Source organism: Ammodytes marinus (assembly GCF_949987685.1).
Source record: "Ammodytes marinus genome assembly, chromosome: 16".
Lineage (NCBI taxonomy): Eukaryota > Metazoa > Chordata > Actinopteri > Uranoscopiformes > Ammodytidae > Ammodytes > Ammodytes marinus.
Genome location: NC_137220.1, coordinates 17,676,620 through 17,748,708, shown reverse-complemented (window position 1 = coordinate 17,748,708; position 72,089 = coordinate 17,676,620). Strand labels below are relative to the sequence as shown.

The 72,089-nt window shown below is 41.6% G+C and overlaps 2 protein-coding genes across 2 annotated transcripts; one reads left to right on the top strand and one right to left on the bottom strand.

Moving 5' to 3' along the window:
- Window positions 1-20,982: 20,982 nt before the first annotated feature.
- Window positions 20,983-32,546, top strand: pdgfbb (platelet-derived growth factor beta polypeptide b). The gene is made up of 8 exons (XM_080043626.1): window positions 20,983-21,787; window positions 26,725-26,821; window positions 27,786-27,842; window positions 28,702-28,895; window positions 29,188-29,370; window positions 29,578-30,364; window positions 30,622-30,771; window positions 30,927-32,546. Exons 1-7 carry the CDS (start codon window positions 21,722-21,724, stop codon window positions 30,753-30,755), a joined length of 1,518 nt encoding a protein of 505 aa, XP_079899752.1. The 5' UTR covers window positions 20,983-21,721; the 3' UTR covers window positions 30,756-30,771; window positions 30,927-32,546.
- A 3,411-nt stretch (window positions 32,547-35,957) lies between these two features.
- On the bottom strand, window positions 35,958-47,694 carry csf2rb (colony stimulating factor 2 receptor subunit beta). Its single transcript, XM_080043161.1, has 14 exons — window positions 47,586-47,694; window positions 43,738-43,858; window positions 43,482-43,663; window positions 43,137-43,306; window positions 41,444-41,588; window positions 41,038-41,170; window positions 40,765-40,916; window positions 40,012-40,151; window positions 39,376-39,559; window positions 38,620-38,716; window positions 38,159-38,225; window positions 37,953-38,032; window positions 37,636-37,789; window positions 35,958-37,075 (listed from the first exon to the last, which is right to left on the bottom strand). Exons 1-14 carry the CDS (start codon window positions 47,689-47,691, stop codon window positions 36,722-36,724), a joined length of 2,085 nt encoding a protein of 694 aa, XP_079899287.1. The 5' UTR covers window positions 47,692-47,694; the 3' UTR covers window positions 35,958-36,721.
- Window positions 47,695-72,089: the final 24,395 nt, after the last annotated feature.

The following is a 72,089-nucleotide window of genomic DNA, read 5'->3' as shown; positions in this document are numbered from 1 at the left end:
AGTACAATCTATCTTGGCCGGGGCCTTTTTTGAAATGACAAAACGTTCTTGAATTATCCGACGGCTCAAGCATACCGAGGAATTCAGAGAGGGAAAGCGTTGGCGCCAAATTACCCTTAACCCTGCTGTTTTCATTAGTGAGTATAAAAGGCCGTCTGATAAAGTAAAGCAAACTCATAAAATCACCTGTAGCGACGTGCTAAGACTGAAAGGCCCTTGATGTAAATGTCAGAAAAAGGTCTGGATCCTCTATTGTAGTGGAACATGTTTTTTTAATGGGGACGCCCGCCTTGTTGCTTTTGACTCGGATTCAAGAAGGAGGCATTAACAACAGACATGCTTTCTAGGCCTATCCCGTAATCTTTCCTAACACCTGCCAGCGCTGTGGTCTCTGTTATGCCTTCAACAGCTCTCCAAGCAGAAACAATAGCAATGCTTTTCGTATCATGCAGCGGAGCGGTCGCCTACAATGTCCACTATCGGAACCCCTTCGGCTTCTATGTAACAGCGCTGCACGTTAGCTCTTATCGTGGTAGAGCCAAATCCTGTGCATGCCATCTGGTAAAAAAAAAGAAAAAAATCTACAAGACATGCTGGATCTGCCAAACTCTCAAGGTTCAGAGGGGACAGGGAGTTAAGTGTTGGCACACAGAACAGAAGAGAGATGGGATTGTCCCGAAGTGAGAGAGCTAGATCCAGAGACGGATAATAATATGGACATGGATGAGATGGACTGATTGATAGAGAGACACACACCAGAGGGGGGGGGAGAAGTAGAGTGGGCACCAGCAGCCGTGATCTCACCCTCCACTCCTCTCCTCTCCTTTGGCAGCGGCTTCCAGAAAAGCTGCCCTTTCGCTGAAAAATGCCAAGCGCACCGCATTCCTCCGGCCACACAAAAGGCCCTCCCTCGTCTCAGCTGCACACAGGCACAATAAGACAAGGGATAATTATATAATTAGGCTGGCTGGCCGGCGCAGACAGGGACCCCTTTAGATGGTGGTGTGTTGGTGGCGTGTCATATTTACGTTATCGGACAATGAAGAGAGTCTGGCCCTATCATCAGTGAGTGGGGGGCTCCAGCTGTGGCACTTAGGAACAGATTGACATGATAGAGAATAACGGGTCGATTGGAATGACCTTCAGCCTGTGGCCAAGGCCGGCTGCAATCAGGGCCCGTATTGTGGTCGGGCCTTGGTGTGTGTGTGTGTGTGTGTGTGTGTGTGTTGGAATCCTGAGGAGGTGGGGACTTTTGGGTTTTCAACCGCAACTGACGGGAGGTGAGACATGAAATTAAAGTGAAGAAACGAGTCATTCTTCTTTCTTTCTGATGTGCCACTTGGTTCCAAATGTAGTCGTTTGAAATCTGCGGAACCCTGAAGTTGCCATAGAGAAAAAAACTACTAAATTGAGCACCTTTTAATGAACTTATCCGCATGTTGTAATTCATTTGTGGCCACGAGATATGTCTCGTTCCTGTTTTGCTTATGAGTTATTGATAACGGAAGTTTGAATCTGTAATTATTGTTCCACCTCTGAGGCAGTCTCTCAACTCCTCTACCACTGTGTAGGCTATCTCATGGCCACAAGTTAACAAAGACGTGGTAACAAATTGTATTTTATGGTCACCAATTAATTAAAACATTGGAACGAGATGTATCTTGGGCTCTCGATATAGTAAAACGTCACCTTTTTGTACTCTTTGTCTTTATGGCCACTCCGGGGCTCCATAGAATACATCTTTATAGATGTTGTTTGAAATATAAATTCATACTGAACTTTCACTGTCATGTGTTGCAGCAGACTTAATGCATGGATATTTCTTTAAAAAGTTGTAATTTAAAAAAAAAAATCTGTCCAATTTTGTTGAACCAATACTCCCCAATCCTTCCATATGTGCCTCTGCCTTGCAACTGGTTAGGGGAGAAATGGCTGCACTAAATTACCACTAGAAATTTACGGCCAAGCAGGAAAAAAAGCCACCTCTTCCCTCTTGTCGAAGGCAGGATCCACGCTCCCAGACGAGAATCGAGCCAGTGTCCCGCTCACTTGGCCACCACCCAACAATCTCCCCTCGCACCGCGGCCTTGGCTCAGGGTGTGTCTCCGCTCGCACGGGACGGCACAGAATAGACTATTGTTGATCGCACAAGACAGAAAGCAGCTAGGGGAAGAAGAAGGAGGGGTTGGTGCTGGTGGTTGGGAGGGGGGATATATGGTGGTGTGTGTGTGGGGGGGTGGGAATTAGCTTTTAACGAGTGAGTGAAAAAGGCACATGCACAATGAAGCATGGCTCCCCTCCCTCCCACTGACATGCATGTGCACTGCTGAAGGGCCAGGGGACATTCATTCACACGCACACGCACACGCACGCACGCACGCACGCACGCACACACACACACACACACGTCTTCCTTCCTCAAATGTTTCTAGATACATGTTTTTGTTTTGAGATCGACATTGAGGCGTCATAAAAGCATTTCTACTGGAAGCTATTAAAGCCATGCAACACTTAGTTTGAAGCTGAAGAGCTTGCATGTTCACAATGGTGTGTATCAATAGTCACTCAATAATGACATCAATACAGAGTGAAGTAGCTTTTTACACCTGTTTCCAGTGTTTATTTTGCCAAGCTAAGCTAACCTGAGCTTCATATTAATGAGGGTATATTCCTCAAAATGTTCCTTTAAAGTTGTAAGGCCCACCTATACTATACCCCCCTATACACCTACGTATTGTTGCATTACACCTCAAACTGTCCTACTGGGATGTTGATTCATTCTTCGATTGTTGTCCATCAACCATTTTGATGGGCAACAATGGAAATATGCTTCCATAAAGGTTCAGTTATGTTAAAGGCTTAGTTTAGCAGTGTCTATTTACACATTATGATCTACATGGGAGCTTGATGAAGAATCCATGTATGTCCAACAAACAAAATTCTGTTCCTTGTATAACCCCATATGTAAACAAGTCCTTATTAAACTACATTTTCCCATTGGGTGAACGTCCACCCTTAAAGCTGGGGTATGTGATTTCTGATTGGTCAAAGTTAACATGAGCTGTACACTTTGACCAATCAGAGCGAGGCTCTGATTCTCTGTTCTTATTGGCTGTTGGGACTGTCCATTCACTGTGGCACGATTTGAATCTCTATCCCAACTGCCATTTTCTCCCCAAATCTTCCACCCCAGCTTTAAGAAGGATATTTAGTAAATATGGACAAACAATTTTTATTTCCAAATAAGAGCTGCAAATCCTAAGCTAATAGGCTATCCCCACTGTATTTATTCAGAAAACAGATATGGAGAAATGTATCAAGTAGTTGGAAAATAGAGGAAAAAACAAGAAAAAAATGAAGGGTACATTTGTTAAAGCGGCTATATACTGTAGTGTAGCTGTATTCAAGCCACTCCCGTCCTGAGCAAATACCCGTCTAACCGTGTCAGAAAACTTCAAGGCTACCTTTACACAGAGCACAGTGTTTACTTTTACATGATTAAACTTCAAGGTGTCCCTGCTTTCCTTATCCTCCCAGAGAGAACAAACCCCATTCAGGACTCATCCATCTCAGTCGAAAAACAACTTCAAGTTTAACTTAGTTTCTGTAAAATGTGTATTGACAATGTGGGCCTTTTTGATTATTTGAAGACAATTAACTTTTAAATTCCCTCCTGTAGTACATCAGTTCTGACCATTTTTCAAAGCGCACTATAGATTTTTTAAATCGATATCTAGCCTCGGGGCAACCCTTTATTTTCTGGACGATAGGAAATCAATCTGAAATGCATGGTGGGTTTTAGAAAAACTAATGCCCGCGTGGTTAATAGAACACGCAGAAGTAGTATGTTGTTACTAAACATATGTCCTTTTCCTCCAAGCATGATGCATGATCATGTAATACACATGCAAAACAAGCCAATAGAAGTGAATTTCTCAGGGAATTGCAGATGTGTAACGACTGTGAAGAATGTCGACTGTTGCCTTTAAACATCAGCAAACAGTCATTAGCACTTACGAGGCTCCGATTGTCTGTCTCTCTGGTGAGATTACTGCTTTTGAACACGTGAAAAAAAACAGATTTTTAGAAAGTATCTCTCTCATGGCAACAAAAAACAAGCCCCCCTCTTCAATTATGGCTTCTCATCCCGCTTGGGGGAAGATATTCACATGCAACGCTGGCCTGCAGAACTATATTTGGGCTTCAGACGTTTTTTGAGATGGTGAGAAACTACTATCTAAGTAAGAAATGGATGCTGTGACTCAGGATTTTTTTTCGTTTGCAATCGTGCTGTTTTTAGATGTTTTAGATGTTTCTTTAACTTTGTTTGTCCCCCGAGAGTTTGCTTTGCTTTGGAGCTTTTGATAACATTTTTCCAGAGTAACAGGGTGCAGTTTGGGTCCAGGTTTTTTGGCGTGGACATTTTTGTGAATTAGAAATAATATAAAACTCTCTTTTCAGCTCATGATGTGTTCGCTTGACTTGTGACACTCAAAGGTAAATGAATCCATGAATCTGACCGCGATATGAAATGACTCAATTAAGTCACGTTGTTTGAGAGTGTTCTCAGCCAACCTCTGTGAGGTCACATGGCTTAGGCCTCAAATGCCCAGTTGCCCACTCACCAAACCACTTGAACAAAGCCTCAGACTCAGACTTGACTACACAACTTCACAGTTCACTTACAGACAAACTATGACCTAATCAATAAACTATCTTCCGGGTCAACACCGCCCAAAAATTCCCACTCTTCATGCTAACCTTTCGCGTGATGTCAGGACCATTCTCTCCCTTTTGCTAATGTCTTGACCTTTTTGTCCTGCTGGAAGGCTTCAGAGCAGGGAGAGAGAGAAAGAAAGAGAGAGAGAGAGAGAGAGAGAGAGAGAGAGAGAGAGAGAGAGACAGAGAGAGACAGAGAGAGACAGAGAGAGACAGAGACAGAGAGAGAGAGGGTATAGGCGGTAGGCCTGAAAGGGAAAAATACACGCAGGGATTATGTAAGGGCCGTGACATTTTGGAGTGGGCTGTGACCTGCTCTGCTCCTATACCGCTTTGAGGATCAGTCAGACATTGGCTCAGACTGGGCCCGTGAGGTCGGCGCCACTCGGGGGCTGAATTGATGTCTTGGTGCAGCAGCATCAGTAGAGTCACAGTAGCAGGGGCTGGTCGTGGGCTCATTCTATGTGATGTAGGCCAACAAAGACGTCATTATCAGTGCCACATGATACCTAATATGGCAAAGTGGCAATGCATCATATTTGACCCTCTCTTGATGAAGGTTACAGTCCTCCTCCACTGTGCAGAGCTTTACACTATAGTGAACGTATAAACTGGGACATAAAAAGGCATAAGACCGTTAAGTTTGTAAATAAATGGCTCATTCTAAGGTAATACATTTATTTATTTTTTCAAGAGATTATAGACTAATTCAAACACAATTAGGAATATTATATTACATTTCTACCAAGTCTGTAAGGCAAGGCAAGGCAAGTTTATTTATACCTGTATAGCACAATTCAGACACAAGGGACAAGGCCACTCAAAGTGCTTTACAGGGGCAAGATTAAAAAACATAAAACACATTAGAAAAGCGAATGAATAGAAATAAAACATTTAAAAGCTAATGAATAGAAATATAACATTTTAATACAATACAATTGCAGGTCAATATGGAAACAGAAAAGTCTTCAGACTTGATTTAAAAGAGCTAAGAGTTGCAGTAGACCTCAAGTTTTCTGGGAGTTTGTTCCAGATATGTGGAGCATAAAAACTGAAAGCTGCTTCTCCTTGTTTAGTCCTAACTCTGTCCCAGACGACCTAAGGGATCTGTACTGTAAAATGCCAATACATTCTACACACTGAACCTTTAAGGGGGCAGAAATGGTGACCATCAGATATCACAATCCATAAAGCATGCAGGAAGCTTGCCTTCATATCCCTGTAACTTGTCAAATACAAGAGAACACATTTCCTGCGTTAGATTACCGTGGAATAATTGCAAGTTTTTTAGGTTATAGAAATATAAGAAATTAAGGTTATTTGTTCATCAATAAAGTATGATTTATGTTCGGGAGACAATCACGACCAAAATGTGCATTTACTATTTTGGTTAAAGCCACTACGAGTAACTATGTCCATTGGCGGCCCCTTTGGACAAAAGCGGTAGTATTTTTACGACGCCAGCTGTCGTGAAGCTGTTTTCTAGCTCGTGCCGGGTGTGCAAGATTCAAATTATCAGGAAGCAATATAGCATGTCCGTGTGTTGAAAGTGTGAGGGCACCGGACTCTTTTCGGCTCCGAGAGTGGTTAGTGACACAGCATCAACTAATGCCAGTCAGTGCTACACACACCTGATTGCAATGAGTTGATGCAGTGTCACCTAACTACTCTCTCTCACGGAGCTGAACGATTACGTGTCCTCACAGAAAGCGAATGAACGAGAGACGGCAGTTAGTATGGATCACGATGAGGTAATGTGTTTATGTTGTTGTAAATAATGACTATTTCAGAAGAATAATGGTTATCTGATGATGGTGAAGCAAAGTAAACTTTGTTTTAGTAGGCTACCGCTCATTCATTTAGGAGTAAACACTGCAGTCTAGTTCGCTCCCGTGAAATTGTGTATACATTGCTTGGCAACGCCCTCCCGCCTGTCTACCACTCTCCCTCACTACCACTCTCCCTCACTCTCCCTTTTAGCTTTTCTTCATTGCATTTTCTTTTTTTTCTTTGATGGTTCAGCCCCGTTATCAGTCATTATGACGACAAATAACTGTCTCAAACAAGGCTCCCGCTCCCCTTCCCTCACCTGGAGGGATAGGCTTCTCAAATCGCGTTGCTGCGCCACACTGAAATCTGCGACCAATACGGATATGTGAACATAGAGCCTGCACGAGCTAACCGAAAATCGGACTGGGTGTGCGACCAGACCAAATGCAGTAATAAAAACAACATAAAAACGTCTCTCTTTGAACTGATGGTCTTGTTTGCTGTTAAAGATAATGTATGATTATGAGAGGAAACATGAGGCTGTTTAAAATATATTTAAATGTTACTCGTAGCTGCTTTAAGTTAAAACAAAAGCACTTACATTTTCAACTTTTCTTGTTGAAGTTTGAAGTTGCATGGCGTTTCAAGGTGCAGCTTCAAAGTAGATTGTAATGGCATTTGTTTAGCTAATACTCACTGTAGTGTCTCAACTTGAACACATTCACTATCATGATAAAACATGTTTAGTCTGTGGTGTGGATATGAGCAGATTTCCATTGAACTGGCACCTGACCAGAGATCTGTGACGGACCTGAAGTCCAATTCCAGACTGGGCCCAGGGGGATGGGGGAACTTGACGTCAAGGCAGTTCACCCTCTGAAATAAGTAACCTTTCCCCCCCCCCCCTATCCTCCTCTGATCTGGCCTGCATTTTCATATTTCATTGGTATTTCCGGATGGCTCCCACATTTGCAAAATAAAGGCCATCAGAGTAATCATTATAATGTTGAACAATAATAACTGGGGGAACTGAATGAAAGCTTGGAGAGGCTTGTTGACCTTTCCGAGCTAAACTGGTCCTGGCTTCTGTCTGTGCACTGCTGAGCCCATTGTGTTCCCAGACCTTATCATTGTGTTGCAGTTTCCTCTCCCCGCTGCGAGTGTGCACATGTGCATGTGGGACAGTGTGCATGTGAACCGATGCGTGTTCGCGGGTCCTGTCCTTGTGTATATATATACTGTATATGCACATGTGTGTGTGTGTGTGTGTGTGTGTTTGTGGTTTAGTGAACTGGGCCAGGGTACAACAAAGGTGAAGAGGCTTGAAGAGAGATACATGCAGTTTCACACTAACTAGGCCCCACTCTTACACAAATCCACATGCACAGGGTTGCTAACTTCGCCGTTTAGTACCTGCTGCTCACCAGGGTAATTAATGCTTGAGGTGAGCCACTGGTGAATAGGATAACATTTTAAAGCTTAGATATCATCATGAAAGTTTGCCAGTGGAGTACTTACATTAATGAAATTAATAGTTTTGCATTACAATTTTATTCAGAAATGATTTGATAAATATGCCAATAATGGATATATCTAATTAATTATGCGTACACAGACAGATTTTGGATAAAGCCTTTTTTAATTTTGTAAATAGAGAAAATGCTATGAACAGACCTTAAAAAAATCAATATTTGAATATGAAGAAATCCTTCTTTAAAAACCTTCAGAATAGCGCTAAGAATGATCGTGTAAAGTTTAGTTGATGTAGAGCTTTGGTTCAGAGTATTGAAAAAAACTAATGTTGAGATAATGGCCTTTGAAAATGGTTGTATAGGAGAAATGTACAGACGCCGACAGGCAAGGTGTAATGAAATAAACACCTGCATGTACATTTTGGACTTTTTTATTTATACTGGTATAAAAGAAGACATGTACTGTAAGCAAAATAGACATAAACAATTCTATTAGCTCATAACATTATCTCATCAGTGGCTTCTGCAACCACATTACAGATGGTTGGCAACATATTTCATTCAAGGGTGAATGTGATCTCACTCATAAATGTCACAGAGGGACCCAACAGTAAGAATTTTCTTCCGTTGGCATCACATCTCAATCAATGCACTCGCTAAACCCCACTGAATAAAAGGAGGCTTTTTAACAGTGGGGCCCATTCATAAAAGTTAATAGCTGATGAAAGCTGCAGCTATCGCAGAGTATTACTACAACTCAGCAATGAGCGATGGGTTCTGCTTCCATCTGAGACCTCCTCAACACTTATCATTAAGAAAGAAAGAAAGAAAGAAAGAAAGAAAGAAAGAAAGAAAGAAAGAAAGAAAGAAAGAAAGAAAGAAAGAGGAAATATCCCCCCTATTTAATGAACCACTGCTTCCACCTGTTGTCCCCCCCCCTCTTTCCCCATACTCTCCTCCTCCACTGACTAGTGTAGGAAAGACTTGTCGTATGATGTCACGGTCAGCTCTGTTCTCCCAGACAATACACCCACACCTCCGGGGTTTCCCCTGCCCCGGCAACAGGGGGAGCTGTTGTGTCCTGGTGGTATGTGTGCTATGACTCATCGCCTCCTTTCTCCCACGCAGGGACACACACGCAGTCGTTTACACACACACACACACACACACACACACACACACACACACACACACACACACACACACACACACACACACACACACACACACACACACACACACACACACACACACACACACACACACACACACACACACACACACACACACACACACACACACACACACACACACACACAAACACACACACACACTTAAACAGTCGTGCACAGCAGCAGCTGTCGGGTCCGGGGCTCCATAGTGACACACACATACACAAACACACGTTGCATCAGTGGGTACACAGTGCATTGCATGGACAAAAGGGACAGGGGGCTGCATGTAGGATATGGGTGCGGACGATGGAGATGTTGCCCGGGGCAACTGATAGCCCAACACAGCTCTGACCCCGGTAACACCATAGTAACACCCGTGGCTTATTGAATCAATGGCAGTATTGATACACATGGAGAGAGTGAGACAACAGAAGAGGGAAATCAGTGGAACAGTGTGTGTGCCTTATGTATCGCTTTGTTTACAAGTGTTTGTGTACTTTTGTCGTTGTTCTTGCCAAAACGCTGAAGCTCAGAGCCCTGTATGATGTGTGAATTCATGTGTGTGAGGGGCTGAGATGAAAATTAAGAAGTGGAAAATGTGTGTGGGTGTTTTCGTTTGTCTATGTCCCACATACCGTTTGTATTCTCTAACCTTGTGAGCATGTGTGTTTGTGTGTGTCCATGGGACAGCTACTGTATGAGCCAGTGTGACAGAAAACTGATTCCCACTAGGATTAGATGCATTTATACAGCAGGGTAACACAGAGTTACATCATGAAATCTGTAACAATATTTAACTTTTATAAGACTTTTATTCTTGGTACCCTGAACCAAAATACCTAATGATACATTAAACCTAAGCAATATATTTTTTATGAGTTCAAGAAGAAATAATGGACTTTTTCTGGCCATCTCGGAGGGCCACAAAACAAGCTGTTAACATAACCCTCGCATCATCTTTGTGGAATGTTGATTATTGTCCTATCAACAAATTGTCTAGTTCAACATTAAGTAGACACTGAGCAATAGTCATTCAGAGCCATATTTCATGTTTCTGTATATCCAACAAATGTAAGACCGATATTTAATGTGCTCTGTTTTAGTTGCCACCAACTACAGAGGGAAATACCTGGCTGGTTAGCTGCAAAATGCTACATGTGACTTACTTTGTCTGTCTGTCATTTTCAGGCTGTGTACACCATACAATTTTAAAAAAATTCTGCTAAAAACAGAAGCCTACTTTTTTTGTAAACATGGTGGCCAATGAATGACGTGGTGACACTAAACTAAAACGTTTAAAAAATGGGCTGAAAAAATAAAAAATTGTCGAAAGACGTTAAAATACTTCATAGTGCTGGGGTAAAGAGTAAAATGCCAATTTTGTGTTGGTTCATCACTACACGCAAGCCTATCACATTATGCATATAGTCAGCTGGTCGATTTTTAATTTAAATGTATTGATGAGTGCGACTTTAATCCCATTCAAATGATACATTCTTTAATTAGATTAGCAAAAGGGGTAAATCATTGGTAGTATTAGTTGTTTGTTTCGTGACAGAAATGTTAATGACAAGGTCCCATTTAGATTATAGTTTGAAATGTTGCACTTATAGGAAGAAAGTACAGGCAAAGCAAACCTAAACATTATGAAATCAGGCACATAAAGCATCCAAATGACCTGCCTCTTTGGAGGAAGCAAACCTTAAACGATCATTTAAAACCATAATTGAGTTTGTGTCAGACACGTTGAGTCAGTATGTAGTTCAAACAGAGCTGTTAACTTTCTACACTATTACAATGCTTAAACTGTATCTGGGTAACCTGGGGGTACTCATACCAATACACATACACAGGATTAAACGCTTGCAGCATTAAGGTGCTGCCTGTTAATGTAGTTGTACGTCCTGCATACATCCGGACATCCTGAACCTGGTTAAGGATACAGCGGCAGTTCCTCCATAAGGTAGGATAGGATCTATAGCTGATCTGGTGATGTTGAGGCCGATAAGGGAGTATCTACAACAAACTACCTCTGGCCATCAAAGCTATCCTACTATTGTTCCCCCTACGCACAGGAAGCAAGGTCTGTTGTGTTATTGTTGGATGAGGGAGAAAGAGTGAGAGAGCTGGAACAAGGCAATATGAGTGTGTGTGTGTGTGTGTGTGTGTGAGACATACTAAAGTATTTGGGGCACCGTCTGCATTTTCGATATGTGAAACAGTGTGTCACACGTGCGTATATATTGATCAGTTTATTGTACAGCAGCGATGGAGGGGGAAGCCACTGGCATACTGTACCTGAGTCAGAGCGGAAGAGGAGCTTAAGCCGTATGCTGAACGGAAAGAAACGGAGTACAGGAAAACACCTGGGAGCTGAGGGAGAACAAACAAACCCAGGAGGAAGAAGAGGGAGAGGAGAGGCAGGATAAGGAGGGGAATTAGACAGAAAGAGAGAGAGAGAGAGAGAGCAAGAGAGAGAGAGAGGGAGAGAGAGAGGCAGAACAGCAGCCATAGAAGCCGCGAGGAGTCCAGGAAGAAGGCAGAGGAAGAGCGAGTTCCGGTTTATACGTCAGCGTAGCATCATGATGAGATTGATTCTGGTTTTCAAAAATAATCTTAGGCCTTCAACTGGTTCTGCAGTTTTCAGTTGACACGACATGTTCCTTTGGTGTCAGTGACCAGAAAGTTAAAGGTGCTGTAACCGCTTACAGCGGAATGGTTCTTTTAGCTAACTTCCTGTCAGTTACTGCAGTTAGCAGTCCCCTCGCTCGTCCCTACGTCACCACATTAATGCACTGCGGTCTTCAAGCAGCAAGTTATCTAGCATCATCTCAGATCCATAAGTGTGATAAAACATGATAAAAACCATCAAAACAGACATTGGGAAGGATTTTTACCTGCTCCGCCATTGTAGGCGCATAAACATTCACCCATATGTTGCTCTGGCGTGCACCGGCAGTGAGACCATGGAGTGTATACTATATATGAGTGAGACGCATATCGGTTTGTAGCGTTCTCTCTTCTGATCATTATGTAATCACTGTATGAATAAAGAGCGATTTTACACTTATATTAAAAATAGACAGTATTTTAAGGAAATGTTTGAAAATATACCTTCTTGCTTGAGGGTTGTGAAGATCGATTCCATTCTTGTGTTCATTCAATAAATGCAAAACTGACACCGAAAGCTAGTGCTATCATATCGTAGCGTATCTTATTGTGTTGTATCTTATTGTATCATGTCAAATCTCATCTTATCTTGCCTTGTTTATATATATTTTTTAAATATTTTTGTGAAGACTGAAAAAAGTGATGCTAATGGTGAGCTTTAGAGCTAGCCTGGCTGTGTCCATGCTAGGGGTTTGCAGTCCCCGTTTTTAAAGAGTGTGATTGCTAAAAAAGAACTGGTTTGCACGACACGTGGTTTGATCAAGTTCATAGCTGAGAATAAAAATAATATTTACATATGGGGACACTGGCCTTCGCACGTATACGAAAATTAATGAAAGTAGTCGATTGAAGAATAAAAACACAGACTTTTCGTTAAATGTATCAACAAATGAAAAATCAGGCACAAAGTCACCCAGACCCAGACTGGCCCTCCCTGTGAAACAAGGCACACATAGGGGCCTGCTCTGTTGTGGCCATCCAGTCATCACATCCTCTACACACAGTTTCCCTGGCTGCCATGCAGCTGAACTGGGCCACTCCAAAGTTTCTTCCCACTCTGTCTCTGCAGATGGCATTGTTTTCAGACACAATTTTCATTGTATCTGGAGTAGGAGGGGATGGAAATCACCACCGCTGCAGACGCCAAATGGTTTTGTACCCAACGACCCTCATGGGCAGTTGAGAATCAGTAGCAGTTCTTCTTGCCCGCTACCATCTCCCTCTGCTGCATGCCCCCCCCATTTCCACCACCACCACCCACTCACCCCCCTGTCTTCTGGGAGGTAAAGCCTGGATTTCCCCGTTTCCACTCTCCCTAGCTCTTTAACAACTAACGCCTCGCTCTCACCCTCTCATTTAGCGGCACTCCTCTCATTTCCTCTCCTCCCCTATTAAACCATTATGTCCTTTTATTCAAAAAAGCTCCCCTCTCCCCTTTTCCTCTGGGCCTACCTGCTCTGAGTGATCACTGAACCTATATACATAACTGAGTACATACAACAGCATATTTCTCCCTTCAATTTTCAATTGTACCATAATATCAGAGTGAGATCTCATCATCAAAACCTCACTACTGTCCCAGGATAAGGTTTTAAACTGATATATCAGCCACATTTTCATTACATACAGGTGTACATGCTTGTGTGCGCAGTTGTCTTTTTTAACTGTCGGGCTCTTTGTTTACCCAGAAAACCCTTTATTCTCCGCCTTAATAGAAAGTGTCAACCTTGTGTCCTCTTTTCCTTCTCCTCTCTCCCCTCGCCATCCCCAAATCCATCGGATAAGTAATTACCTCCACGGAGTAATAAGCAGGTATATACGGCAGAGATATTTAAGGCATTTTGGGATGCAGTTTGGTATTCGCCGAGTGTTCCCTCTGCACCGCTCCTGTTCTGTCGGGACCTGCCTGATTGTTCACTTTGATTACAGGGTCCTCGGCTCAACCGAAGTATTAAAACCTTTCTACTTTATGTGTGTGAGGCACTGTAGCTGAGTGCAGAGGCTGTTCCTGTTTTTCAGGTGCATTGATGGTGTAGGTGTGTGTGTGTGTTTCTGTGCACATATGCGTGCTTGTGCAGTACATTTTGGTTGTGTGAATGCAGGTGTGCCGAGGACCGAGGTCTGTGTAATTCATGGCGCTCTAAGGGTTTTTTAACTATCGGCGAGCAGCTGTATGGCAAAGCAACAAAGGGAAGCGCTACCGAATTACAAAGGTGTCAAGCCTGGGTGTGTCACATGAATTAGCCGCCACCTCCTGACCTTCTACTTTAACGTCTTTTTCAATGGATCTTTAGGTTCTTTATTTTCCGCTTAATAGACCTTACACAGATTGATCTGGCACACAGAGGTGCTTTTATAGGTGACAGTTACAAATGATCAGGCTACTGTTTTACAGCAGGTGCTTAAATAAGAGCTCCTGCAGAGTTAATAGTGAGTATAAAAGAAAAAAAAGTAGTGTCAGCATGTCTACTGTCTAATGTCTATTGATAAAATGGTGTCAAATTCAATAACTTTTATGTCATGATAATTGGTTAATTAACCTGTGATATGGAAATAACAAGATAATTCTGGAGAACCCAAAGAATGTTTAACAGTTAACACGAGGATAACAATAAAACTAAATTGTTATCTAATAAACAATTTTGAGCAGGGCATTTGAGACATTTAATCAGTTTTTTCATTGCCTGGAAAACAAGTTTGATTACTTAACCAGACAGGTGATTAATTACTTTAATTATTATTAAGAATGGCCATTCTGGGCTGCCGTAGCTGCTGTGGCTGTTGAGTTCTGGTGATAAAGGTTGAATGAAAACCAAAAGGTGAAATTCAGCAGCTCCTTGCAGCTAGATGTGTTGCTGTGGTTAAGATCCTGAACACGCGAGCGCTGTCTCAAGTCTGCTTTGCTCACGTGTGAGTTTTCAGTGTTCAAAGAGCTTGCAGAGGATCAAACATGTACTCTTTCCTTGTTCGGATTAAAAAGTATTTGCACGTACTGTGCTTCTGTCAGCATTCTCTGACTGACATGTCTAGACCAGACTGATGAGAAGATGCTCTTCTTTTCTTGGGGGCTTTTTGTTATGTAGACCCCTGGACTTTGTGTATTTTTAAGTATTCATGCTATCATGCAATGCGCTTTGAGTGCGAGAAAAGCGCTAAATAAATCCAATCCATTATCACTATCTGAAATCTACGTAAAAAGGTTCTGTAGAGCAATGAATAAAGACACATACACACACACATATACACACATGCATGCACGCACGCACACACACACACACACACACACACACACACACACACACACACACACACACACACACACACACACACACACACACACACACACACACACACACACACACACACACACACACACACACACACACACACACACACACCGGTCCTGATTCTTGAGAGGAATACCAGATGACGGACCCTGACACACTCAGCACAACGTCATCAGGAAGCAACCTTGTAAACAGGAATGGGAGGAGGCTCAGCCACTTTGCAGAAAGAAAACGAGAGAGACAAAGTTCACAGAGGCATTTTTAGACCAACCGTTACACATACACCTGTAACTCCTCCCTTTCCCCCCCCCCCCTCCCCTTTTTACTGTAATCCCACTTCCCATTCTAATTCTGGTTTGGGATGAATCCCGGCCGCCACCTTGTCTGTCTGTCTGACACCCTTTCCCCCTGAACTCTGTCACTTGCCTCACTCGCTCATCTCAGATTCAACACTGTACAATGAATAATGAACTATAATTAGAAGCCAAATACTACTACTACTACTACTAGGACATGGCTACACTGTGAGAGTCATAAGAAAACTACAAACAACAACATTGCATTAATATATTGTCACATTCCAACATTTGGCTAAATATGTTCCTCAAAAGTACAAGTGTGAACGTCATAGTGGCGCTTAAGTAAATGTCAGAGGATCACCAAAGACAAACGGGTACACCATGCAAGGAACATCAACAGTTGTACACAAATGAATATCAATCCAATGTATGGCTGTTGAGAGATTTCAGTCCGGAACAGAGTTGTGGACTGACCAACTTGATCGACATCGCCAACCCATGGCACCAAAGTGGATACATCTTATTATAAATTCCAACTTGATTTGAGAGACAGTTCAATGCGTTTGTAAACATATTTTTGCTCATTAAACGTGCTTTTTATTTTTCAAAGATTGCTGCTGTGCTTGCGTTTTTAATCTTCAAATTTCTTTGTGGTGGCCTCCGAAATGTATGAATAGCCAATGAGTGGGCTCGGTGGTGATAGACTTATGATTGACAAGTTGGAAACACATTTGCTTGAGAAATAAGCAATCAGACTCCTGCACACAATTCTCACCACCAGTATTCATTAGTTTAATGTGAGGGGTTTGTTTGAGGACAAATATAGTGGCTGTCAGTCAGAGTGAGAGTGAAACAGCTGGACTAGCTGTTAAGGGGCAAAGGTAACTCATTAGAGGCCTGTGCATGGCGAAATGAATTAAACAGCAATTTACATACAGTAGAGTGGTTGACTGTGATCTCAGTACAGTAGAGAGCATGGAAGTCCCCTGTGCAGCAGGATGGGGAGGGAGGTTGGAATGCTACTGTGTGCAGCCTCCTGGAGCTGAACAAAAACCCAGGCATTCCTCATGGAGGTGTTCATACTATGCAGCGCGGTGTGGGCCATCCTGGCTGTGTCTGCTATAGTGTCTTCATAACGGTGTTACGGTTACGGGCATTTGGGTTTTAGGTCTGGACATGTACCCCCTCCCATACATTTCTAACAAGATTAGCTATGGTGGACATTTTTTCTGGGTTTCAATCTTTTCTGTCACTTACGCAGACTTTAGTGTCCCTCTCTGTGTCCATCTGTCTTTTCCATTCCTTCCCCTCTCTTTCGGCCTTGTTGTCAATTGAGTGCATTCCAACAATTCTTCACTGTCAATCTCTCTCTCTCTCTCTCTCTGTCTCGCTCTCTCTCTCTCTCTCATTCAGACCCATTGGTTAGCTGCTGTTGACAGATCCTTGCTGAGACATGAAGACTCTGAGCTGCATTAATGCTGGCAAACTGGCCCCAGCCTCACTTCTGCCGAGTTACAAGGATACAAAATAGAAAAAAGAAGAAGCACCTGCAAGTGTAATATTGGATGATACGAATCTTCTAGCAACCAATATAAAAGTGCTTAAACTAACTAATAACTAACATTATCTCTGCACCTGAATCCATTCCCCTATGTTTTTAGTCTTTTGATCCGATTCAACATTCCTCCTCCTTGGATTGGGAAACCCGAGAGCCGGGGGGTGAGCGCTCATAGTTGGAGGCTCGAGAGGGGCCAAACTAATGACTTCCCATTAGTCCATTTGGTCAACATGATCCTCTGTTATCTCGCAGACACGCGCTGGAGCGAGTCTATCCCCGCGACTAATCCAGGGTCAGTGGTCTCCCCCTCTTGACTCTTGTACGTGTGACAGCGCCGGCCCAGAATGCACCTCTCTGCACACGCACACGTGCTACACCCGCGAAAAACCTGTTGTACTGTGGGCACAAATCAAAGTTCAGACTCACGCTTTCCAATGTAGAAAAGCTGACCACAAAGGAGTGGGGGTGGGGGTGGGGGGAACCAACTATGCGAACACTGCGTCAAATTAACCACTGGAGCTTCTCAGCCACCGAAGGAAGAACGCATGAAATCAAAAGCCATCATTGTCCGATAGGAGATTAGTTCAGGGTGCTTTGACCTTTTCTCCGGATCTTCTGAAAAGCTCTTAAATATCTGAGCGAGTGCTGTCATTTCTCACTCAATTGTTAAGCATATAGAGGGCCTTCTGTGCTCCATTAATGGTGAGATGGGTTGTCAACTCTGGACAGTGAGCCTGTATGTGTGTGTGTGTGTGTGTGTGTGTGTGTGTATGCATGTGTGTGTGTACGTGTGTGGGTGTGCGTGCGTGTGTATATGAGCCAATATTTAAGGGGGTACGATCTGTTTTAAAAAACAGTGCTTCAACATGTGTGAACACTCTCCACGTGCGTGTGTTTGTTTGTACATGCAAGAGTGTAGTTGCATGCATGTATAAGAACTTAGTTTTCCTGTGTAAATGTTTTTGCACACAAAAGCAGGCACACACAAACGCATGCACGCACGCACGCACGCACGCACGCACGCACGCACGCACGCACGCACGCACACACACACACACACACACACACACACACACACACACACACACACACACACACACACACACACACACACTTAGCTTTAGGTATGGACGTGCCCATGACATGTACAGTATTTGCCTGAATGTTTCTCATTAAGGTGTCACCTCGGTAGAAGATGATGGATGGCCTTCTCTCAGTGGGATTGTAGTGAGATGTTACAGTTGCAGGTGTGAGTGTGTATCATGTGGAGAGAAAGTCCGCCAGAGTGGTAAATGAAAGCAGGTCCCGCTGGGAAAATCCCTACCTCTAGTCAATCCTGCTCTCCCTCCCTCCCTCTCTCCCTCCCCTCCCCATCCTCCTTTCTTCTCCTCCTCCTTTTTCTCCTTAGAAACCAAACACACCACACGCGTGTTTGTGGAGCCACAACCTGAGCATAAAATACTTTTTTTTTGACGATTACAGGGTCATAAAATTGGCCCATGGTATAAAGTGTTGGAGATAGAGCCTGCACGTTTTACTTTACATGTTTTATGACAACATAAAAAAAAGTAAGACTTTCAAAAAGAGGAAGTACCTGTGGAAACATTTTGTACATTCTTATGCAAAGAAAATTTGAGGTGAAATTTGATGACTGAACATCACCAGCGTTTCCTGAGCGTTGCATTGCACCGGCATCCTATAGTCCCAATTGTTACCCCATGCTGCCCAGCGCGGCCTTGGCCAAACGTGTGAATATGAAACAGAGTGTAAATATAGCTCCATAGCTCATGCTATTTCCTCCATTGACCCTTGTTAGAACAACAATGGCATCCTATTATTCACCGGGGCCGTGATTGAACTGGAAGAAAAGACTTAAACTAACTGCGGGGACATTGTTCACAGCTATACAGTGGAGTGGCGTTTTGAGAGAATTCTGACTGAGGATCCGTCTGACAGCCCTTCAGGCAGAAACAATGTGTGAATTTTACACACTGATTTTTCACTGCACTTCACCTTTCAAATGTTATTTCTCCCCCCCCCCCCTCCCCCCCGCAATAAAAAAAATAGTTCTTGTTCTTTTCTCTCCCCCTGTCACGTATTATTATTGTAAGTCCTCGAAGTTGCCCGGCTCGGCTGGCACACTATTTCTGGGGCCTCGAGTGTTTTTTAAATGTGCAGAGTCACAGTCTGACATTGTTCACAAATGTTCCCTAAACATGAGCGACGAGGCAAAGGTCAGGACTCTGAGAATAACTCCTGTGATATTTAGAAACACCTTTTTCTTTTTCCTGAGTGCCCGGCGGCTATAGCGCTGATGCTGAGGTATAACGAGAGGAGAGTCAGTCGGCATGGCAACTATCCCCGTGACCTCTCCAGCAATAGTCGTGTGCTGCTGCAGAAAGGTCCGTTATGCAATGGGCCGGATTTAGGATGGTGGGTTATTCATATCAGTGGTCAGACTCTGCTTAAAGCATCTGTGGTTTTGATCATGTGAATATCAAGTGAATGCAAGTTGATTGAACATCGTGGTCACACAATGCTGAAATGTTGTTCTCAAAGTTTCTCACGGTTCATAAATGATATTATTTCTGTCATTATCGACAGTTGTGCTGATCAGAGGGTTGTTGATTTCTTCAATTATTTGTCAATCAGAACCAGAACTTGTCCATATGTCCGCACTTGCTATTAAAGGAAGAGTTCAGTATTTTTGACGCAGGTTGTATGGGTTACTAAGGCACAGTTGGTGTGACCATATGGAGATGTCGGTCAGTGCAGTCACTATAAGGTGTTTAGAAGAGAACCTTAAGCCTACTGTTGCAGAGGGGGCCAGCAGAATTTTTCTTCTCCCATATAAATGCTAACCTAAAACCTAAATATCTGTTTAACTTGACCCTAAACTGGTATTTTTTCACAGCTTTAGTTTGCTGCCAGACAAGATGTTTATTTTTGTTTTCTTGTGTCTCTTAATAAAAAATAAACAGCGGGCTGGAGGCAAACTAAAGCTGTGGAAAAAAAATCCCAGTTTAGAGTACAGTTTAATGTTTTTTTTATGTTTTAAGTTAACATTTATATACGTATATGGAGAAAACACATTTTTCTTCTGGCCCCCTCTGCAACAGTCCAAGGCTGACTTATGCTAGAGCGTCATCTCTGCTGTAGTGACACTTTACGCTATCTCCATAAGGTAACTAAGCCGAAGTACCCCATACTACCCCACTTCAAAAATACTGAACTATCCCTTTAACTTTAAAATAATAATTTCAGATGTGGTTGTGGTATTCAAGTCAAGCTATATTGACTTGACTTGAAGACCACAACCTTCATTTAAAAATATTAATCAAGTAAAAGCACATAAACACATAAAAGTATTGCCAGTGAAGTAGTCAGTATGCAGTGCAAGTGACTGTGAGGGTTATATATATATATAATGTGTTCATATTATCACATGTTATGAATTTATGTGGAGTGAATTCTACCAAATGCACTATTAGGTAATATGCAACTACTCATCATATATTAACCTTAACCAATATGAAAAGTAACTAAAGCTGTCATAAATGTAGTGGAGTAGATAAAGTAGCCTAAAATGCAAATTAAAAGCACTTCAAAACTGCCCATGAGTAAGTAGGCTACATGAGCAAACCACTGAAGTCTTATTGTATGGCCACCACTCATAAACACTCTTATATCTTTACACCATCACTCAAGCGTTGATAACACTTACGTTGTCATGTGTTTATGCAGTAAGTTTTCAGACCATGTGGCAAAAAAAGCAGCGTCCAGATCAACAGACAAACCCACAGGACTTGGCCCGGCCTCAGGAATGATCTGCATAAATGATTCACGGGCGGCAGAGAGGAAACATTGCTCAGAGCGGTTGGAGTCGAGGCGGACGTTCGTGGACTTTAATGTCGCTTCTTTTGTTGGCAGATTATCGCCCATTCTTCAGGCAGGGGGCGGGAGAGAGATACTGTTGAGCGGACCAAACAGCACCCTCTTGGAAAGCTGCTCTCCCCTTCGCCACCACCACCACCAACACTAGCACCATCATCACCGCTGCGTAATCAGCCAGCTCCAGGGCTGAGGCGCACCGAGCCACACAGCGCTTTGCTTAGTGATAAGACTTCTTGGAAGAAGAGGACTCGCAAACTCTGCCGTCGCCGACCCTGCGACGTTACTTCAGACGCCCAGGCCGTGAGCTGCACTTTGGAACGCATCACGGTTAAACAGACCCCTTTGATACTGGGAAAATAGAAGTGGATTTTTTAAATTTTGGGACATCCTTGGAACATTTTAAAACTTCCATTTAGTCTCTGGATAGTTTTGTCTTTTACAATTTGGACCTTTTTTGTTTATTGGAAATGTAATTCTTCCTTTTTTAAATTACATTTCGTTCTTTTCACTTGCGCTTCTTTATTTTTGCCAAAAAAAGCGCACGCTTTGTTCGCAAAGTGAACTAAAGACAGAATAAGTATCATGTGCCTAACATAAGTACTCGGAGGTTTATTTTTTAAATCAAGGAGATTCTTTTTCCTATTTTTTTTCCTTCTATATATTACACCGGGGGACTAAAAAGTCGGGTGGCGCTGACCGAGCACGAGCGCTTTCTCCCTCTTTGGATACCTACACAGTGTGGACACAGAGCGTCTAGGCGCGCGCAGTTTGGCAGGGCGAGCTGCTGTTCCCACTGCGCGCACTGCTGAGGAGAGAGGGACTCTCGCGCTTCCATAAATGCCCGGTCCGTCGAAGAGGCTCGAGGCTGGGCAGCAAGATGAGCTCGTGGGTACATCTGCTGCTCGTGTTGCTGGCGGCGTGTCTGCGGTTTGGCGCAGCCGAGGTAAGTCTTGAGTCAGTCAGTCAGTCAGTCACAGTTTTAACAAACTTTGTTCCACCTTAACTGCTGTAAGTGTTAAATACTATCATTACAACACATGCAATTCAAACTAATTGACCGTATGCAATGCTTAATGTAAACAATGTGTATGCCACTTGCCAAAGATTACCCTATAACAACTGTTTTCTGATAATTAGGCTGAAAATTCCATGTTGAATGTTTTTTTCGTTCACGTTTCACATTCTATCACTCTATTTATTTTATCGTTTTATTCTTCTTTCAACCTGAATGATCACAGAGAACACACAATCTTCCTAACCAACATAACAGACCAACATGATAATCAATCCCAGGTGTTTTTCACAACTGTGGAGTTATAAGTGCACCTGCCTCGTCTAGTCTCATATCAGAATATCCATATCTTTCCCTTATATCATTGGGTGGGATCCTTACAAAGGGGAAAAAAAGAACTGTTATTCCTCCCATTAGTTGGCGCTATGAATGGATGCCCAGGGGCACACACACACACACACACGCGCACGCGCACACACACACACACACACACACACACACACACACACACACACACACACACACAGAGGTTGTTGTCCTGATGAGCCAGGAAACAAGAGGCTGCCATGATAGGCATCTCCTACAGCTGGATGCTCCACGTGGTTAAGAGGTGCATTCATGGATGCTGTTCCAGATGTTGAGCCAGGCCGTAAATCTACTCAGTGCACTGTAACACTATGCCGCTGGACGCAACGTGTCAGTTATAGAGCAGGAGAGACCACAGCTGCAGTGACACTGATTTCATTTTTTAAAAATTATTATTATTTTTAAATCTATTACGATGCCCAGAGTCAATTATACGCGAGAGGGGCAAAACCGACTCAGAATGTGTGTCATGTTGTGAACAATCTTCCATGCGTCAACACAATGTACAGTGCTCGTCTTGCTGATTGTTGAAACAGACAATAGTAGAAACCCATTATATTTTCAGATGAAAAAGTAGCCTTTAAAAAAAATCTGTGCCAGGTTAGGTATGATGTCATTCAGACCCATTCGACGCACTTATAACAAACGTTTCCACCTCCAATGAGCCACTTCTGCACCGCCGCTCCACTTCCATACAAATTCGTCTGAATGCAATTTTCTTCAAAGGTTGAACAAGCCAGAGTGAAATATGGGGGGCAGGTCAGATGATCGCACAGGAAGACCAAAGTTAACCCGGGGTCTTGTCCAGGTCAAGTGAGGGGCTTGCCTATATAATTGACATTGTTGTGTTCATTTTAGAAACAACCTTGTTCTTTTTTTTGCTCAAACCAAGTCCATATGAGTGAAGGCTGAGATCGGATGTTATCTGTATGTCTGCCTCCGTTCAGATTTCATCTGGGCTCCTGACCCAAGACTATTCAGCTCCACAATGAATTGCGTCAGTGTCAGTCACTTGTAAAGCTAAATGGGCTTCAAAGCACACACAGTTAACCAGTCAGGCATGGGAAGTGGAGGTTTAAACAAGTCAACAAAGAGGGAACAAACCATTGGTGAGTTTCCCCTCAGTGTTTTTATTCCATTCAGATGAAGGGGCATGGCCTGGAAATATCAATTAAGGTAAAGACAATATGAAAGTTAGGGAAAAACATACAGACTTGTCAAAATGTGGCCTGTTAATGTAATGTATAATTCATCTAGCTTCTTATCAAGAACTGGCGTCGCAAGTGGTTTCTTTCCTCCTTTCAATCAGCCAACACTCCCAATTGGGTGTATGCACGCAGTCGTCTACCATCACCATGACTACCACACATAAAGGTAGATTTAGGTTAGAAAAAATGCATTTATGATGAAGGATGACTTTAAATTCCTATCATCAACCCCCTTTGCCTTTCATTTTTATGGCTCCTATAGGCACCACATGTAAAGGTAAAAACTCAAGAAGTTTTGACAGGCGAAATGTGTCTCAGAGGGACAAAGTTACAATGGCTTTGAGGATATATACAACCAGGGATTCCCCATGTCTAATTTTAAAGTTGAGAGTGTGGCAGCTGTGAAACGGTGGAGTCTGAATAAAAGGTTCAATCATGTCCCTTTTTATGAAAAAAAAAACAAATATTATGGGAAGAATATGGGATGTAGTCTCGAGTGTGGGAGTTCATTTAAAAGCCTTGTGCTACTTATAATGAGCATATACATTCAACTGCAGACCAGCAAACTCAAACTCGTCATTATCCTTAATTGTAGCAGGCGCCTTTTTAAACCTCTGGGATAAAGAAAATGATGACAAAAGGAATTAATTAAAGACACATTTGTACGCGCGCCACAGTATTGCTGCAGCACGTGTAGACACAGTTCCAGCGACGGCATGTGAAAGCTCACACGTGTGCCGTTGAGCTGGCAGCACATTCGACCCCCTAATTATGTACGATTAGATGGGCTGCAGCCACCCGCCTGTACCTGGCATTCCTCAATATGTCCAACAGACCCTCAGGCAGTGGGCGCTCACTTCAGGTGATAGGTGCTGGGTCATGTCAACGTTTGAATTTATTTATTTATGGACGTTGTAAACATTTCAAAAAGTATGCAGGACACCTGAAGTCTCACAATATAGAAAGAGGCTGTACTATTGGGTGGGACAGGGGGCTTTGTCTTAAAGTTGTATACTTGGCCGTATTTACACTGCCTTGTCTTGATGCACAATTCCGATTTCACACCTACATCCAATTTTCTTGACTGCCTCTTTACATCTACGTTTAAAAGCGACCCATATCCAATACCTTTGCTCACACCTAACACATCAAACAACCCACATGTGTACATTAGTGTTTAGGTACAGGACACAAAAGAAAACAAGTGAGCAACCAGCCTTAAGTTACCAGACCTGCATTGTGAATGTAATGGAGACAGAAATTATAATCCAAGCAATTGGTTTCCGAAGCCTCTTTAGTGGTTGTCCAAAATATTGCAAATAATTTAAGGCAGAGAAGAAAGAGGAGAGCCCTTATTGCAGCCTCAGCGTATTTTGCAACGCATGTGACGTCAATGACGTGTGAATCGCAATGACAGGTAATATCTGACCTTGTCCACAGTCGAAATAACACATATCAGATTCATCGGATCCAAAAAATATCAGATTCAATGTGCCTTTTATCTGCTTACACATGCATAGTATAAATCCGAACTGTGCCACATGAGAGGTAAAATAATCAGCATATGGGCTAATTGAGCCATATAATGTAGCTACATAGAGACTTTTCATGGCAAGGTCTACCTCAGGCTTATCCTTTTATGTTCTTGTAAGTACAGGTCATAAGAAATAAGATACATATTGAACGATCATAATCGCCATGTCACGGTTAGACGCAACCAGCGCGTGTTTACACATTCTGTCCGAATGTGTTTACATCTGTTTTGTTTATCAGAACCAAAGTGTTTATCTAGCATTTCCTGCTTAGACACAAATCGTCCCGACAGCAGGCACCACTGTGAACAAAGGCACACATCCTATAATTAACATCAGACACAATTAGCCGAGCAGGCAGATTCGCACTGTGATGATGACTCCTCTGGGGCATCGGCAGCTCCGACAACAGAGATGTAAGTGTAATACAGCAGGCATTTCCTCGCTGTATGATTTCGACTCTCTGGAAAGGCCAGCCAACAATGGGGGAAAAGTCAATGGCATGTATAGTATGGGGCAGGATGAGAAATACAGGTCCGTGCATGGATGGCTGCTTCCCTTGGCTAAAACCTGCTTCCCATAGGGATGCATTATACTCTTCAAAACTTCACCACACACAGTTTTTGTTCCCTTGACTGGACGTTATAAAATACACATTAAAAAAAGTTTATGTGTACAGCCTTTCATATATTATTATATATTTTCTAATGATGTATAAGGAAGTGAACATTTATCGGTATGTGTGTATATAAGCCGGACCTCATTTGCGCCCTTTAAGATCACCTTCCACCTCTCGCCGTGAGCTGCCAAAGCAAATGAAACACAGTCACAGCATTTGTGAGGAAGTGTCTCGACCCATGTCTGATCCTCGTCCATTTTAACCCTACTTTTATTCATCTATTATCCCCTCTCTTTTTTTTTCAAATGCACCCTCCTTCTCTCCTCTTTTCTATATCACTCCTTCCCCCACTTCCTGACTCCTTCCTGGCTCCTTTGACCCCTAAATGTTAGCAGATGAGAAGACACAACGCCAATAGTCATTCACCCTGCTCTTAGTGACCATTGTGTGTCTGCTTTGGTTAATGCCCCCCCGCTTCCCTAGCTGTCTTACCCATTAATGACTGAGGGGGGGTTAAACCCACCGTCAGTCCACAGAATCACAATGTAGCGTGGAAATATTTGGTCAGATGCATGTTCTAGTGTTATCTTATCCTTCTGTTATTGTCATTAAATCCCATTTGATAAACCAAAACCTAAAATGATTTTTTCTACTAACAAGTATTTCCTGTGGAGTCACAACTTGATATTGTCTTCGCCTCCATGCTGTCAGACTCCATTGTCTTCAAGAAACTATTAAAAACTCCAAAAGACGGAAAACATAAAAGAGCCATTACGTTTCACCGATGTAACAAACCAAAATACGAGTGTGCTAGCAGGTCTGAGCTATCTGTCTTTTTTTGTTTTGTTGATAGAATACCATTTTGTGACATTTTGATTACCTTTTGTGTTGTCAGATACACACAACGAGACACTTATGACATGGTTGTTGTTGCAAATCTGCGGCAAATCTGCTTCCATTTCCTCAGAAGGAGTTGTGTTGGAAACTGTGATGCAGGATGAATGCAGGGTGGGGAATTCTCAAATAGCTATTATAAAAAAAGTCACGTGCACTGCTTCAAAAAAAAAAGTCTAAATGATTATGTGACTTTTGCCTTTTTTCCCACAAGCATTTGTTGAATGTCTATTTGCTGGTGTGTTCCAGGGGGACCCTCTGCCTGCAGCCCTGGTGGAGCTGGTTAGAAACAGTCCTATCTCCTCCATAGAGGAGCTTCAGCTGCTGCTGCTCTCTGACTCCGTAGGTAAAGACCAGCAGATTCCAATATTACCGTTTACTCATATCTTAAATATTGACATGAACATAACAAATTTTTTTACGTAATAGCTTACACAACTACTGTAACTTAATCAGCACTCAACCGTTTTTTTCAATGATGTGTATCTGGAGCTCAATTATAACATAGCTATTAATCAAATCAAATATTTTCGAAACTTTGCTTAGAATGTGTTGATGTTGAAATACTAAGGGAGAAAGTATCAACAATATCGCTACTACATATCATGATTTGACAGAATTACCGCATTAAAAACAAAAAACAAAGTAAGAACTCGAACCTAGGTTATTTTTTTATATTCTGTTTGATTACCTAAATAAAGGGCTACAGCATAGGCTTGTACAACCTTCGGGGTCATGAGATTCTTTTAAAATAATTCAAAGTGTATTTAAAATCAAGCAGAAACATATTTTTTTTTGTACTTTCATTAAATAATATTAAATGTGTGTGGGCAATACAAAGATGAACTGAAACAACAGTAAGTATCTACTTTCCTACCCTTATTGTGAATAGTAAACATCACCAGTAATAAAACCCACTCAGACAAGCAGATGGAGAAACAAGGAGCAGGAAGAAACACACACACACACACACACACACACACACACATGACAATACACAAAGTTAGTTGAATGATAACAAACAAAAAGGACTTGAACTATGCTTCTATAGATTTCTACTCATCTCTCTCACATGAGCCATTAGTTGCAGTACCTCCACACCCTCTTTGTTTCCCCCTCTATTGTTCTATCTATGCTCACATCTACACACCCACATACAAAAACAATAACTTTAGTTCATGTTTACATGCAGGGGGCGCTATCAAGCCTCACAATGAAATGTGAATGACGTGACCAAGAGAGGCCATTCATAAATCCTTTGCCATGTTTACATTAGTCAAATGCTGCATTTGTTTATTGTTGTGACTCAGATGAGGAGGACGGGACTGCTGCAGCCAATGGAGGTCATAGAATACCAAGGAGCCTCGGTGAGCTAAGCCGCATTTCTTCTTAATTGTTTTTAGTCCTCCAGGGTGGTTCATTTAAAAGACTTGTTTCTTGTTGTGCTAAAGATTTATTTTGTATCACGAAAAAAAGACAAACACTTCACTCCTAGTACTTTCATGTGGCTTCTTTAGAGCTTTTAAAAAAAAAGTCTTGTGGCATGGCTGACAGTCTGCGAGGGTAAATGTCTGCCGACTCGTAAAAAAGTTTAATGGGAGGTTGTAGTGCTGGCATGGAGGATTCCTGATTTTCCTCATGAATGTAAAAGCACTCCATCGTCATTAGTGGAGGACTGCGGGTTTGTTCAGTGTGTCTCCCTGGGAGTTGATTAATGTGACAAGTGTGGTTTTAGTGACACGGTAGAATCCTTCCATTAACCTTTTTTTCCGCTGTTCCTGATGAAGCACATGTCTGAATTACCAGACATCAGACGGCAAAAGTGACTTTTCTGGATTCCCCTCTAGTATAAAGACATATAAAAGATCCTACATTAATCCTCATGTAAATCATGCCCAATTTCTTAAATGTGTCCCTAGTGAACCTTTATGAAGCAGAGTGGATTTAGTTTCTGTTTAACAGAACAATGCAATAATCAACAAGGTGCATAAGTCCATGAATCCAGTGTGTTCTGAATACAATTCCTAATAGACCTTAACTCAAAAACTATAATTATTTAAAACAGCCTACCGGGCACAGGCTCAGGGGTCGAAGGGTCAGGCCCCCCTGTTCTTTTTCCTATGTAGGAGAGATGGGGGGTGGGGGTGGGGTGTTAGATGTCTATGCCTGTTGGTAGCATTGTTTCATAATCTATCCATGCTCAATACTATCCATCTCATCCTTCAGATGCCCAGCCAGCTCAGCAGGCTCTGTGTAAAGTTCGTACAGAGGTGGTTGAGGTCACCAGGGCGATGTTGGACCGTAGCAACGCTAACTTCCTATTATGGCCGCCCTGCGTCGAGGTGCAGCGCTGCTCTGGCTGCTGCAACACCAAGAGCCTGCAGTGTGTTCCCGTTGTCACACACACCAGATACTTGCAGGTAAACTACCAAACACACACAGGAACACACACACACGCACACACACGCACGCACGCACACGCACACACACACACACACACACACACACACACACACACACACACACACACACACACACACACACACACACACACACACACACACACACACACACACAGTCATCCTCAATAACCATCAGTGGAGAAGCTGGTGGTAAAGTAAGGACCTATGACCCGGACTTCCCTATGTATCATGTTTGCGTCACATTCAGAAAGATCCCCTCTGACTTTCTTCTTCTTCAAATTTTTACCAGGTCATGAAGATCGAGTACGTCCACAAAAGACCTACTTACGCTAAAGCTGTGGTGTCAGTGGTTGATCATGTGGAGTGCCGGTGTCAGTCCACGCCACGCGTCCCTGTGCCCAAGAAAAAATCATCTCGCAGGCAGCACAACCACCAGCATCGAAATCAGACGCTCATCCAAGGCGAAGGACAGGTACAACACAAACACTAGCTTGCATGCTTTTTGCTGTTGGTTGAATGATTTAACCACAGTATATGTCTATGTTTACTAAATATAATGTATATTGTACACCTGAGGAAAGAAATTCACATGATAACATTGTATAATATTAGCTTAACAGCTAACAGATTTGAATCTTTGCTTACGCTCAATACGTTTTCTTCAATTATATTGTCAAAGGTCAAGGTGCACTCTAAGGATGAACTCCATCAGTGGGACGAGCTGAAGCAGAACCAGAGGGCCCACCTGGAGGACCTCCTGGAGCAGCACTGGAGCCCCAGAGGAGACACCTTCACTCAGCCAGGAGAAGGGTTTAGCCTGGCTGGGGAGGACAGGTCTCGCTCTGGAGACACTTTGCTTTTTGCTCCACACTGGGCTCATAACTCCACGGGGCCCCTTGGGAATAGAGACCAAATTGAGAATTCGGACAATATGGAGATAACGAATGGTAGGATCTCAGATGGCAACAAGACTGTTTCCTCACTGGATAATGGAGGGAAAGCTATTGAGGGAAATGGGAGCAGGGACGAAGGCTCACATACACAGAGTCCATTGAGGCAAGAAGAGAAGTCCAAATTTTCAAAGAGTCACACGAGTGGTTTCTTGCACCCTGTAACCCAGAATCCTCACGCCAAGTTCGGTCCTACTGAGGCACCCGGGCAGAGAGTTGGGACCAGGTTACGACCCACCAAAGAGCCCAATCCACAACCTCGAGAGCACGGGAGACGGAGAGACAATGACACTCCGGATGAGATGAGGATATTACAGATTGAGGAGGAACAACTGGAGCAGGAGCGGAAAGAGCTTCTGCTTCTCCACAAGAGGCTGGACCAAGAGAAGGAGATACTGAGAGAGCAGCAGATGAAACGAGAAGAAGAGGAAAGGCAGAAAGGGAAGGAAACAGATAGTCAACATCACCTGCACGGTAAACATCGTCATCATCTGCAAAGAACAACACAAAAACCAGGTAATGGTCGTCATCGAATACTTTGGCTGATTAAATAAGAACGGTGTTATACCTGCAATACTAAAGTTAAGTAGCCTGTCGGGATAAAAGGGTGAAACATGACACAAATGACCTGCTTTTCTTCTAACTGCTGTACATTTTTAACGCAAGTAAGTTCACACAAGTAAAAAGCCGAATTAGGAAAAAAAATAAGTAATAAGTTTTAGTAAAAAGTTTTAGTAATAAGTTTTAGTAATAAGTACATCCTATTCTGACAGCGACAACATCTACCACGACCACACGGCAGCCACCATCTCCAGCAGGACCCAGACCCCCCGCCCGGCCAAGGAAAAGGATGAGGAAGAACCGCAAACAGATCAGCAAGGCTGCTATGAGAGCAATGCTAATGTAGAACTAGAATAAACCAGGTGAGGTCATTGTATATACAGAGAATAAAGGGAAACTAGTACATTTATTAATGAACCAGTCAGTTTTGAATAATCGAAATGTCATATTTCAATTTTATCCTAACAAATGCACTGTGTATTTACTTCCTATCTGTCTTTCTACATTTCCTCCTCAGGGACACAAAGTGAACTTGTTTGTGGGTCCAGAGGTGAAGCAGGGTGACTCCCTTCATATAAGTATTTATTCACTTGTCAGTAACCTGCTCGTCCCGTGAGATCTCCTCCGTAACACTACTAATGACTGTCTGGTGAACCTGTAACTGTATGGAGTAAGGTGGACGGTAAGAAGATGGATTATAAGCAAAAGGTGGACCTTGTGGAGAGAACACTTGCCTCTACAACGACAGTTGCTGGTATGATGTAACAAGTGGCACCCGAAGACTGACAAATTGTGCGCGGGCACAATAACTGTGGGACAGAAACTGCATCGCTGTAGAACTGTGGAAAATAGTGCAATTTCAAAACTCCCCTGGAAACCTTGTTTTGATATCAACAGTGAAAAAAACTGCACTTAAACGTCAACCAAACTAGTCCATATGGGCTTTAAATGACAAAGTTTGTTGATGAAAGACTTGATTTTGTGATAACCACAATCAGACTGGACAACAAAGTGCATTTGGTGGAAAGAATTTACATAAAAATGGACATAACTCTTTTGTGTCATTGAAGAATGTGTTTTGTGTGGTTGAATAATCTTAGAGACAATCATCAACAGGCTGCAACAACAAGTAATGTTGACTAAAATTAGCAGTATTGCCATGTGTGATTGGACTCACATACTGAGAGTGTTGGGAAGATAAACCGTACCAAGGCCTGATATCATTTATTATTTCCGTAAAACAGTGATTGTCTCCCTTTAACCACATTAAATTATATTTAACTCATTGCAAACACTGGAAGCACACATGTGATTAGACAACACAAACATAAAATGTTGCATTAGTGAGTTTTGTCAGTTTCAAAATCTCATCACAGGTGTAAAGAAAGAAGATGCTATCTGAATACTATGTGGTAGCGCTACACCTGTGACCTTATGTTGTGCTATGTTTCTTATTTATTTATCTCTGCCATTACTGTGGATTAACTTTCTATATAAATACTGCAAGGGACTGGGTGGTCCCAACTGAAAACTAAGAGAACAAGTTAAAAAAAAAAGATCAAAACTTCTTTGACCTCCGAGGATCATGCAGTCTTTAACTACTTTGTCCAAAGAAATGTGTGTGTTGTTTTGTATGCCCTAAGTGTGAGATGTAGTGTGAAAGGGCTTGTGCTCACACCTACACTTGTGTCATGCATCTCATTACTCATGTAGAAGCTCATCTGTTTCTACCCATCTATTTCTCTCTTTGAAGAAGATGTGTCTCTTTTCCACTTAGTACTCATTGGTAGGAAACTAAAAGGGTCAAAACAAGTAAATCAATACTTAGAAACTTGTAAGTTCAAAAAAGCTAAACTTTTCCCAATGTAGATATTATTTTTGTGTCCTTTAAACTTCCGTTAGCTAAAAAACGTAGGAACACACTGATGTTGTTATTTGTGTCCAATAACACATAATCAGCCAAACCATCTTAAGTTATTGCAAAATATGCCTTGTACGTTCTTCATGCCAACTTACAACTGTTACTGATTTTGTCTGTTTTTATTATAAGATATGATGAAAAAAAAAATGTTTGTGATATCTTTGCAATCTAATGCTTTTTTGATATGGGTATAAGAAGCTAATGTGCTTAAATCAACTGCGTTTTGTGTCTTTCATTTTCACCGATTATACTTCAATGTCCATGAATTAGCTTCCAAAGATTACGAAATGTGCAATATGCAAAAGTTAGCAATTTGCTAACATGCTGAGGGTATAGAACTTTCAACATTAGAATATAAGTTAGTTGTGCAACTATTTACGTAGTCATTAATCAAAGAAATGTTAACCTGATGATAAAACTAGATTACAAATCAAAAAAATTATGGTGCTGAAGGAAAAGTCAAAATACCACCAAAGTCATTAGGATTCGTCCTGGCACCATAAATGACTGCAACAGAGTTCAGTTTATAATGTGCAAGACATTACAACCCTACAATTACTGTCCAGTTTGCATGAGGTCTTGCTGGAGACAACAGTGTCACAGATTACCCCTAAAGCTAAGATGCTTTGACAGTTATACTTTAGCTTAACCTTTTGGTATCACTTTAATGTACTGCAGCCATTAAGTAAAAGATGTCCCCAATGCTACCACAGGGTTAATCTATTTACAGCATCTTATTATCAGAAAGCAGATAGTTTGTAATTTATATTTACAACCAACACTAGAAAGGCACAGAAGTTACATAACCTTTTTTATGGCACCAATAACTTTCTGACTTTCACCTCATGAGCCCAGATGGATGTATTTACTAAGTTTGGCATGTTGTGTCTACACCCTGCATCTGCAGCACCTCAGATACATCATATTGACTCCTTACATTCACTAGACTTCAGGGCTGCACATTCAGGTTTGTTCAATCTGAGAAAAGAAAGGGAGAAAAGACAAAGTGGAGGTTGATGTAGTGTAGGTGAACTCTGGCACACACTCTCTTTGTGGTTTGTTTTTCACATTTACCCACTTGTCTCTTAGTTACAAAAACTTCCCAACTCAGCAGCCAGCTTCACAGCCATGTCTTCTAATTACAGCGTAAAGACGTAATCTGTTCCTCTATGGAACCATTTGAGGAACGACTTTGAAGCACATAATGTTAATGTCCTTTGAATCAAACAATCTTTAGATTAACGTTTCTTGTTGTAATAATGGTTCTTGTACATTATGGGCTTAAGTAGCCACGTTCTTCATCTTGACTTGACTTGCGTAAATCAGGTGTGATGTCTGCAACAAATGACCTCTGTGCAGGGAGCTGTCTAGCCCTTAATCACCCTGTATGTGATTCCTGCAATTCAATGTGTATTCAGGTATCCCAGCATTACTTCCCAATGCCCTACTGTCAATCTCACACCGACGTACTACTTCTAAACAGCAGACCATCTCCAAATTCAGCATTGAGGTGAGATCCCTGTTTTCCAGCGGGTGTTCGAGCAGCACCCGACCACCCCCCACCACAGGGACTTCAAGCAAGAGCAGGGAAGATAATTGTGTGGAGGGCATTCAAACACGCAAACACACACAGGGGTCAACTACCATGACAGAGTGGGAGGATCTGTGAGGGACCAGAAACTCGGACCCCAAGATGGTTCATAGCTGACTGGTTGACCTTAAAGGACTTTATGGCTTGTTGAGTCTCGACAATACAGTTACCTAACCAGCAAACAACCACTGGAACAATGTAATGAATCATTGTGACCAGAACCCAATGGACAATTTAAAAAAGACCAATCAGTTAACAAACCAATGACCATGACCCAACCATTATTGCTAGTTAGTTCCAATCAAATCCTGTTACGTAATATAAACTGTGTTGGGATTGATTGTTGAATGATTTACTATGGTCCGACTGTCACTGTCCCCTGGATGCTGTCAGGCACTTGTCAACTCATAGCAAGGCTTTGGTTTGAACCTGACCTAAAACTGACAAAATCATTTTTGTTTACTTGTTCTCAGGTCCCCAAACATGCAAGTTACATATAAAAAATTTAAAAAACATTTACAATAAAAACCCTGCCTCTGTTGCAGGCAATCTCCTCCATCGAATTGTTAGAAGACACAACTTGCAGTAACTGTCTGAGCCTGTATTGTTCCCCTGATGTACGGTAGTGAGGAAACAGGAGGCCTTTGAACAGGAGGTTACACAAGCATCCGTGTGGCGCCACACACTCCCTACACCTTCCAGCGCTTTTATTTTTCCTGTTTTTATGTACCGCGACAAAGGACAGGGACGTGCTGTACACAGAGGACGACACAACTTCTTCGTCACTGAGCACTTCCACTCCAAACGCATGGTCTTTTCATCAGCAGCCATCTTTGTCCTTTCATCATGTAATTACTCCTTTTAACTGATCAATATGAATCTGTCACTCGTTTACTCACTCGTTCACTCACTCACTCACTCACTCACTCGTTCCCTCACTCACTCACTCGTTCCCTCACTCACTCACTCACTCACTCACTCACTCACTCACTCACTCACTCACTCACTCACTCGTTCCCTCACTCACTCACTCGTTCATTCACTCACTCACTCACTCACTCACTCGTTCCCTCACTCACTCACTCACTCACTCACTCAAAGCACCGCCTCCCTCTAGGGAACAATAGCCCTCTGACCACCGACTGTGAGGAATGTGACTGTTTTTTGGGGTTGAGGATTTGGAAAAAAGCCAACAATGGTGGGAAAAAAAGACAAATAACGTTCAACCCTCGCCCTCCACTATACCACGGTCAAGGCCAAATACATGAGTGCGTCTGAGTTAGTGTCTTTGCGGGCATCATGACTCGGCCGTTATGTGTCAAACTGATCCTCAGCCTCATCAGACAGGAAGTTGTACCTAGCAATTGGGTTGAAAACACAGGAAGTTGATATCGGCATGCCTGGAATTCCAGCATTGTCTTCTCGCAGCTGAGACGAGAGAGACTCGTGCATCGCTCGAGCCCAATATGTTGCAAGCTTTGTACGTGCGTGTACACCGAAAAATGTACAACACACTTGCTTCTAGAAACTGACAGACTCTGCATACTCTGCACACTCCTGTCAGGTGAGTGAGACATATGTGCAGATAAACAGAGCAATGAATTAGACAACAAACCGTGAACTTTGTGTGTTTGTGTGCATGTGGGTGAGAGAACGAGAGAGAGTCTGAAAATACACTAGGTGCTAATGCCAAAGTTAGATGTGAAAAGGTAAAGCAGTTCTGCCCTACAAAGTCCAAAAGGAGCAAAATGCAATAGCACCACAAACTACATCTTCTGAAATTACAATGATTCAACATTATCAATCAACACCTCTCTATAATAGTTTCAACAAAAACGGAACACTATAGCATTCATAGGCTTTTATCAGGGTGCATTAGTTTAAGCTAGGTGTACCTCATAAACTGAACCCATGTTACAAAGACAGCCTGAATTCTTTAACCCTATGGCATATTTCTGTGTACATGTTTGTAAAGTATTCATAAAACCCTGAGAAAATACATACACGTTTTATTTCATTATAAGAAAGTGCAGCAAATCACAACCCGATTATTTTTTCACAAAGATAACTCATTCATGCTCAACTACCAATATCAAAATATTCTTTAAATACAATCCCTGAAGAAGCCAAGTGTCATGAAATAAAGCTCACTTAGACATATTTTCACTACATTGTCAATTTCTTTTACAATGACTTTGTATAGGCCTCGGCACTTCGCTAAAAACTGTGACAGTGCTGGTAATACAAAACATAGCAGTACCAGTGCATCAATGTGTGGATAACATACTGTACATATACATTCAGCAACACATGGGCTACAACATTCACAACAAGGTCCTAACTCACACACCTCTGTGCAAACATGCATGCATGACCACAGCGAACATGGCAGTCAGCACAGGTTACACAATTTTTTTCCCCCCCTGATGAAATGCAGTTTACATAATTCTGCTTCTTACCTCGGCCCGTGACGGAGGCAGAAAGTTTGAGGAAGTGAATTAAAAGCCTATGTTTCAACACGGAAATGCCCTTACATTAATGAGAAAAGACATGGGATATTTGCCATACTGAATGTCCATGCCTTGGATTTACTTACACACTGCATTCACAGGCAAAGCTCACTACTGCCCTCCATTGGTTGGACATCCAACCCTAATGTTAGGTCAGATAGAACATATTACCAAGCAAAAACTTTCCCTTTAAAATCCCTTTTTTTATTTAAAAAAAAAATCAAAAATCTGATTGATTAACTGTTATACCTTCAGAGAAAGCATGATAGGTCCTTTTGCAAGCTGCAGGGTTAGTTTGCTGCTCTCATGGAAGCTGTGGGGATGTGGCAATACCCCGAGGCCTCAACTGCGCCCTCCTGAGGCCATGGGTTAAAAGATACCGAGGTGTAGGCTGGAGGTGTGCTATCCAGACGCGGTTGGTCTTGCTCAGTGCTGCCGTGCCTGTGTGTGTTTGTGTTGGCGTCGCTGTGAGATACCAGATCCTGTGAGGACCTGGAGATGCTGCAAGGCAGACGCAAGTAACCTTCCCCGCAGAGGGTGAAATCGGAAGGGCAAGGCGATGCGGAGTCATCTGACGTGGTTCCTAATTCCTTCTCTTTCTCTGCACACTTGAAGTCCCTAGGCTTGCCGTTTGGCTCCGGTGACTGTTGGATATAAGGATAAGTGGTTTAGTTTGACATTTACTGGCTACAAACTCATTTGCGACATTTATTTGATAGCCGTAGCTTGCTAGTCCGCCTAATACGCTCATTGATAAACCACTATACAGTTTGTGCAAGTGGCTAACTTCTCCACTCCCTTTCATTTAAATCAAATTATTTCTAGGAATTGGATAAGGAGATCGATTCCACTCTTATGTGTGTGCTACATATGAAGGTACATCCAAAGCTGGTTAGCAAAGTTTAGCATACCGTCTGGAAAAGCTAGCCTGGCTCTATCCAGAGGTAACAAAATGTTGGCGGACTATTTATTGTCCTGGAGCAAGGACTTCTAAACACTACACCTGGATATAGCCCCAAACCCAGTGTACAACTCTTTTTATTTACTCTTTAGCAGTTGTCAAACACACAAGCACCAAAAATATCTAACATTCAGATTTAGATCAATTCTTGAGTTGAATGTTTGATTAACACAGAGTCCCGGATGCGTTCTCAGCACCTTGATTACCTGACAAATTACACAATTGATTATACAAGGGACCGACCTGACAGAAAATATACGGCCCGTTGTAGCTTATGGAGCTGTTGACTCTCTCATCAGGGAAGGGCAGTTTATCAAAGCTCCAGCATCCTTCGTCCTGCTCCAAAAGCCTTTTTTCGCTGTCCTTGGTTGACCACAGCGATGCAACTGAGGAGGAGCTGCAGTGTTTGTGTGTGTGTGTGTGTGGGGGGGGGGGGGGTAGAAGGCAGAAGAGCAGAAAGTGTTTTTTCGCCAGATAACAGAAAAAATCCGCAGTCCGTGCCATTAGAACAATTTGTCATTGTTATCTCTCTCTGGAATTGCCAATGTGAGACGTATTACCATGTCGATTCGCTGTCCGAGTGCAGCACCCTGCAGATGGAAGTGCTTTCGATCTGCGCGAAGGTCCGGATGGTGGAGGACTGGTCACAAAGATACACCATGATTCACACACACATTCCATACAAAACAATAACACAACCAACACAAATATGATGTTTAAGTTAAATTAAGTCATTTAATCAAACTGTAGAATTGTCCAGTCTTACCTTGATCTCAGACAGGGTTTTGCTTTTGGCTGGTGAAGGAACTGAGTCAACCCACAGAATTACCTTCCTATAAGTTCAAAGTAGTGTCTCATTAGAATAGTGCTCTTGTCATTTATATAGCTGGCATTGGTTTGTAAGTAAAGTATGTCAAGTGTGTCACTGTGCTACTGCCATGTTTTAAAAGGGAATTTATTTACTATGGAAATGTATTTATCCACAAAGTATTTATGGTGATTCTTTAACCTAATACTTGTGTTTTTAGACATACTGGTATTGTCATTTTTAGATTTAGACTTTTGTAATATGTATTCACTGTACTCCTCCGATGTATAGGCCCACTACATTTATCTGATGGCTGCAGCTACACAGAACATTTAATAGTGCTCAGGAAGGTGTGAAGGTGATCTAGAGTTTGAAGAACAAAGGCATAAACACAAGCACAGCATACATAAATAAAGTACCTTTGACAAGCTGAAATGGTGCAGTAGACTGTGAGGACGACTGTGGCCACAAACACACTGATGGAGAAATAGATCAGGACGGCTGGGGACCAAGTGGCTGTCAGGGGAACAAAAATCAGATATGTTGTGTTTTATGGTTGGTTTCTTTGTATGGAGCCATATTGTTTATCTTAAAAAAATAAAAAATACAGCAGAAAACAGAATGTAACTCATGTCCCATGTCCCATGCCTAACTGTATTAGGCATGGGACGATAACCTGTTTCAAGGTATACCGCGGTATGAAAAAGTCAAGGTTTCAAGACCGCCATTATCTCTGTCATAGCGTTCTAAGGTACTAGAACACACAGGATGTTAACATAGTTAAGTTTATTCATCTTCAGAATATTCTGGAATTTCCTGCATCATAACCATTTTTACTAAAAGTGAAGTGAGCATGTCTCTCTTGTTGAGCTGCTCACTTAAAAAGGACTGCTTTTATTTCAATTTTATTTGGAATAATTAAATTATTGTTATCACAAGTTAATTAATGTTCAGGGTATTCTATATGTTTTTTAGAAAATTAAAATAATTTGTGTTCAGATTGGAAAAAAATAGGTTGTTCTTCACCCAGACATTTCAAAATAAACACGTTTGAGAGTTGTAATCCCAATACCGTGATACCGTGGAACCGTGGTATTTTTCCACTTAAGGTTATTATACCGTGAGAATGTCATTCCATGCCCATGCCTTAAATGTATGTTACTATAATGTCGTACTGTCATGCGAGGTCCACTCTTTAGCATCAGTCCATTCAGAAGGCACTCCCTGGTAGATGGAGCTGTCTCCGGGGACGACCAGCGACCTGACCTTGACCCGGTAGACCTGGAATGGGGCCAGAGAAGCTCCCAGTATGGAGAGGGACGTAGAGCCCTCTGCGATGTTCAGGCAGATACCAGGTCCCTGGAAAAAGAAAAGAAAAGAAGCGCATGTACTGTAGATGTTTTGATTTAATTTTATAGGCTGCGATACTCTGAATATTGAAGGTGCAATATGTAACTTTGGGTGTGTCAGATAAAGTGAGCATTACCATTCTAAGGTATATACTCATAATTGAATAAAAACAAACTTTCATCACAAGGAAATCGGAGCCATGGAACACTGTTTGAAGTCAGAAAGCTACCTGAAAAGTTACTGTTTCACTGGTGTTGTTTACAGCAGCAGGGCCCACAGTTTATTAGTTATTTAGTTATAATTTAAGATGATAGAATTATTCAATACTAAGTATTACATGTAGAAAAAATATGTTTTATAAACTAACTGCAGGCTCTGCAAATGTAAACAAATCCCTCTCCCCTGAAACTTCATAGTGCACCTTTAATGAGCGTACGGGCATGTTGTTACAAGTTTCTCACCTGATCCTCTTTCCTGTCATAGCAGACCTCATAATATAGACTAATATAGAGTTTTGGAACTGTGCTCGGATGGTTCCATTCCACCTTCCAGTTGTGGCCTTCCTCCCTCACCTTTACCTGCTGCGGTGGTTTGGGACGGACTGCACCACAAGAGAGAAGTTTGAAGAATACAATAAGTCATGATGGTAAAGTGTGAACATTTTAATTTTGTTGCATAATTACTACTAGTAAGCGCTGACAATACAATCTGATCTTGTCTTTGGACATAAGTCGACATACTCTGTGTAAGGTTTGAATTAGAAAGTGGTGAATGATACGGTAAAAACTTTTAGTTTCTAGGTGAAGGTATTTTGTATTTCACTAAAAATGTAATAACTTTCTTCAATTATTATATCGAATTGTTTGATTTTGTTTTTATTTTTAAGTGTCTAATGTTCTAGTGTTAATGTTCCATGTTGCATTAAATCTGTTTCTTTGTGTTTTGCTCATTTATCTGTTTATTGGTGAATATCTGACAAAATGTTTAAGTGTTTATGTCAGAACAAAATCAAACAAAACCACCTTATCTTATTGTCCTTTGAATAACAAGGGAAGAAACTGACAGGGGGTGCAGTGGTGACTTTCAAACACTAGGTGGGGTCACTCAATCACATCACAGATTGCTCCTCACTCTACTTAGAGAGCAATAGCTCCCCCTCCACCCTGACTCAACCCTCTGCAGTGCCCGCCCGTCTCTCTCGTGCCTATACTCACTGTGCTTATTGGCCTCGAATATCCTGGCATTGCGTGTCGGTAGGAGCTCCAGCAGCAGGCGCGCAGGGTTTGCAACAGCCAGCGAGCAGCTGTACTTGAGCACGCCGAGGTCAGAAGAAGTGACGCTTGGGTTCACGCAGCACCTCTCGGACCTGAGGGCATGGGGGTTGATTGGGGGTGGGAGGGAGATAGGGGGGGGGGGGGGGGGGGCGGTCAGGTGGATGAATGAATGGTAACCAGGTGGCGTTGTTGCGGGCGTCACACTCCACTTACGGTGTACTTTGGTTGTGTCCACAGACCAGCTGGTAGGTAATAAAGTGAGCCAGCTCTCTGCTCACCTTCCAGCTACACATCACCTCCTTCTCTCCATCCAGGACACAATGCAAACTGGGAAACTTTCCAACATCTGGAGCCAGAGAGAGAGAGACCCCCCCCCCCCCCACACACACACACACACACACACACACACACACACACACAGACTTATGGTTACAGATGCACAGAGGGAGAAGATTAGAAATGTGAGGAAAGGAGATAAGGGAAGGGGGTCTGGAGTATAATGACCCAGTACATCAAATACGCCAGCCAAATGTCTTTTACTCTGAATTGTCTTGTGCACATGCAGTAAATTAATGCATTTATAGGTTTTAAATGATGCTGAATGCTTTCTTTGATTCACCTTCTTCAGTCTGCCACGTCACCACAGGAGTCCAGTCGCTCCAGTGACCAACGCTGGCCTGGGCCCTCACCCGGGCCTCATACCTCTGCCCTGGGACCAACAATCTCTTCTCTAGTTTCACACTGGTGTTTGTGACATGCTCAGACTGCAGAGGGAATGAAAAATACAGAGCAGATAGTCGCAGGGCTTGCGATGCATACTATGACAGTAGGTCCTCCTATGTTATGGATATTTAGGGGTCATCCCAATGTTCCCAGGGCTTAATGTTCCCAGATTTATATGGCACCAAATTGGACGTTTTATTAATGTCCTATGTATTTGGTTATGTGGATAAAATACAGTTGTAAGGTAAACAACAATGGCGATATTTTCATGATACATTCATTAAAGATGTAATCTGCCACATTAACATGTAACGTAGTCTTTTAAGTTCCTATTTATCAAATGGTGAGTTAAAACAATGGTGATTGAGCACATGACCCACCGATGAAAACGCCTGAATTTGCTGCTTTGCCCAGTTATACTATCGGAGGGGCTATGCCGCATTATTTATTTATTTATTAACCTTTATTTTTCCAGGAATATACACATTGAGATTCAAAATCTCTTTTTCAAGAGAGTCCTGGCCAAGAAGGCAGCATAAAAACATAAAAGATTCACATTAAAAAAACAAAATTTCACACTTAAAACAAGACACAAAACACAATAAAAAATAAAATAAAAAGTCACAAAGCATCAATCTCATTGGCAGTAAGTCAGTGTTCAGTAACCGGGCATGTACAGTTTGCGGTTAAATAGTCCTTAATCCTGCTTTTGTAATTGTTCATGGTGATAAGGGATTCAAGTTTAAGGTGTTCCTGTAGCTAACACCATGATGAGGGGGCAAAAGATTTAAAGGCACTTTCACCAAACGCAGTGCGAGTCCGAGGAACGTTATACATAATCAAACTGCTAGACCGAGTGATACGAGCACTGTTTTTAGGAACCATTAGAGAACACAAATAAGGAGGCAGATCGTACAAAATTGCCTTATAAAGGAACATATACCAGTGTTCCATCCTACCGCGCTGCAGCTTTAAGTGTTAACTTTACCTGATTGATTCATCTCTATACTACTCTGTTGAGATTTGTTATAAAAGGGAAAAAAATCCACTTTACTATATCACTGTATATTCAAATATTTTTCCCTTTTCAGTCCACCTCCTAGGAAGATAGAAACAAACATTTCAATCTGGGACTGTGGAATATTTTCCCCCCGACATATTATCCCTTTGAGCCTGGGAACATTGAGAGCCTTGAATATTGATTTATACACTCCCGATATTTATATGCTTCACTGTAGCATCACCAGGGCTCGAGGTTGACTTGGCGCAAATGTTTTTTTTTTGAGCCTGCACTAGTTTTCCTGTCAGAGGAAGTCTCTAGTGTGATTTAGAGACTACTACTAACACCTTCAGCTAATAGCGAGACTAAAAATAAAGTGGCAAAGCTGTTTTTTAACGTCTGTTATTGTGTTCGGGTACTGCAAATGCGTTTGCTCCTCTAGTCCGGCTTTGGTCATGTTTCCTGTTGAGTTGAAACAGTTTCAGAAATGCTAAAGTAACCTTTCATAAATCCACTCCACAATCTTTAAAAACAAAATGTGTCACGACAATAATGTTTCATGGGTATGTGAAGTATATGTGATGCTAACCGTCCAGTTGTCCTGTCTATGTGTCCTGTAGCTGAGCTGATACTTGATGTTGTTGGTCAGAGAGGTGGAGGAGGAGAAGGAGGAGGAAGAGTAGGGGCTGGACCAGCTGAGCCACCAGCCTCCATCACCTGCATCCTGAGTGGACAGGTTCACCGGTGGGCGAGCTCTCACTATGCAACACCAAAACACACATGCGCACACACACGCACACACACACACGCACACGCGCACACGCGCACACGCACACACACACACACACACACATATAAACAACAACTGTGGAGATGACACTACTGAATGTACAGTAAATGTTACTACATTTCCTTCATGTCATTGTGAACTCACAGTGCTGCGAAAGCTCCAGAGGCTTCTGTGGGTCAGATGAGCAGACGGCCGGTGTCTTCTCTTTTAGGAAGAAGACGGTGTGATTGACGCCAATGGAAAAGAAACGGGTTTTATATGTGCAATGGACGGTCCTGAGCTCGCTGCTGGTTTTTGCTGCAGTAGCATTACGCATACACTGTTTACTGCAATGACACGGACACAAAGCTGTAAGACATTGTGATTTTACCGATAAACTTAACTAAAAAAAGTGACTTACTTTTGACTGTCTGTCTTGAACCAGAGCTGCAGTGTTGTATTTCTGTGTTCTCTCCACTTGCAATGGACGTGGGACTCATAGTCGTTAAGGCACTGTAAGGATTCCAGACCAAACGGAGACTCTAGGCAAGAAGAAGTGCTGTTTTTAGGTAACTTCAATTATTGTGCTGAATTACTCTTCATTGCTATCGGTTTGGACTAAATATACACTGTAAAGAGAGGTGGTAAAGGTATTAAGACGTTTTGCTAAAGTATAAGTAAAAATAAAACAATCTACTCTATCCATTTATATATCTATCCATCTATCCGTCTAACCATTTATCTACAGTGGGGGAAATAAGTATTTGATCCCTCACCGATTTTGTAAGTTTGCCCACTTACAAGGAAATGAGCGGTCTATAATTTTAAAGCTAGGTTTATTTTAACAGTGATAGACAGAATATCAAAAAGAAAATCCAGAAAATCACATTAAAAAAAATATATAAATTATTTTGCATTTCATTAAGTGAAATAAGTATTTGATCCCCTACCAACCATGAATAATTTTAGCTCCCACAGATTAGTCCTCGTGCTTTAAAAAAGTATTCCTAATCTCAACTAGTTTCCTGTTTAAGACACACCTGTCTCAACTTGTTACCTGTATAAAATACACCTGTCCACAGAGTCAATAAATCAAACTCCAACATCACCATCATGGGCAAGACCAAAGAGCTGTCTTAGGACATCAGGGACAAGATTGTAAACCTGCACAAGGCCGGAATGGGCTACAAGACCATTGGCGAGAAGCTGGGTTAGAAGGAGACAAATGTTGGTGCGATTATTCGAAAATGAAAGAAACACAAAATGACCATCAATCTCCCTCGGTCTGGGGCTCCATGCAAGATCTCACCTTGTGGGGCATCAATGATCATGAGAAAGGTGAGGGATCAGCCCGGATCTACACAGGAGGAGCTTGTTTATGATCCCAAGGCAGCTGGGACCACAGTCACCAATAAAACCATTGGTAATACACTATGCCGCAATGGATTGAAATCCTGTAGTGCCCGTAAGGTCCCCCTGCTCAAGAAGGGACATGTACAGAACCATCTGAAGTTTGCCAATGAACACCTGAACGACTCAGAGAATGCTTGGGTGATGTGGTCAGATTAGAACAAAATCAAGTCCTTTGGTATCATAGTGACTCGCCATGCTTGGAGGAAGAGGAATTCTGACTATGACCCCAAGAACACCAACCCTACAGTCAAGCATGGAGGTTGAAGCATTATGCTTTTTGGGTGTTTCTCTTCTAAGGGGACAGTTGGACTTCACTGCATCAAAGGAACTATGGATGGGGCCATGTTCCATGAAATATTGGCTGACAACCTCTTTCTCCCAGCCAGGTCCATAAAAATGGGTCATGGATGGGTCTTCCAGCACGTCAATGACCCTAAAAATACAGCATAGACAACAAAGGAGTGGCTCAAGAAGAAGCACATTAAGGTCATGGAGTGGCCTAGCCAGTCTCCGGAACTTAATCCAATAGATCTGTGGAGGGAACTGAAGCTCAAGCGAAAGCCTTGAAACCTTAAAGATTAGGAGAGGATCAGCAAAGAGGAGTGGTCCAAATATCCTCCTGAGATGTGTGCAAACCTGGTCACCAACTACAAGACACGTCTGACCCCTGTACTTGCCAACAAGGGTTTCTCCACCAAGTACTAAGCAATGTTTTGATAGGGGATCAAATACTTATTTCACTCAATGAAATGCAAAATAATTTCTATCTTTTTTTATGTGATTTTCTGGATTTTCTTTTTGGTATTCTGTCTATCACTGTTAAAATAAACCTAGCATTAAAATTATAGACCGTTCCTTTCATTGTAAGTGGGCAAACTTACAAAATCAGTGAGGGATCAAATACTTATTTCCTCTACTGTATCTATCTATCTATCTATCTATCTATCTATCTATTTATCTATCTATCTATCTATCTATCTATCTATCTATCTATCTATCTATCTATCTATCTATCTATCTATCTATCTATCTATCTATCTATCTATCTATCTATCTATCTATCTATCTATCTATCTATCTATCTATCTATCTATCTATCTATCTATCTATCTATCTATCTATCTATCTATCTATCTATCTATCTATCTATCTATCTATCTATCTATCTATCTATCTATCTATCTATCTATCTATCTATCTATCTATCTATCTATCTATCTATCTATCTATCTATCTATCTATCTATTTTGGGTATTTACTTTCTTTGTGTGCAAAGAAAACTTGTAGCTGTTTTGAAGAAAAGAGCGTCCGTATGAAAAAGACATGTTGCCACGCTAGAATTATGCAAAAGGTGTCTTGCAATTACAGTTTTTCTCAGTCGCTTTGGTGCTTTTCTCACATCACTATTAACATTTGCACAGCAGTTAGTGCATTTCTCAAAACAATTAGTGCAAACTGCAAAACCTAGTGGATAACCTGCAAAAGTACGTCACTTGCTCAAAATGGATAGTCTATTCCTCAAAAGCAAGTATTCATGTCAATGAAACTGCCAGTGTCATCAAAATGAGAAGTCTTGACACCATCGTTTATGAACAAGATAGTCAAATGGCTTTGTCATGTTTTCATTATGACAGTTTATTCTCTCAGTGACACTACCTGAAAATGCTCAAGACAGCACTATACACTACTTGTACAGCCATTTGAAAACTACAGTAAAGTTACTCATTGCTGTAGTTAGGGGAGTAAGTGAGTACAAGACACTGAATACTATGTTTCACATTTTTACTGTATACGCTCTTTATATACACTTCAGTCACTTATTTAGAACAAACATAAAAAAACACCCTTTTGGTAGAGCTGTGCACAAATGTGAACAATATAACAGGACATATTGTAACTGAACATATATAGGTAAATCATTCTGGCACATCCAGACGTTCTTGTCTGTCTGGCCACATATTTTCATCTACATCACAACGGATATTATCCCTTGCAATGCAGCGAGGAAAGTATCTATGATAGAGAAAAGGTATAAAATATGCTTGACAGAATTTGATAACTAGTTCAACAATTTTGTATGTAATGACTCAAGCAATGAAATGAAGACTATTAGTTTTATTGGGAACGACTATTCAGCATCCATAAGTATAGTTCATTTTGACTGAAATGACATAAGCAAATGACAATGTTATAAAACAGCAGAGAATTGTATGAAAGCAACTGATACATGTCCAAAAGCATTGCTACTATGATGTGCTCAAATGACTAAATGTTGCGGAGGTTGAACTAATAGTTATGAGAATGTTCATTCTGATCTGAGAAAAGCACCAAAGCAACTGAGAAAAACTGTAAAAGAAGGCTGAATTCTGTTACCCTTGTGTCTGTTTTTTCAAGAAAATAAAAAGGTAAAAACTCTATTCATGACTATTAATTTATTTTCTTTCAAATCAATTTATTGAGCTATTTATTACTACTATGATAAAAACACGTTTTATAAAATATGAAAAGTAACTGGCGAATATATCTGTCAGATTAAAATAATAGTTTCCCTTGAAATGTAGCAGAATAAACCTATTTGAAATATTCATGTAAAATACGTGTACTTCAAAACGTAAGTATTGTATTTGATTAAAAAAAAGTCCCAACACATTCATACACAGATTATAACCAACCCTTACATTCATTTGATGTATCGCACAAACAAACAGTACGAAAAAGCCTCCCAATACACACAGATTTTGCAGTATACGATGATCCACTTTTCTCATCTGAAATAAACAGAGGAAATTTCCAATGGATTTTTTACATCCCAAAAAATCCCGACTATAGTGCCAGGTGAACACTATGGAGGCTTACCATTATGTGAGCTGCTGCTGATCTCGTGGAGCGTACAACTATCTGCCCCAGCAGAGAGAACCACAGGAGGGAGCATTGACCAAAGCACAACCCAGAAGAAAGGCATTATTCCTGGATACAGACAGGCCCCCCACAGCCCTCCCCCACATCCACCTTTCCCCCCTGAGATGGTCTCAGGGAACTCCACTGTTTGTAATCACAACCCCAAGGAGTCTGTAGATGAGAAGATTGGTCGGGTACATACACAGAAGGAAGGGAATTAGTCCATTTACTAGAAATAATAAAGGGAGGAAGGGCTAACCACACTGTTGACTTCTGCTTTGACTGTTTGCATGTTGTGGGATTTCACCACACATCCGTCAGTCTCTTATCTATCTCTTTCACATGCGATAAAAAAAAAATACACATCCTGTCTCTGCGGACCAAAACACACATCAACCCGAAATATCAAATAATGTTGATACACATGAGCAGTTTTAATCGGCATCCATTATTCTTACGAGAAAATTATTGTCATTAATTCAATCTATAGTCTATCAATTTGGTATTTATGGAAGTACAATGCACATTCTGTTTCCATTGAGTTATACTGTACACTAGTACACTAGTATACTAGTCAATATCATTGTTATCTTGTTAGTTTATTTTTTATCTATTTTTTATCATTATTTGCAACAAAGAAAACATGTATAGAAATAATTGATGATAGTATAGGCTGTGTATACAAACTCAGCAGTTTGAGAAATGTTAAAGGTTAAATAAATGAACCTATCAATTGTTTAACTTCCCAAGAAAAATAACTTTTTATCTTACAATGATTTGTTAAAATATTAAATATATCCTGCTGCAGATACGGGGCAAACAAATAATAAGAAATCATATTTAAGTGTAAAAAAATTACTTTATAGAGTGACAACGTGTTTAGGGTTGGGGTTAGGGTTAGGGTTAGGGTTAGGATTTAAACAAAGGAGAAATAACAACGTGAATAATTTCAGAAAAAGGACAAACAAAGTATAAAATAAATAAGCCAGGAGAGCTGGGGCTGGGGGTCACCCAGGCATAACTTTGAGCTGCTGTTTACAGTAGCAGGCTCTGGGGGAAGACCCTGACTAGGTGCATGCGGGAAACCCAACGATAATTTTGAAACCAAACAACCTTCTTTATTGTTTGTGGCGCTGAAGGTCGCACAGCGGCAGGTCTGACAGTGCTGCTGCTGACACGAAACCACCAGGTGCCTCAAATCAAAGGCAAACAGAGATTACATTCAAGTGGTTGGAAATAAATAATGCATGTGTACCAGTAACAAATATCACAGTGTTTTATAGGATTATAGATTCCTAGACCCGATGCTCTGTGGGTGATACCAAGATCAAGGTCAAGGTAAACGATATCATCCGCAAATTGGAAAATGTTCTTCTGCTTGACCACAGAAAACAACAGGGGCAAACAGCAGCCCATAGACAGAACAGCAGTAAAAAACTACAACACCCAGAGAGCACTTGGATTTAATCAAAAACTAATAATTTGACTATTTTAAAAACCAACAGAGCTTAATATTCAAATTAAAATGTAATAATGATTTCACAATCAAAGACCAATGGAGCCTAATATCAAACGAACATTTTTAGCATTTAAACATGTATAAACTAAAAGAGCCCATCATTAAACAAAAACATACTAAATCATTTAATCATTTAAAACCAATGGATAATAAATTAGCCATTTAACTGATCATATGATCAGAAAAGCTGCATTGCTTCATTTCTTTCAAAATTTTCTCTGCCTCACCATCATCATCCTAGTAAATGTGTGATTATGAAAATTCACTGTAATTCAGATGGTGTCTTGGCCAGAGGATGTCATCACATCACCCAACTCAACACATTTCTCATCAGTAGCTCTGAACAACATGTTCCAGTTGCTTTTGGCTTCCTGCTCTCTATACGTTCATTGTGTCTTGTGTGTGTGTGTGTGTGTGTGTGTGTGTGTGTGTGTGTGTGTGGGGGGGGGGGGTGTATAAAAAAGCAGAAGAAGAATATTTCTAAAGTGTCATGAACAATATTTATGAATAAATTAACACTAAATGTCCAAAAAGGGAGCAGGAGGAAGCATATTCAAACATATGAATACACCCATTATTCAACTGATAATCGTTATCTATACAAATTTAGCAGTTCTAAACACCTATTTTCATATGTACAACAATTATTTACATTTATACACTCTTGAAAAACTACAAAGCCAAACACATTAAAGAACCATCTTTATATGGTATCACTTAGTATGTACACAACCCAAACACATCACCTTATATATATATAAGTATTAACCACAGTATACTAATACAATCAGTGTAAGGGGTATATCACTCAAAATCACCCACATCTTTTATAAAAAAGAGTTTTCCTTTACGCCTTTTTAAACTGAATCATGTTTGTGCTCAGTTTTATGCACATATTAGCATTGTTCTGACATTGAAAAGCTGTGAGATGAGTAAATTATAGATGTCAGCCGTATGATGCAGCTTTGACCCATCATTTTGTACTGACCAACATCAAGGAAATCCCACAAGCTAACCCTGACCCTAACCCTAACCCTAACCCCTCTTGGTTGTCCTACCTTAGAGAATGAAGACTGTATTTCCTTTGTCCGTCTGTCACCATAGCTTCTCCTTTGTCGTCACCCGGCTCCTTGTGAAACACTGTGGAGAAACTCTGTGGGACTTTCCTCTGAGACAAGTTCAGTTTCCTCTTTCTAGCTGACACTTCAAGTCTTGTTCGCTTCTTTGACGCACACGTTTCATTTTCATTTATTTATTTGTTAGGGACAGTGCATATTAATGAACAGCTGTAACAATTACAGCTGTAAAAATGACAGCTTATAGCAGAAGTGCTAGTTTCCATCTGTTTTCCCTTTTTACAACCTTTTTATAATAATTACAAGGCAGTTATTGGTTGTTCATGTGAAAAGATTCAGCTACATACGGACAAATCTCTTTTTGTTGTCATCTTAAGAAGCCTACAAAAAAATAAGTAGGGGAGAACAGGGTAATCTGAGACACTTTTTACATGTGCTCCCCTCTAAGCGAGCTAAAATGATTTATCACTCAAATTTACACATTTCCCATTAATTCAGGATGTTTCCTAGAAATGGGCATTAGCAGATTTCTTTCAAGACAAAGGGCAGTGAAAATATGATTGTTTAAAAAAAAGTTGTCATGTGTCTCACTTTACTCCAGCTGTGGGGTAAACTGAGACAGACCAGAAAAATCAAGGGGTAAATTGAACCACTTACTTTTTACACTCTGAAACTACCATAACAACACACATTGTAACAGTTAGAATCCTGACAGCTTGCTTGAAAACCAAATATTACAAAACGAATGTCGGACTAGTAACAGAATCATGGGGTTTGGTCAATTAAGCAAAAATGTTTCTAAACACTTGAAAGTAACTCAAATACAACATATAATTCATATTCAATAATTAATGTTCAAATGACAGATAGAACCAGTTAGATTAAAACACAGTCTGGGGGTCAGAACACAGGACCCTTAGAGCCAGCTATTGTCTAGGGGTCAGAGCAAAGGACAATCAGAACCAGAACAGTCTGGGACTCAGAACAGGACTAGACCCAGCTGTCATTTCCCATCTTTTGAGTCTTTTTTTCTGCATTTGTTTTATTGGGATCATTCATTGAATAAAGACACATTTCTTAGAGTCTATTGATGTTAAAGGTCACTCTCCTGCCCCCACATACATACGTGCCAAACCTTGCCCTTGCTGACACCCCTTCAACCATCAACCCCCACCTCCAGCCCACATTGTCTTTTGTCTTTTCAAACTAGTCTCCTTGCTACCTCAAATATAATGGATTCATTCAAAGAGGGCACAGACACTGTCTCACTTTACCCCACAGCATTTGTCTCACTTTACCCCACTGCCACAATTTGAGAAAAAACAACCTCTCTCAGCAATTCAGGCTAATCTTCAGTAATCATCATCACATGGTTTTATATGTTGGTAGTTCATCAATCATGTGTGATAGAAGTTTTTCTACCTAAATCAATTTGATTAGGCAAAACAATCGATTAAGTTGACAGCAAGAAAAAATACTTTTACATACAAAAAAGAAATGTTTGTGAAAAAACATGCTTACAACATCACCATGAGGTCCTCTCTTTCATGGCCAAGGGGAAAGGAGAGGGGCTTGAAAACATATATCTCACATGACCAAAAATGTGTTCCGTGTCCTCACATTACCCAATGCCTCACATTCCCCCGTCCTCCCCTAATAGAAAATATTTAAAAAATAATATTGAGGTTTTTCTGATTATATTCAAAAGTATCAGTGGTTAACCAAACACATGCTTTAGAGAAAACAGCACAGTTACAGTACATGCAGCTCAGCCACAGGCAGCCGAAACATCTGTTGGTTAGATGCTATCATGTCCTGGATATATTCCATTTGTTTACTATTCAAATGTATTACCAATAACATTGTAACATATTCATTTAGGTCAATGCGTACAGCTTCTTCCTGTTAGACTCGTTTACTTAAATCGCTACATGATACACTTAACATTTTCCTACAGGTGACTTTTAACCTTAGCTGGTGTAAATCCAAAGGCGTGCGTATAGGGAACACATCTTCAGTGTGCCGGTTCATGTGGTTCACCCACTTCTTTTGTGTGGGTACAGTTTCACAGCTGCTACTGCAAAAAAAGACTTTCAATCAAAGCAAAAGGTTAGATTACATCAAATTATATTAGATTAAAGAGGATTACATGAGAAGAGATCATATTATATTATATTATATTATATTATATTATATTATATTATATTATATTATATTATATTATATTATATTATATTATATTATATTATATTATATTATATTATATTATATTATATTATATTATATTATATTATATTGAATATAGTCAGCATAAAAGATTCAAATCCGGGTCAGCTGCGAGGCCTGAGTCTTATTTTTTCCCCTCAATGATGGGGTTTCCCCTTTTTTATTTATCAGATATAAATAAGTCATATTAATAGAGCTGTTTCTGAATTCAGAGCATGTTGTTAAAAGTAGGAGTGAGTTCAATTATAAATTCTAATTAGATGCCTTCCTGCAATAACGACAGTTATTATGGTTGGACAGTTGTTGACAATAATTGGGAGACAGACAGTCATTGTGAGTCAAAACATTACACAATCACTCGAAGACAGACTTTCAAGAACCATTACACTCATTCCGAATACACACATTTCTCACAAGCTCAGTGCCTGTACATCGTTAGACCGATGACATACAGTAAGAAAATAAAATTTTCTCTGCATTTGTTTGGACCAGCTTTGTGCTGAGTTAAATCAATTTAGATGAATACATATAGGTCACAAAGTCTATTTAAACACAAGGGAAGGATAATAAACTTTCACAAGCCAAAGAAGTAGGATATTAACTTATGTCACATCAGCCCCTTTCACTTCCTAACTGATATTACTTCCTGGAAAAAAGTGACTTTCTTGAGGACATGTGGGTATCACATATAGCAGCGCACTTTATGTTTATGCTACGGATACACCCGTCACTCCAAACGTGACTGCAAAGCCTTGAAGTGGTTTGACAGATCCAGCTGTTTACTTGACAAAGAGAGCCAGAGGAAAAATGTAAAGGACATTTTAAGGCCACGTAAGAAAAGCTAAAGAGATGTGTGTTTTATGTCTTGATATTGGAAAACATTTTTTTTTATTGCTGGTGAGTTTAGTGTTTATTATGTTCTATTGAAGAAGCCACTTCATACCACGTGAGCTATATTTTTCACATCACTTTGATATTCAAAAGAATCAACTGACCCTTTCCTTTTTTTCTGTGTGTGTGTCTCTGAAAAAGGCCTTTTCACGCCTCGGTCTGAGCAAAGTTGATGACATTTCTGACCAAGTTCCCCTTTCAACTACTGACACTTTGCTGTGACTTCACATGCTCTACTCTATATTTGGACTTCAAAAATATGGTTTGTGCTGTGAAACATACGCACACCTAGAGTAAACAACCCTTATTATTGAATAAGAATAGATTTAAAACATTAGATACCTTGTGCAGAGAGTGCTAAAAAATATATATATGTATAATGGTCTATTTCTTTCCTCAATATGCACATGTTGTCATACTTTTTCATTGCGATACAAACAAATACGACTGGTTGCCACAGAGCTGTCAGTAGCAGTACCACTTCACAGTGGGTTTTGGCATGGGTGCGGACGTGTTGGGGAAGACAAGAATAGCTTCTTTCTCTAGAGAAATGTAGAAAGAAAAAAAATCCATTCCGCTTGTTCTCAGAAATGATGAGGAACTTGACAGTGTCCGCTCTTTGAGGTTTGAGTCAAAAGTCATTGTATGGTCAAAAGTTGTCATGAGTCCGTCTGAGTGCTTTCGTCAAGGAATTCCTCAGAACGTTGTGTTAAATCTAAATGAATAAAGGGTCTTCTATAACATCTTTTAAAGGGGTTTGCCGTACCTTACACACTGCTTAACTTCATCTCATTCAGCCATTCACACTTGTAGCCTACTCTCCAGAGATTGTTCGATAACGATACAATAACGCAACAGTGAAGTGACTAAACTTTATAATAATGCCACTTTAATTTTTGCAGGTAGCTCAGCAATGCCAATACAATCTCAATTGTGCCACCTAGTGGCAGAAAACTACCACTGCTGTTTAGTGTGTTTGCACCTCTGCATGTTGATTGGTGGATGCATGATAATAGGGGAAGGAAACAAAAAAGTGTTCAATAAGCAGTATTTTATTTAAATCGTTGATGAAACGAAAAAAAAAGTCCTTTATCTTTCAACAGACTGGATTGAATTGGACAAATTTACAGGAGAGAAAGAAAAACATCCGGCAGTGCTGAGATACCACACGGTTTTGAGTCGAGAGTTATCTAATCACACAATTACCTCTGGGGGACTCAAATCGCTTTCTGTTTGAATGACTTTATCTCTCTTAAATAACACCGCTCCCGGAGAACCAGCCTCTCTCGGAGATTGCCCCAAAATGAAATGTCAACAACAGCCACTCTTTCCTTTTCAATTTGACAACAAGACACAATGCATTGAATACACGCACAACCGCAACCCGGAACACGTGAAACACAATGCAAGTGTGCGAGATAACACAATCTTATGAACTCAACGTCTTTTTTCGCTTCTAGATTTTGAACCCAACAAATTAGGTCATGTTGCTGATGCTCCCTTCGCACACATATTGGATCTTTATGGCACATTGTGCAGCAGCCAGTGATAATCCAGACTTATCATGTAAAGCCCTGTTGAAAACTAAACCACACTATTAAGGTCTTATGGGGAATTAGGGTTAGGATGTTAAAAAAATAAATAACACTGGGATATGCCTGGAAAGCATTCAGTATGCTCACATACACAGTTTAACTTGATGGCAGTTTACGGAACAGTAATGGTTTGAAGCTTTAATGGTAACCTGATCCCTCCTATTTCTTTTATGCGGTTTACACGTCAGAGTGAGAACCAACAGGAAACTTTTATTTCCTTTGCACCTGTCACAGCTTCACCGCTGTGCGTCCTGCTCAGCCCCGGTGGGAAATAGAAAAAAAACAAAAGAACACGATAAGTGTTTGTTATTTTTTTCTCTATGCATGTGTCACAGCAGTGTGTTATTTTGATAAAGGAACCTACAGCTTTTCCTACTGAGGTAACGGCTTGTGTGCTGCTTGGGAATTTCAATTTCAAATACTGTCCTGTTTTGTGATCTCCACTGATAAGAAAGATGTGCGCCGTTATAAAGCCAGGCCTTGTGTAGCTCCAACAGTGTATAGGAGCAAGAATTTATGGTTTTCGATAACAGGTCTTTGTATTTTTTCGATTTTACAGTGACCAATGAATCCTTTTGGCAAGTTTGTACAGCTACACAAACGTTTGCATGGCAATTATTTACATGGATTTAAAGGTGGAGTCAGCAATTCTAGAGAAAGCTTGTTGACAAAATCACTTATTGGTAAAATCAGTGAATACCTCCTCACGATCCGCTACTTATACGTAGTGTGTGTGTGTGTGTGTGTGTGTGTGTGTGTGTGTGTGTGTGTGTGTGTGTGTGTGTGTGTGTGTGTGCTGAAAAATAAAATTTGCTTAGGCTCTGTAAACTGACATGTAAACAAAGGTTATGTAAACAAAAGGTGGCCAACAGTAGCGAGAAACATTTCCGTTTAGAGAGCCTAGGCTGTGTATTAACACTGGATTCCCGCCTCCCCCCAGTGCACACACAGTACGGACAGGTAGCGGATCGCGAGGAGATTTTCACTGATTTTGACAAAAAGTGATTCGACAACAAGCGTTCTCCATAATCGCTGACTCCACCTTTGAAACAGTCACGGACCCCCAAAAGTCTGCAGGGTGGAATTCTATACTTTCGCCCCTTCAAAAGACTCACTTTATCCACAGCGATCATCATGTTTGAATGCAGGCAATTTGATTTCAGCAGGGAAGAAGGTTAAATGAAAAACAGAACAAAACACATTGATCAAAAGGAACAATAACATTTTATTAAAAGCAAAAACAAGAAGAATTCTTATGCCGTTTGTATTATGCCATCAGACCAATCTGTCGGTTGCTGACGTCAAAGTGCTGCTATCAAGACACAGCCGTCCTCCTGCTAGTGTAAAATTAAATACTCTTTGAGGCTAATGGGAGTGTAATGTTAATTAATGAGATCAATAGGGAGTGTTTGTGTGAGAGCGTATCAGGGGAATAAAGAGAGGGAGTCGATTATTGGGCTCTTTATTTAGGAAAGAAGCCATGTCCAATAAGAATAGGCCTTAGTAATTATAAAGTTGTTGTAGTTTAATCTGAGCAGAGTGCTAAGGGCTGATAAACGGTCGGAGGAGACACGTCCTGCTTTCACTCTCCTGTCTCATTAATTTTGTGCCTTCTCTTTCTATCAAAGGGCAAACACACACACACAAAAACACACACCCACACACACACACACACACACACACACACACACACACACACACACACACACACGCGCACACACACACACACACACACACACACACACACACACACACACACACACACACACACACACACACACACACACACACTCACTCACATGGAAAAACACTATTGATGTTAAGAATGTATTACCGTCACATTGCAGTCACATTCCAATGCTGCCTGTTTCCTAAACATTACTTTTAGAACAATGGAATTGAAAGTAGGACTAGAAATCACGCTGAGATTTATGCCTGTGTCAGCGACGGTGCATGCAGCCACTGAAATGACACAAGCGCTTAAAAGCGTTCACTTAACAAAGCATGTAATAGCCCGGGGAACGAAGATAGTATACAGTCACACATTTCTCGAACTCTCTCCTCCAGATAGCTTTATGAAAAGTCAAGAGTCAAACAATGATCTTTATTCGACTAAATCGTTTATGTGTTTATTTTATTTGACTCATGAGAGTGGGCAGTGCGCTAAAGCTTCCTTTCTCTTTACTGACAGTGGTGCGTGTATAGGACTGGCATGCAGCTGCAGTCTGATCTGGGATGCTGAAGATGCAGCTCTGGAGTGGAGTCCACAGAGCAGCTTGTAAGGCAAAATCCTTCAAAGCTGGATGGAACCGTGCCTGCATCTCCTGCTCTCTCTCTATCTCTCTCTACCCCCCTCGTTCTCTCTCTCTCGTGCTGTCCATCTTCTTTACAAAACACATGTCAGTGGGCTTTGCTCGCACGCACACAAATCCTCACACGCGCACAGATGTACAATGCACACACATTCTGGAGGGGGATTTGCCCGAGAGTCTCACACAGTGGTGAATCCCATGGTGCAGCACATTAGTGTGTGATAAACAACACATTACAGAGGAATCTTGGGGCATTTTAGAATTTTTGGGGGGAAATTCTGTGTCGTTTATTTTGGTAGGCTTTTATTAAACAACCTCCGCTGTCAGTAACATGTTTAAATGGCTGAGTAAAGCTATTTCTTTTAAACAAGGTGTCCTTGAGCAAATTAATCCTCACCCTGAGAACACAAATCCTTGCCTAGCAGACCTCTGACACTGAATGCAAGCAGAGAGTTTTGAATGCGTCACATCGGCATTATCACAGGTCCTTTTATGGACCCACAGGTCCTACTATGATGAAAAAGACCTGACTCATAACTTTCATTAAACGACCATGTCCGCAAGGCCTTTCACCATGCTGCACTTTTTCAGGAAAGGATCCAATCACCTGAACACATTGGACAGTCACACACAGGGCAACACATGTAAGCAAAAGGAAAATACACAGATGGCATACAATTCAATTTACCAAACTGTAATCATGGATGGGTTACAGAATGGGTTTGTGCATAGGCAGACAGAGTCACTGTTTGAAGTGATGGTTCGCGTTTGGTGTTGGAAAGTCAATTAAACGTTGACAAAGGAAAACTACTTAAAGCTATAGTTCGTAATATAGTGTATAACACTGTTGACACATCTACATAAGGTAGGCCTTCGGTGAGCGTGCATGGATTTAATACCTTCTGCTGTACGTTTTGGTCGCTTCTTAGGCTCCTGTTTGTAAACGCTGCCATACTGAAAAAACAAGAGAGTTATATGCAGCTGATAGGCTCAATGAACTTTGTGTCAACTCCCTATGTGATGGCTTCAATGTAACCTTCATTTATGTGAAAAATAAATGCACTATAGCTTTTGAAAAAAAAAACACAAGAGAGGCACAACTACAAGAGAGGCACAAAACAACTACGGAGAGAAACAAACTACTACATAAAACACATCAACTACAAAGAAACACAAAACAACTACTTATAGACAAAAGAGGCACAAACCAATTAGGACAAAAAATAACCACAAAAAGATACAGCCTTTTACTTGTCTGTGCCAAGGGCCCTGTGGTTTCTTACTCTGTCACGTGCCCCCCCCCCCTAAACTTTCTGAGAGGTCAATGACAGATGAGTGGATTTTCACAAAACCGTCACCCTCCATTCAGCCTCTCTTTATTTTCTCTTGCCCCCATTTCTTTGCGTCTTTCTTTCTTCACCACCCTTTCATCGCTTGTGAGTGCCTTTAGCCAGAGGGCAATCCGCTTCTCTCCCTCGCCACATGTCCCGTCTAATGCCTTCTGTCATTAAGCCTACATCGTTTTGTATTTAATTTTGTTTAAGTGTACCATTTTCCCTGATTCCATTTCTGTCACCAGCCCTCACAAAACTCTGCCAGCTCTTCTTCTCCCAATCTCCTCCATCCTCTCAGCCTCTCGCTCTTTTTTTCTTCTTCTCCGGGCCCCTTCATCCGCCAGCTACCGGTAAGTTATTGCTCCAAAGTTAATTGCAGTATCTGTACCGCAACACGGCAACACAGGATTGGATTACAGTGTGATTTAATGGATGGAAGGACATTTTCTCCAAGCTGAAATTGATCGTCTACAGCAGGCACCGGCAGCGTGTGACGGCTTGACATGAGCTGTACTTGTTTTTGTGCGTGTGTTTTTTTTGGTGCGTGTAAAAAGGTTACAGTTCTGATGGAGATAAAGTTGTGGGGGGAAATATGACGGTTCCGCTTGAATCAAAGCCTTCTGGATTCCTGCACGAACAACCCCGCTCCTATGCTCACTCACTACCTCTTTTGGCACGGCACGGTTCGTCAGGGCACGGTTCTAGATCTGGCTTGCGTTTCCACTGCCGACAGTACCCTTATATGCCAGAGTATACAGTCTATGGGTCAGACTACTACTACTTAACTATGGTGACATCGTAGTAGCAGTGGGTCACAGTGTAGCCTGCTGATTATTTCATTTTTTTTCATTTAACTTTTATTTATCCTCGAGAGACCAATTGAGGGGTGACCCTCATTTTCAATGACGTCGAGTCAAAATTCAAAACAACAATACAAACAAAATATTCAATGCAAAAACATCAAATACACAACAAGTGAAGAGAAGAAAAAACAAAACGATTGAAACATTTACAGAGTGGGGAAGAGTGGCAGCAATTAAAAGGCATAAAGTACAATATAGTCTAATTAAAACAGTTACAAGTAGAGTTTGGCAGATCCAAGATAGTCTGTTTAAATTGGCCAAAGGATATGAATGTATTTAGTTTAATTTTTAGCTGTAAGTTGTTCCAGGAGTCAGGTGCACTGAAGCTAAAAGCTGTCAATTCAATGAAGAGGAGAAAACGCCACACAACAAACAGAGAGCTGCCCGCCGACATTTTACTCTAAACACGAAGAATCTTCACTCTTGCCGATTGATTACACACAGCGTTTTGTCTCTCATTCTCATTCTCTGAAATGATGATTCTGTCAACCAATCACGGGCTGCAGTCTGTAGTTCCATCCTTTTGGGAACATCTTTGGGAAGGCTTGGGTCTCCAACGAAAAAGGGCGACAAAAATAGGTGCGGCAGGGTTCGCTTACCCTTCCCAACTTTTGACAGTGGAAATGAATGCGTGCTGAGCCGTACTGAACCAAACCCCTCAGAGGGAAAACAGCTTTTACCTCTGATCTCCCTCTTTTTTTGCATTCTCCCTTTTCTCCTCTTTTCTTCCCTTCTTTGTTCTCTCCTCTCTCCAACTTTCCTCTCCCTCCATCCCCTGCAAAAAACCTCCTCCTCCTCCTCTCTAACATCACACAATTCCCTCCTATCCCAATCCAGCGCACCCTCTCTCTCTCCCTCCCTCTTCCTTTATCTCTCCCTCCCTCTCTCCTTCTCTCCTTCATCTCACCTCCAGCGAGCCGGAGCAGCCTAGTTCCTCTTCACACAGCCCGCCTGACCACGTTCCACTTTCTCTCTCTCTCTCTCAATCTCTTTCTCTTTAAACCTCTCACTCTCTCTCTTGTCTTTTTTAACTCTCTTTCTGTCTCTTTCTCTATTTCTGTCCTCTTCTCTTCTCTTTTTTCGGCCGCCAGAAGCTCGCAGCAGGCTCGCCCGCTCTTCCTTCAACCACTGAGGATTCAGAAGCACTTGGGACAAACACTAGTGACTGAAGGTAAGTGTCTCCAGTATACCTTTGTCTGTGCATTGGTGGTCATTCACCTTATCTGGGTGTGGGACATGACGGAAAAGGGTATATAGTGAAGGAAGCCAGCTGTTCTGCAGTATGTAGAAAGATGTCGTATAGGAAAACAGGATTAGATGATGATGATGATGATGATGATGATGATGGGGACAGCTATTGGCGTGTAAGGTAAGGAGTCAAAGTCTTGGCATGGGATAAAGAGGGGCTATTCTAATGCATCAGTTAAAACCGACATGCTGCGTCGACAAAAGAGTCAGAGAGAGTTCAAGAAGATTGAAAGTGAAGCGTGGACATTAGGGTGCGAGGCAAGCCAAGCCAAACAAGCCAAAACATGAAATAATGAAGAATATTTAAAGTAATGAGAGGGAAAAATGAGAATGAGATGATGTTTGCCCACTGCTGTTGCAGCTGCATGCCTACAAATGCAGCGAGCGGTGTCAGTCTGCCGTCCTCCTCCTCCTCCTCCTCTCCCGTAAAAAATTCCCATTCACAAACAGGACCTGAAAACAGCCGATGGTGATTGGTTCCCAGAGCGCTGGTGTGTCCATGTGTGCTTCTTGGCGTGTGTGTGTGTGTGTGTGTGTGTGTGAGTGTGAAAGAAAGAGAGGTGGGTGGGGGGAGAAAACCCATTATATTCCTGTTCGGGGTGATGCTTAGGCTTGCGGAGCAGAGGCTTCAATGAAACTGCGGGGAACATGCATTTGTACATTAACATTACCCTTGTTACACAGTCAGTGCCACATAGGAATGCACATATGGCGAGAGACGTATTTGACACCGCATTTTAATTTGGGAATCCATTCATAATTTTTTTTTATATTGGCACACCATAATGTTACAGTGACAGACAGATGTGTGGACAGACCGGGGTGCCAGTGGGGATTTTGCACCAGACAAAAAAAACTTCTCTCTTTTGTTTTTTTTAACTCTTTCTCAGTCATTGCATCATTTTCAGTGCTGCTCCAGATTGCCATCCCTCTCTACGCCACCGTCACTGCCACCAAATCATTACCGCTGCAAACCCCTCTAGATTAACAGCTGTCCGAACAGCGGTGCTCTCCTACCCAATTAGAAAGTGACATTTGGTGTTTGTGTGTGTGTGTGTGTGTGTGTGTGTGTGTGTGTGTGTGTGTGTGAGTGTGTATATTTGTGTGTGTGTGTGTGTGTGTGGGGGGGGGGGGGGGGGGGATTAAGGCTATTGGTGCATTAGATTTGAAGGGCAAAAAGGTGAAAGGAATTAATGTAATATTGTCCTGGAGGTATAAGGCAGTTTAAAGCCGATTTAAAAAGGTTGGTTTTTAGCCGATATTTAAAAAATATACATATACAAAACTAGTGATGCGGATTGAGTATATTCATTAATTCCACCACTTGCCATGGCATCAAATGCATGGTTACCCTATACGTTTCAAATCTAGTATTAAAGACTGACTTAAGTGTGTGCCCTTGTACGAATGGGCTTTGTAGGTTAAAGATATAGCTTGAAGCCAATCCTTTTAATGTCTCAAAAGCCTAGTCAAGTCCACTTCGTTTCTATAGCCCAACATAAAACGTAACAATTTTCCCTCAGGGGGCTTATAAGTGAATAATAGAATTTTGATCTGTTACTGGAAGCGCTGAGAAGCCAATGAAGGGATACTTAAATTAGGTTAATGTGTTTTTTTTCTCATAGTTCCAGTTAAAATGTGAGCAGCAGCATTTGGGACTAATTGAAGATAAATCAGTGGCTTTCTACTGAATACAACTCAGAATAAAATGACCAGACCAAAATGTTTTACATAACAACTATTTCTTCAGATGAAAAAAAAAATCAGCACTGATTTACTTTAACCCTGTGTACATGGTTAAAGTATTCTCAAATGTCCTACATTTCTGGGAGATGATTTGTGAGGCATAAAATCAAGTTGTCAGGCAGGGTGGGTGGGTCCTCATCAAGCTGAAGGCTAAATATCTCCCAAAGCTGTTATTTAGTGCAGCCACTCATCATAAATTATTAGAGTTGACATGCAAGATATGATAGTGTGTCATCCACATAAACACAAAACTAAATGTTGACCAAAGGAAAGCATGTAAATAGAGAAAATAATTGGGCCCAGAATCAGGCCTTGGGGAACACCGCAAGTAGGTCTTCCCTGTCAGAGAGATTGAATTAAACCATAACCATCCACACACCCCTCTGGACCTTTCCTCCTGCCCCCTTCTCCGCTCTTAAACCCACTCATACGTCCCCATCAACCGTATCACCACTTCCCCACTAGATATAAAAGTCAGGCTTGATGCATGGTAACATATCCTCTCCTGATGGGAATTCAGCTCATTAAATGAGTGTGGAGCTCTGTGGTGTGTGAAATACCCAGGTGTGATATAATGCGCCTGTGGGAGGAGACCTCACAGTGGCTTTGGGACATTAGGGTGCCTGAGAAATAAGGAAATGGCTTCGTAAGGAAGACAAGAAGAGGGACATACAAGTGGAAGGACAGGTGGAAGTGTGAGAAGGCCAAATAGGGAGAGAGAGAGAGAGAGAGAGAGAGAGAGAGAGAGAGAGAAAGGGATGTGCAAGCGCGTGTGTATGTGTGCATGGAGCTGTGCAGTAAGGATGCTGATGTGTTTTGGGAAGCGTGGATAACCAGTGTAGCAGAAATTTCAGACGGGTGACTGTGAGACTGGGACAGGTGGACTGGGAACGGTGTTCAAGTACCATGAAAGTCATACTAGGCGTTTCCTGTGTGTGTGTGTGTGTGTGTGTGTGTGTGTATTGACAAGATGTGGTCCCAGGCATTGCTCTGATTAACTGCAGGAGCTCTAAGTGCTTATACTTGTTTGAGTATTTACTCTCCAGGTCCAGAAACAGACCTTTGCACTGAAACATCATCCACTCATGTCCTGTATATCCGTTTAGTGGTTCCATCACTGTCATTGTCAGCACATCTTCATAAGAAAATTATCCCAACAGAATTACACTCATTCTTGCAAAGGACGTGCAAAAATGTTGAATGAAACAGGTATTTTATATTGTCAATATAACTCAATTTGGGTTCTTTCCTATTTTTCTTCTACTCCTGTGGGCCACTCCTGTAATGTGTTTTCCATCATTATTGGATGAATGGGACGTGTTAAAGGTTTCTTTCTTAAATTCAGCTACATTTAGGCTCCTGATTTGGTCAATTATGAGGTGAATGTTCCAAATAAGTCTCGCTTCGATGATTTGTTTCAAGACACTGCATGAGCTAAAATGTGTGACTGATTCCTCACACTTAATTTATGGCGTTAATAAAGCTGGAAAATTATTTAAAATATAATAAGGTGTAATAGGGCTTGATTTAAAATTGAACAAACTTACACAAACAGCGGAATGTACGTGGAATTTCAGTTTACGAAGACATTTATTCATTGTCTGACGTTGGCTTTAATGTGCAGAGCCTAAAAAATACAAAAAAATAAAAGTTGGCGTTTGAGGTGATAATTGTGTGTAGGTTTCCATGTGTGTGTTGTTATGGTGCATTTACACAGCATGCGTTATACCTTTGGGGAGCTTATCCTTTGTCCTACATTGCCAATTGCCCGCTGGCTGTCTATTTTCTCTCCTATTTAGCTCACTGTTGTGTGGAGAATTGCCTGCGAGCGTGAGTGAGTAGGATGGAAGCGTGCCAGTGGGTGGACTGGATAGGGAAATGCCATTTTACTGGGAGCAGATAGAGCGGTAGTTGTTTGTGTGGGCTTGTTATCGTAGGTTAGAGAGTATTGCTAAAGTCAGTTAATTGAGAGTAGTACGAAGGAGGCACTGTGCATATGTGGGCAAACATCTATGGACAGATGCACCATGGGAAAAGAAAATGCATTACTATGGTCCATCCTTTGTTTTTCTTCTTGACATTCTTGTCCTTTTTTCATTATGTAACCTCACCATCATCTTTTCCTTGCCCTTCCTTCCATTTCCTCATTTCATCTGTCGCCAGCTGTAATCTTTGTGCACTCCTTTTTCTTCACATCTTCTACCCGCTAGTGCACTGATTGAAAACTGCAAGATAAGTTGTGAAAGGCGAGCGTATGGCCACCGTCACTACGTTTTCTCCCCGACTTAAGGGGTTGTCAGGATAATTAAAGCGACAGCGCAGAGGTCGCTCTCAGAAAATCTGCATTTGAGCTGATTTAGTCTAAAGAGCCGAATTAGGCCAGTATTCAGGGCCTTTGTTAGAAAAGGCATTAATGAATAGACTTGATTTGATAAATGAGGGCGAATAAAAGGTTTTTTTCACAGGTTTAAGAAATTAAGCTAAAACTGGGTTCTTGGCAGTCTGAAACACAAAATTGATTTGGATCTTTTCCAACTTTAACAATCATGCACACAGTGTTCTTGATGGTGTGGTTGCTTCTCAGGCTGCATGCAAAGTCCTCCAAGTTGAGGAGTTTATACTGTAACACGGGTCACTGAATCTTGTCCGTGTAGATGCAAATTGATACTAATAGGCTTACACGGGAGCACAAAAAGTGCACTGACGCAGGGCAGGTCATGAAATCCCCAACCATCAAATCACATCTATACACACACACACACACACACACACACACACACACACACACACACACACACACACACACACACACACACACACACACACACACACACACACACCTGTTCAGAAATATCCCCCTGAAATCTCAAAGAGCCGAGACAGAAGGCTGTGATTCTTGTCAAGGTCAAGGACAGATGTTGTGTGCGGCTGGCATCTGGAGAGCGTTCCATGGTCTCGCTGAAGCGCAATATTACCAGTTAAAATCTTGCCCGATTCTGCCGGTTCAGCGCTTAACATTGCGCACGTGTTTGTGTGTGTTTGTATGTGTGTACGCCTGCAGACACTGGTGTAGGGTTATGCTTGTGTGTGTGTGTGTGTGTGTGTGTGTGTGTGTGTGTGTGTGTGTGCACACAAGTTATTGTTTGTGTGGGGGCGGCTCCACTGCTGGAACCGGGTCACCTGCTAATGAGGAATTATGGGCGTGAAAACTTCATTTTCTAGAATATCAGATGTGAAGGTTGGGCTAATATTTATGTTGGCCTTGTGGCAGTGCACTGTGTTTTTGCCAGCCAGAGCTCAGCTGGACTTTGTGAGGTCGTGTTAATGTTGTTGTACACAAACACAATGAGCGGAAAGGTCCCAGGTGTTGTGCTGCCTTATGTTGGCCAAATTGCCAATAACCGCATGACTCTAAATGCCTTTGGTTTTCAAAAGATGTTGCCAGCTCATTTGTGCTTCCTCTTCTTAAAAGCTTTTTCTCACTGCAGCTTTTCTTCCCTTCCACTTTGTCCACTCTCTCTCTCTCTCATGCATCATATGATGAAGTAATGTCATATAACACACATTAGTCCAAGCGCACCTAAATGCACACTGGAGCGAATACTTTTTTCAAAAAGCGGTTCAAGCAAAGCACTTTTTCTTCCCTTAAGGGAGAATTCAAGTCCAAAGGTTGTTTGATGTATTTGAAGTGTTGGGTGTGCATCTGAGGACAGCAGTGACAAAAGTGTAGAGTATTTCAAGCGAGGTCAAAATGTCGATGCTAACTTTAGACCGTCACCGAGGTCGGCCCGGTGCAATAGTCTTCAGCCCACTTCCAATTAGAGAACCCGCGACCTCTTTAATGAGATCATTAACGAACCTGCGCTCAGATGGGAGAGAGAGAGCGAACAAAAATGGATTGGGACTCATCTTATTTTAGAGCTGGGTCTTTTTTTCTTTTTAAGAAAAGGAAAATTAGATGGGATGACGCTTGTGACCTATTTTGCCAAAGCCACTTAAAGCCTTCATCTTTGGGGAACAAAGTCACGGTATATATAGATTTACATTGCCTTTGAGTGAGTTGTATTAATCCTGAGGTTAAATGTTACTCGGTCAACAAATTTAATTTTGTTCTGCTGGGGCAGTCGGAGTTGAATTATAAAAATTCTGCTCTCTCATTGGTTCTTACTTTAAGAAAACTTTAAGCTGCTTTTATAAAATAATAATAAAAATGCAGGAGCTAACATTTAAAGTAATAAACTATTGTGGTTTAACAAAATAACTTTGACAAGACAACATGGCTGAAATGGATACACTTTCCACTGTACAATCTTCATTCAAAACATAAATTTGACAACGGTACCTATAAATCATCACCTTATCATTACTTATATCACAAATAAAACAACAAAATGCCATTTTTCACGTTCATGTGACAATAAGATGGGGAGATTGATACTACTTGCATGTTTGTACAGTAACATTACAGTGCCTGCTAACAGCCGCTTAGCTTAGCATAGCACATCATTTAGATTGAAAAGAGGGTGCTATGGCTAGCCCGGGTTGTTGCTGTCTGTCTCAATAGGCTACACAATGAGCATACCATGAAGTTCATCTATCCTATGTGAATATTTTGCTTGAAATTTCACGAAAATGTCCTTGACAAAAAATTATACAGCCTTATCCCTTCCTAGTTTTAAATATGAGGCTCTTCCATTGTGTCCTCAAATTACTAATCCAAAAAAGATTCTAAAAATGGAGCAGTAGCACTTAACATTCCCAACCTGTTCACTGTTCCGCATCTAATATTCTCAATTTAAGATTATTTCAAAATCAATGAAGAGACCAAGTTGGGAGAGGGAAAAAAAAGAAAAAGAAAAAGCCCCCAGAGCCCTGTATGCAAAGCATCCAGAGTTATCTCGAAACAAGCTCGAGCTAATGTGGAGCAACGAACTGTCAATGGTCAGATGGGATTGCATTATCAGCCCACCAAGTAAATGACAGCTCATCTCAATAGCAGAGATTAGGCCAGGGATGAGCCGGAGATGTGGCTTTGCGAAAGCAGCAATCGTTGCAAACAATATCCATCAATCCCCCCCTTTCAATGTCATATCCCCAGGACAGATCCCGCCCCTCAGGAACTACAGCCAGGGCTACTACACCAAAGTTTTTCCTTTCCATTTATCACTACCTCCCCTTGTACTGTACTCCCCTTTCATCTGACCTTCATCTCCAATTCCCTGACTCTTCTTAACATTTAATTTAATGCGCGATTCTTCTCACATCACTCATACTCTCTCGTCCGTTACTCTATGCTTTTGCCTCTTGAGTTTTATGCAAAAACATTCCCACAACTGAGCTTAAAAAAATGGGATGCAAGCCTTATTCCTTCAGGCAAGCGTCTGCTCCGAGCCTTGGAGATATTTTTCGGCCAACATTGCTGAGGGCCTTTAGGGTTTAAAGATAGAAAGGTTATGAACTTAGAAAAATATGTGGGCTCATGCCATGCTCACTTGTGCCCCAAGAGTTTTTATGTATTTTTATTTTCAAAGCAATTCCTCCCGGAGCAACAAAAGGCTTTCGGCTATTTTCACATTTGTAAAAGCAGTGTCTCCCAATTTGTCACACAAACACCATAATATAGTTGACACTATATCCTAAAGCTGTAGCAATAAAGTTATAGTAACTATCATTTTCATGGAATCATAGCCCATTTTCTAATCTATTTATGATCAACACTTTGTATAGCAGAACTACATTCGGTAATTACCTCTTTTAGTAATAGTTTTCATTGTTGCGGAAGAGTCAGCCTTTCTTGGAGTGGATTCAGTCAGTGTGATGTCTTTTGAAACCTTTGGATACTCGACTAAAATGAAAATAAAGAGCCGGTTCACAGTATGAATTTGTGGTAACAGACCCGTGAAATGGAAACATTTAGTCTTGATCTCACAGATCAATATGGGGACACTGAGGCTCCCTGCTTCTGTGAAATAAAGCAAAGGAAATGATTGAACTTGAATGTTTTTTATCTTTGGGTTGTGAGCAATAAAACACATTTCAAGGGTTTATATACTGTGGTGTTTTTCATTCAGAATTCCCATCAGCGGTCTGAACCAGCAGGGTGAACAAAAGCCAGAGGCACAAGCAAACCACTCAATGACAGTGTTAACTGTACTGCACACCTTAACGACACCCATTCACTTCAGCATCACACTAAACCTGCAGGGGATGCGGTGATTTTCACTGTCATATTGTACTGCTGCAGACCATTGCAGTTTAATTTTGGTTAATTAGAAGGTGTATGTGTTCTCTTGGAAGTCCATGTGGATGTGGGTGCAGTATACAGAAGATGAATAAACCTCACTTATACAGATGCTTATGGGGTAAGAGAAATTTTGGTTCACACGTTTCTTAACACCTTTGTACCTTGGTAGAAGTGTGCAGGACTCTTTATATGTGTGCATCTCTATTTCCTTTCCTCCCCCTTAAAGCTGAAATTCACTTACACTGTCTCTGGCTATTGTTGCTGTATGAATGACCGCACATGTATTTCCCTTATGGGAATGTACATATTCCATCCTCAACCCCCGGCCTTCTTCCCATTTGCCATCCTCGCTTTCTCTCGCTTTGTGAAAAGGGCCGGCCCCAGCGAACTGGCCTGGGGCGAGTGCTCAGCGCTAAAGTGTAGGCCGAGGGGTCAGAAGAAACACAAGCGACTAAGCGCGTGTGTGCATGTGTGTGGTATATGCCACTCTCGGAGTGGGTGTCTTTGTGTATGAGCAGTCGAGAGTGTGCTACTACTGCTGTAACTGTTAGGGGTTTTCTGCTGCAAGGTCAGTGGAGCTCTCTCTCTCTCTTGCTCTCTCCCTCTCTCTCTCTATCTCTCAGCACTGCAGGAGTTGCTGTCAGTGACAAGAGGGTGCTGACCAGGCATTGCCGCCGGGGTGAGGGATACAGGGCAATGCACACATACTGGGCGCAAAAAAATTGGCATCCGCGTGCACACCCATGCGTGCTGCTGGGGCCAGCATTGCTCACTCATGCAGATGCACATGCAAAAATGCGTGATGCGCACACGCGGTGCCACAAGCGCTCTGAACAAGTGTATCGATGAGCGCTTGAGATGCGATGTGTTGGACAGCAACTCTGCGTGCTCTCCCGCCTGGCTAAACGCATCATTATCTAACTGCGATGATACGCTGAGACTCTTTATTTACCCAGTACCGACTACCAGCAAAACCCCCAGCACCGTGCAGACAAGTCATGCATCAACATACAAATCACTGGTGTAATGATTCACAAAACGTGATGAATGAGAAATACCTTTCAAGATGGATGCTTCATTGGAAGTGTAGCGGCATATAGCAGGGAAAATCATTACTATGATATATAGTGTGATACACAATTGTGTGTAGTGCATTCCGACTCAAGGTCAAACTCGCCTCCTTTAGAAGAAGCAAATCTGCTGACAATGTTGGCGAATGCCTCCAGACACCCAACTTTACATCAAGAGAATTTAACCAGCCTTCAAGCTGTGACTTTAACAACCCTTCCTCTCCTCACCGCTGCTTCTAACACACACATAGGCCTACACACAAGCACACACACAAGCACACACAAGCACACACACACACACACACACACACACACACACACACACACACACACACACACACACACACACACACACACACACACACACACACACACACACACACACACACTTCTCCCCCTTCTCCCCCCTTCTCCTCTTTCCCCCTTGCGTCACAGAAGTGGTCCGGAATACAAATCGTGTTTTCCTTTCTTTCGTTTGGGTAGCCTATAATACCATAGGCTAGAGGAGGCCTGCAGAAAGAAAAAGGGAGGCGACAATGGGTCTGTAAAGCTGCTGTGGAGACAAAATAGAGGAGGGGACAATGACAGATAGAAATAGAGTATGTTGACATGGATTGGAGGTGCATGAACAGTGAGACGAGATACCAAGACAAAAGGTTGAATTAGTTTTCTTTCGACATAGGGAAGGCTGACGAATAGTATCCAAAGAGGTGATTCATTGTTTCTTCCAAGCAACAATGATGCAACTTATATCTCTTGGCACGTAACAGTGACTCATTAAATTCATTGTTCCCTAACAGGAATATTGATCAATGGAGCTTTGACTTTCCCCTGTAAGATAACACAGCACATCGCGGCACCGCCTGCTTTCCCTGAGTCTGCTTTCACTGGGTACATCAGAATCCAAATGAAGGGCAACGAGAAAGCAGTGTCCTGTTACAAACTCAAGCTTTGGAAGAAGACAATCAAACAATTCATTTTCCCCTCTGGTAGTCTTTTAAAAGCATCACAGACATGGGACAGCTCTTAATGTCATCGGTTGCATTCATACGCAGCATTACCTCCAGAAGTGATCAGAGCGAACGAGCAGAAAATCTAATAATTAAAATTTCAAAAAGGGTTATAAAGTTTCTTTATGGCTTCTACTTTGAAAGACATGCAACGGGATGTGTTGAGCTGGATTTATGACGCGATAGATGAGGGTCAACAGGAGTCCCACTGTTGATACCTAAGACATAGGTTTTGATTTCTGGTTCAGGGTCAGATTTCACCCTAGATGGCACCCAGACGGAAGTACTAGATGGACCAACTGCCAACTTGTATTTACATTTTGAGGGAGCAGAGAGCCCTGGCTCTACAGTATAAGGTGTATGATAGGACTCACTGTATGATAGGACTACTGTGACTACAGTACAAGTCTATGATTTATTTTACGAGAAACACTTTCTCATAATTCAAAACTGTGTTTTATGAAAACACTATTAAAAAAGTACTCCAGTGATTTAGTATTGCACTTCCATAAGGTTAGTGAAGAGACAATGTACACTAGTCCGTAGTGTTTTCTCAGACTAAGTCAAACATTGCGATGGGTAAACTGAACTCCATGGGCCACATCCACTAAAGGATTGTGCTGCTCTGTCGGCCGCAAAACTGGTGCAAAAGAGAGAAAAAAATAGCGCTCTATCCACAGAGCACGTGTTAAGGGGGAAATGCAGGCGAACTGCTCTGAAATTCCCTTGCCAAGCAGATAGTGGGCGCTATTTTGCCGCAATGCATGGAGCTATTACAGTAGTGTGCGCAATCCATTCTTAGTGGATGTGGCCCCATGTGTATAATCAAGGGATTGCCCTTGTAATGATCTCTAAATGGGATATCCATGGTTGGATCATCCGAACATCCAGACCTAAGGGTAAATCAGCAGGAAAAGTGCTTTTACTAGTACTCATTTGCAAATGAGTCGCTCACAGCAAAAGCAAAACTGAATCTGAGCTTGTGTGCTATTACACGGGGAAAGTGGGTGTATTCACCTTTCATAGGCTAAATTAACCTCTGTTTGAGCTAGGCCTCTAGATCGCTGAATCATCAGTATCACATAGTGGATAGAAAAACTATTTTTTGTTTGCCTGGACAAGCATCTGCCCGAGGAGCCTTTGGGCGGCTGTTCCCTCCTGACAAGGTGTGTCACCGGCCCCGGCACCGGAGTACATGAGGTACGCCGTTACTCTTAACTAGGCAGAGCTGTCCTGCTCCCATCACATACAGTGGGCCAGTGAGTCAGACCTCAAAGTCCATCAAACCTTATTAAAATCAACGGGAACAGGCCTGCCTGCCACTCACC

Bases quoted from the DNA above. Each gene is read 5' to 3' on its own strand.
- pdgfbb (XM_080043626.1), top strand. From the start codon at position 21,722: ATGAGCTCGTGGGTACATCTGCTGCTCGTGTTGCTGGCGGCGTGTCTG. The intron at 27,843-28,701 runs GTGAGCTAAGCC...CTCATCCTTCAG, and splicing joins TAGAATACCAAGGAGCCTCG to ATGCCCAGCCAGCTCAGCAG. The intron at 30,365-30,621 runs GTAATGGTCGTC...CTATTCTGACAG, and splicing joins AAGAACAACACAAAAACCAG to CGACAACATCTACCACGACC.
- csf2rb (XM_080043161.1), bottom strand. From the start codon at position 47,691: ATGCCTTTCTTCTGGGTTGTGCTTTGGTCAATGCTCCCTCCTGTGGTT. The intron at 43,664-43,737 runs GTAAGTCACTTT...GTGTCATTGCAG, and splicing joins TTCAAGACAGACAGTCAAAA to TAAACAGTGTATGCGTAATG. The intron at 37,790-37,952 runs GTAATACGTCTC...CAAACACTGCAG, and splicing joins TCGGACAGCGAATCGACATG to CTCCTCCTCAGTTGCATCGC.